Source organism: Glycine soja, chromosome 9 (genome assembly GCF_004193775.1).
Source record: "Glycine soja cultivar W05 chromosome 9, ASM419377v2, whole genome shotgun sequence".
NCBI lineage: Eukaryota > Viridiplantae > Streptophyta > Magnoliopsida > Fabales > Fabaceae > Glycine > Glycine soja.
In genome coordinates this window covers 39,055,409-39,116,356 of record NC_041010.1, presented here as the reverse complement: position 1 = coordinate 39,116,356, position 60,948 = coordinate 39,055,409, and the positions used below count along the sequence as shown (strand labels likewise).

The window sequence follows — 60,948 nt, the reverse complement described above, 5'->3', positions numbered from 1 at the left end:
AAAATATTTCTAACCCAAATTTACTCAACAACTCGCTTAGAGTATGTTTGGATGAAGGAATTTAAAATTTTGAAAAATTTAAAATTCTAAGAATTTCAAATACTTCAATTAAAATTCTTTTATTTTTAAAATTTTGTTGGGATAAAAAAAATTAAAATTGTGAGGGTGAAAGAAAATGAATGCAAAGAGAAGAATATTGATGCGACATGAGAAGTCGTAGGGGAATCGGGACACGACGGCCTACACTACCACATTCGACCACAACATTCATTCAATGACACAAGGCATGATGGGTAGTGACCGTTGCTCCTCTGACTAGCGGGTGCAGTTCTACGTATCCCCCTACCCTACGTTCACACCCGATTGATGTTCCACGAGCTCCGACAGTATCTCTTGAAGAAGAGGATCATCAGCGTGACGGAAGATTCGTGAGTTCGAGAATGAGATTTTGAAAACTTTAAGATGAAAGAGTTAAAGATTCTTCTATCAAGAACAAGAGAATTTTAATTTCGCATATTTTAAAAGTAAATTGAAATTTCACATTTTTAATTATTTAAAATTTTATTTTAAAATTTTAATTCTTTATAAAAAAAATCCAAACAATAAATTTTAAACGATCAAAATTTAAATTATTTGATAAATTATTTTTTCCAATTAATATTCTGTATCCAAACACATTCTTACATATTTCAGTGTCAATTATATGTTTGTTGATTTGACCTAGCCTGGAAAAAGCTAGAGTCTGGTCCCTTCTTAATTACAGCTGCAGAGAAAATTCTGGATCCTTTCAAATTGAGCATCCAAGGAACCACGCGTTAAAACATATAGAAGATGACAAAGCTAGACTTGTCGTTGTAACCAAAAATAAAGACAAAGACGATAAATAAACATAACGAAATGTATTTTATTAAGCTTTATTACATTTTATCTTATTTAAAATAATATTAATAGTAATTATAATTTTTGTGGTTTTAATTATTTCCTTTTACCACTTCATATATGGTCCATCTACTATGATTCCCTATGACTCTTGGCTCAAATAATTTACCATTTCATATGCATTGAAACTGCAGTTCATCATTCCACATGCACATGTTCCGCATTCTCCCTCTCTTTTCTCTCTTGTCTGTAACTGCAACGCTTCTTCTTCCAAGTAGCAGTGATGTCAACTTTAACACTTCATCTATGATTGAGGGTACCTATCTACGTCTTCCTTTGTAATGATACACTCTTCTAATTAAATTGTATAGATGCATGCAACCACACATATGGGCAGAAATTATTGATGGGGTACTGGTTGCAGGTAAAAAGCACTAAAAAATCGTCAAGAAAGGCAGTAACAGGAGCCACCTTAAAGTCGATTTTAAAAGTACCTTTGTATTTTTTTGCCACTTTAATTCCCTTAATTTTAAGAATACCCATACGCTTAATGTTTATTCTTTTGCGAGCGTAGAAATTGGATATACTCGCGTTTATAACATGGTAAAAAAAAAAGTTAAAAATATTGTCCGTGGAGCCTACTAGAAGAGTATTGATTTATTGTTTTGCAAACTTTTCTATATTGGATTGAGGAGTGTGTGATTTCTCTGGAAAAATTAGTCTAAAGTTGTAAAGGTGGAGAACAAAAAGAGTGAACTAAATAGTTCTGTTTTTTTATTTTTTTAATCCATAGGAATCAAACATGATATTAAAGGATTTATAACACTTTCACACTATAATCAAAGCTAGACTCCTGTACTAAATAGTTGTCTATTTTTTTTTAAAAAAAAGAAAGAGGCTTCATGGCGAGGAAATGAAGGCATAGTAAAATAAAACGAGAAAAGATAGTGGAAGAGGGAGAAGAGACTGGTTCAGGAAGAAAAGAAGGTGGGTAGGGTAGAAACAATTGCATCATAATTTGTTGTTTTAGATACAAGTCATAAAACCCAACCAATCAAACTTTGTTTGACCACAAAGAGTGACCAAGACATTGAAGCATTCTTAAAAATTCATGGAGCTGTAGCACAAAAGAGATACAACAAATTTTCAGAAATCAAGAAAATAACCAATTCCTTCAAAGTTAAATTGGGTCAAGGGGGTTTTGGTGCAGTATACAAAGGACAGCTACCCAATGGTTGCCCTGAGGCCGTAAAACTATTGAATTCATCCAAAATAAATGGTGAAGAATTTATCAATGAGGTTGCTAGAATCAATAGAGCCTCTGATAGAAGAATTGTGTGAGCTGGTTTTCGAGGAACCAGAGGCCTCCAGGGAAGAAAATAAGTAAAGGAAAAGCTGAATATTTCATTGATGATGCTGTTTATTACATGGTATTATTTATACTGATTTTCTCAATAACAAAATTTGTCTTTTTGTGCAGAGAATATCAGGAATTCGTTAGGCTTGTCTCCCCCCTACACTACCAGCATCATCCTTACAGATTTGGTGCCTCAGCTTGCATCACACGAAATCCTTGAGGTAAGTGGGCCTTGTAATTGTTCTCTTGGTCCTGTTTTCTAGTTGTACCCCTGCTTCTGTTGCCTTCTTGATTGGTGTATCACCCTTCCCTGTTTCTGCTATTGCTTCTGCTGTGTTCTCAATTATGCTATCAGCCTCTTATGTTAACATTGTCACCCTTCTTGGATTTTGTTTGGAAAGCCGCAAATAAGCTCTCATCTGAGTTTATGGACAATGGTTCCCTCGAAAAGTTTATTAACAAAAAAGGGCCACAAACCATTGTCTCTTTGAGTTGGGAGAATTTGTGTCAAATCTCAATAGGGATTACTCGAAGGTTGGATTACTTGCATAGGGGATGCAACACTAGAATTTTACATTTTGACATAAAACCACATAATATTCTTTTGGATGAGAATCTTTGCCCCAAGATATCAGATTTTGGGCTAGAAAGCTCTGTCCCAGAAAAGAGAGAATTGTTTCCATGTCAGATCTATAGGGACTATGGGGTATGTAGCTCCAGAAATGTGGAATAGACATTTTGGTGGAGTTTCACATAAGTCTGATGATTATAGCTATCCTGCATTTGGTATACACTTGGCTTGAGTTGGACAATGATGTAAGACCAGATGAGGTGATAACCACAAAAGAAAATGAGATTGCAAAGAGAATGACCATAGCTGGTTTAAGGTGCATTCAAACATTTCCAAATGATAGACCTACAACGAGTAGAGTGATAGAAATGTTGGAAGGCAGCATGAATTCCTTGGAAATGCCACCAAAACCTATGCTTTCTTCTCCTACTAGATCGGCAACAGAATCTTCCTCTTTAAATTAGTTGCATTGCATTTTGAGCAAATCTTCAAGTTATATTGTAATAAGGATCACCGTACATATTTGTTTGGTACTTTTTAAACATCCTGAAAATCAAATGAATCTCACGTGTGATAAATTGACGCTACATTGATTGCAAAAATCAGACCAATTTCTGGAGTTTCCATAATTGCTACTCTGTACTCTGCTTCTATACTTGACTGAGTTATAATGGGTTCTTTTAGCGCACCAAGACACTATTTCTGAGGTCAAATTAAACATATAATCAGTCGTTGAACGACACTTGTCGATCACCAGCATAATCAGTGCTGCAGTATCCAGAAACCTCACATGTCATGCCTTTACTGTAAAATATCCCATAATCAATGGTGCTCTTGACATAGCTTAATTTTCGACATATCACCTTCAAATGTGACTTGTTTAACAAATTTTTATTTGGTCTGGTTCAGTGGTTCATTACCAACCCAGGTTATAACTCTGGCAAACGACAAAGATTAATTTGTAAATATTTCTTCGTGCAGGTACCAAAATGTAAGGTTTTCATACAAAGACTCCAATGAAAAATGGTGTTAAGTGTAGGGAATGAATTTTTAATTAAACCAAAAAATATTAATAATATGTAACTATAATTATTGAAAAGATGAAATTTCATAACCAAAGCAGCTTTACCATCTATATATACATCTCAATCATAAAAGTTATCCTCATCATAAGATGACAAAATGCATGCTGTAACTGGGTGGATGCTGCTACAAGTGTGATGCTAACTCTGCTTTTACATAAATTTGGATAAGGTTAACTTGATGCCTTGATGGAAGTGAGAAAGAAGGTCCACTTATCCGCTAGCATTTGGCGTTGTCGACTTGCTCACCGCATTAGAATCAGGTGATGGTGGAGGAGGGTCATCCTTGAGCAACACAACATCATCAGCTGTGCTTGTGATGTCCATTACCTCAGGCTGGCTTTTATGTTTGCCATCACTCTGTATATCCTTGAGAGTCTCCACCACTTCTTCCATAGAAGGTCTCATCTCTTTAGAACTCTGCAAGCACTGAAATGCTAACTCAGCCACAGCATTTATCATTTTCCTGACTTTGAAATCGGATTCAAACCCGAGGGTAGGGTCGACAAGCTCATGCAGTGCCTGATTATGAATCTTGTTGATGGCCATGTTGGACAAATTGATTTCATGTCTATGCCTTGTGATATCTACAGCAGGCAAGGATGATATCAGCTCAACCAGAACCACTCCAAAGCTATATACGTCGCTTTGTTTAGTAAGCTGGTAGCACTGGTGGTACTCGGGATCCACATAACCTGGAGTCCCTTGTGGAGCTGTTGAAACATGGGTGACATGGTCTGGGAAAAGACGCGAGAGTCCAAAATCTGCCACTTTGACACAAAAGTCACTGTCAAGAAGAATATTGTTGGTTTTCACATCTCGGTGGATGACGTCTTTGTGATGAAGAAAATTCAATGCACTTGCAGTCTCCACAGCAATTTTCATTCTAATATGCCAAGGGAGTTTTCCAGGTTTGGATCGTTGACCATGAAGATGATCAGCAACGGTTCCATTAGGAATGTACTCGTATACAAGCAGAAGTTCGCGGCTGTGGCGAGAGGTGCATCCATATAACTTCACAAGATTTGGATGAACTAACTTTGCTAGGATTTTAATTTCATTCATGAACTGTGCAACTCTCTTGAAGTTGTTCTCATACAACCTCTTCACTGCAACAGAACGCCCGTCCCGCAGTTTGCCTAGACAAGAAACATCAGAAGACAGGAACCTTTGTTAATGGTCATTGAAAGCATAAAAACGACAGAGATAATTACAAAGGGTGTGTTTGCTTTTACCAAAATACACAGTTCCAAATCCCCCTTCTCCTAGTTCTTTAGATGAGTCAAAGTAATTTGTGGCCTCTTCAAGTTCATCATACAAGAAGAGGGGCACTCCTGGTACAAAGCTTTGAGTAAAGCTTTGAACTCCCTTCTCAGTGTCTTTTGAAGATGGATCAGAAGAGAGGCTACGAGATTGTATATATGAGATTGCATAACGATTCTTCTTTCTACGATAACAGAGAAAGCCGATAATGCCCATACCAAGTGCTCCCACCACACCAGAAACAACACCTAAAGAACAAAAGATGAAAATTTCAATTAATATATTATTAGAGGAGTGTCAGCAAGTCAGCAACACATTCCTCCTAACATTCTCTATTATTCGCTATAATTTAATAATTTATTGGAAACTTCAAAAATATAAGTGAGACTCATTAAATAAGAATTAAGACCCACAAAATGTTGTAATTTTTAATAAACTTAACAAGTGCATAAATAATGTGTTCCTATCATTTTTCATACAACATTCATTCTAAAACAAATGATGTTTAAGGTTTATTCACACAGATTAAGCAAAATTAATAAGCTACTTATTGATAACAACAGTCAATTTGGATTTTTTTAAGTTAAAGGATCAATAATTTTGGAATGAAGGAGATATTATGTACTATTAAAAGAAATGCTAGAACACATTTTTTTTCTAATCATATTTAATGAAATTATTGAAAATTGCAAATTTTTGTTAGTCCCATAATATATTTAATGAGTCTCTCTTAAATTTGTAGTTTTTAATGAATTTTAATACAATTAGAGAGTGTGTTGCAACTTGCAAGTACTCCTGGTTAAGAGAAATAAATATGCACAAAGTAGCGAAACAAGTTCAAGGAAAACTCGATCTATTTACCTATAATGAGTCTCAACTTCCGCGGATCTGCAACAGTCAACAGGGAAAGCAGAGATGGGTTAGCATTGTGCCAATTCAAGGAGGATATTGTAGTTGAATGTAACAAACATAAACATGTATATTTATGTACTTTGACCAAAGGCCTCATGAAGAAAGTACATGCTAACTGCTATGACATGATATCTGAAGAGAGGCACAATGGGAATTACAATTAACTGTACACTGAACTAACATCATACAATTTAAAAGTTACCCATAACATATTTGTTTTCCATTTCAAATTAATGAAATGACTTGATTCTAATTTTTTTTAATATAAAAAAAGTTAGAACCTAGTCATATCATTTGGACCGTTTTCTTAAAAACTAAAGCGTAAAGAATACTCAATTTCAGCCTATTTTCTGCATGTAAATCCTGACAACTGATGAAGAAATCATGACAATGAGACAAGGACTTATGGTATAGGTAGCTGAATCTTTTCATGAGACAGTTAATAATTATATCAAAGAATTACACAGTTGATTTTGTTACTGAGTCTACAAAAATACAAAATAGTTATCGTGGCTACATATTCTGTAAAACCAAATACACTTTGCAAAAGTGAAACCATAATCATCTGGCATGTAGAATTATAGATGGTTTAAGGCGAGTGTCAGACAGGTCAAAAGGAAAGGCAACGATCTGGTATACTTTGGTTAGAATATTCTAAAATGACATATTAGAATAGAAACTGCATTTGTACCCAAAAGAGGGAAATAGAAAATTAAACAACAAAAATAGAGGAAAGGAACAGAATTTGCACACAGAGAAAGGTGCCTGCTGAACAAACAACAAAAGTATAATCACAATATTTCCAAAATGTATTATTACCACTACCACAACTTTTTAAGTAGGACTTATCCTTGCAGAAGCAGAGGAACTGATTGCCATCAAATCCACAACGTCCACCACTTTTCTCACAGTAGTGGCAATCAGGTGCAGTCCAATTCAAAACAAACCCCATCTTCAAAATCTCAGTGTAATTCATTCTCAATAAGCTACTGATATTAACAGATTCATTGATGTTCAATGGCGTATTAACCATAAACTGGCACTCATTCAAGGAATAGTTTTTGTGCTCCAGTGCCTCCTTATGAAAAACCGCAAAAGAAAAATGTGTAGCATTTTTAGCACAATCTACTTCGTAAGTGGGGTAATCTATAGGTTCTGTGGAACAGTTGTAGAAGAAAGAGAGATTCCAATTTTCTGAACTGTAGGTGAATGGAGTTTGATCAAAGGTGTAATTATATAAGGGAACAGGACACTTGTCCTCATAGACATCTATGTTGGCCACAGTAAATGAGGAGTTAGAGTAATAGATATCTTTCACTAAAAACTCATAATTAGAAGTTCTGAGAATTGGATTTTTGTCCATGCAGGTGATCCCAAAGTGAGGGTAGCCACAAAATGGTTCCTGTTCATAAGGAATCCAGAAAGGATACTTAATGGGTGGGCCAGTTCCACAGCTTCTAGGTGAGCAGGCCTCAAATTTTGGATTAGAAGACAGAACAGTGGTAGCCAAGAATAAGATAGTGGTGATAATGCATAGTTGAGGTTTATTGTAATGGAAGGAGATTTGGAGGATCATTTGGTTCTGGAGATTCGAAAAGGATGAAGAGAAGACAAGAGAAGAAGAGAAACTGTGTGGAGTCTAAGGTATGCATTTAGAGGAGATTTCAAAGTGGTTGGTAGGTATGTATTGTGGAAATTTTTCCACGAAAATATGCTACTATTTTGTAATGGGGTTAATGATTGAAGTTTGAAAACATAGATGAAGACAAAACAAAAGTTCAAGCAATAGATAACCAGTTATTCGCCTTTTTACATGATGAGGAAGTAGGTTAACTCCCTATCTTTGTTTTCCTGAAGTTGTTAAGGGTGTTTTTTTTAATTTCATAGGTGGGTGCAAGTCCATATCATATTACTAGTCAAAAGTTGAACCCCCACAAAGGAAAGTAGGTGAAGTACCTTACAGTGGAAGTTTGCATACTCCATTTTTTGTAGTTATATAATAAGTATTGACACAAAAAGAATACTACTTAGAATGAAAACCACATCATCCCAGTAATGGTGACATCACTATGACATATATATCTATCATTATCAATCACTCAATACGTGTAATAAATTAATTAATCAATCAATTGCTAATTTAGAAGTTTCATATACATTATAATAGAAAATCAACATTTTTTCTGTCCTATGATTGATCCCATCACTTCTTTACCTACATAACAAATCAAAGAAGGAACTATGGAATGAACAGTACTGTAGATGTTCTATTTACATAGATGTTGAATTTTTTATGTTATATCTGAATGCAACCGTATGTATGTAGCTTCATTTGAATAGATTGCACTAATTTAAAGTTGTATAAAGTCATGTATACAGATTTTGCAGAGTTATGACTAAAAGTTAAGGGTAACATTTTAAAATTGAGAATTATTTTATGACTGTGAGGGGGAAAACCAGAATAAGTGGACGATTTGATTTGTGCAAATTTTCTAATGGAAAGTGGAGAAATCAAAGCTGTTTCGTAAAATTAATACTTTTAAAAATCTCAAGTAAAAGAAAGCAGAAAATTATGTCCATGATGGTGAAAGACGTGTTGGACCAGAAAGAAGGAAAAGATATTTGCTGCACTTGCAAAGAAATGCAATACATGCAACTCCTTTGAAAAAAAATCACAAATATACCCTTAACATATAGTAGTTGTTTTCAAATCAATGATTTCCCTTTCTTCTTTTCCTTGGCTGAGTCAGTGATAATCTCGAGCTATGTATGAATATGATAAACGTCGTAATGTTATTTTATTACCAAGTCATATTACTTGTCTGAGATATAAGCTTCAACTATTTAATTGATTGTTTTACCCCCACAAAACATGTGCAAAATTTCAATCAAATAAAATCCTAATTAACTTTTAGTGTGTTTGGGAGGACAAAAAGGATACGGAGACAATTTTTTTAATTAATTTTAAATTAAGAAATTTATATAACATCCATAAAAATAAATAAACATTGGAATATTAAATTTATACCAATTTATTATTTTATTTTTATTTAAGAAATTACTTATCAAAAATGATTTTTTTTCCTCTTCCTAATGATTGTTGGTACAGCCAGTTAGCCACATGTATGCATGATACATCCATGAAATAAAAGTAAATGAAGGAAAAGAGGAAAAAGGATGGATCATACTTTTCCGTCGTGTACCACCATTTTTATCTAAAGGACATTTTTAATTTTTTATAACTTTAGACCAAAAAGAAAAGAGAATAAAAAAGTCTGACTACAAAATGTAGCTTATATCACAGGCAAGTGATATACAGTAAAAATTAACATAAATATTTATAGCACCTTTCCTCAGACTGTAAATTATATATCAATAGTAATATCAAACATAGATAACAGTTTCCCCTCTTAAAAAGGTTCGCTGGAAATTTTGTCTTGAGTCATGCTCATGTATTCTGTTAATAATATATGCACTATATGCATGGCAGTATATTATGTTTGAATTTGTTCATCAAAGAATTTTTAAATACATGTAATATACGAACCATGAAAATAAAATTGATAGGTTGGCTATTAAAAATCCATTAACATAGTAAAAAGAATGATGGTTATAAACAAATTTAGACATAATGAATATAGCAAAACAAATGCGACAGTAATTCATAGAAAATTACTTGATATATTAAGGGTTATAAAGGAAAAATATCAGGAAACGTGACTAAAAGTCAAAGCGAATTCACACGTATAGGAAAAGGAGGAAAGACTGAGAAAGAAAAAACCAAACAACTAATAGCTGGAGAGAAAATTCAGGAAACATGTTAATTTGATTACACGTTCAAAGCCAGACAATGGATCTAATGGGAAGTGAAGCTGTAAAGAAGGAACCACCAAATATAATAGTATTTGTAAGGGACCATCAGAGAAGGACACAGCGAGAATTGGAAAAATGTGCAGTCAACTACTCTAGTTTTTATCGAAGTCATGTCAACAATAGTAATTATTAAATAAGAAAAAGTAATTAAATTTTACTTATATTTGAAAATGAAAATATAATCTAATATAATATCAGAAATTCATGTTATTCCACTCTGTTTTTGTTTCTGGGTTCCTGAGATAACCTCTGTAGGATGTATGTCCCCAAGTTAATACCAAAGCTCATAGATATGCTCTATAGGACTTGGTGGAGGGTACTACTGGGTGGGAACTATTGGAATCCAAGATCGGGAACTTCAGTAAATAATTGCATGTTGGGTATAAAGTATTTGAAAAACAGAACCAAAAAAGAAGTGATTATAGTTTCAAAATAAGCTAAAATAAATATGAATTGTTGATATGGAAAATTCCAGGATAGGAATAATGGTGGGTTGCTCCAATTAATTAGAGATTTGATGTGGCTATTTTTGGCCTGTGAGTTGCAACAGAGATGGAAAGAGCAAAGAGATGCTTCTTCATCTTCAATTGTTGCATCAAATTAAATGACAGAGAAAAAGAGCACCCAAGACTAAGCAAGGCTGTGAGATGACGTAGACGAGTGAAGTTCAAGAAAAGAGGATAGAAGACGTACTTCTTTTTGGAGGAGAACAGCGTAGGGAATGAGATCCATCTGGGCAGAAATAGCATGAAACTATATCATGTTCATCAATTTCTTCCTTCCAGCACTCTCCTTCACTTCCCAGGCATTTTGTGCAATTTTCAGAAACATCATAAATTACCTCAAACCCTTCGCATATGTTGTTGCTGTACAATGAAGGATTGGGATACAGGAAGTGAGTGGCCTTCGCATGAATGTCATCATATATGTTCTTAGATTGCAGAGAACAAACGTTGGGGTCAAGGTCAGTTGGCACTACTCTCATGGTTCGAGTGGTGTCGTGGATGTTCTTCACCATCAAATTATGTGAGGCAATTAGAATAGTAGTAATATCATCATGGCAGCTCAGCCTGAATGCTTCGCCGCCACCACAATGAGGGGGTCGGTTCTCTCCCCAGAATGGATAGAAGATGCCGGAAAGTGTTCCACAGTTGTATGGCCATTCCTTACAAGCCGAATAATTGAAGACAGATGGTGGTTGAGAGAGGGACTGCGGCAGAGTGATAAAGAATAAGCAAGAAATGGACGTGAGGAGCATGTGGATATGGATATCCATTCTTACTACCAACGCCCTCAAAAGCCTCTCGCTTAAAATATTCATGCAGTCTCTCTTGATGCCAAATATAATGTAAAAGTTTTAGAAGCAGTTCTCAGAAAATGAAGCAAAAAGTCCTCTCCCAGGAAACTACCACCCTCTTTCTCCCTCACCCTGTGCCTTCTTCTCACATCCCCACACCAAAACAAATTAGTATTCAAAATTCTGAAAAACACGACCCAGTCTCCTCTAGTACTCTTGCTTCCTAATTCGCATTGCACAATTTCTCATGCCTAATGTTTTTTTAATCAACTACAGTACTATACCCAATTACACAACACGGCATATCTCACCTCACCTAACTTTACTTCATTAGACGGAATTCTATATACTTTTACAAAAAATAAATTAATTAATTTCCTTGTGACAAGGTGCAAGCTATTTGTCTAGCCAATAAATCGATTTATCTGCAGATTTTTTATGGCAGGGGACGAACTCAGTTTCTTACTTCCTTTTTTCCTTTTGTGGGTCAATGCTTTTTGTAATCAACTTTTTATTATTAGATTCCTCTATAAATTTGTATATTATCAAGTTAATTTTTTCTAATCCAAAGAGTATAAACTATCCGTTAGGGTCGTGTAATTTACATTTTAGTTACTTCAGTTCAAACATTCGCCAGAACTTTAAAAAAATGATTAAATTTTTTTTCATAAATTCACATGTAGTATTAATTCATTAATTATCGTTATCTTATTCTAGGCCTGCTCTGTACATTTCAAACTTGTGACATGACCATCTTAACAATAGCCTTTTTCAAAACTATTTGAAATAGACCGGCCATATTAATTTTGCTTATTATTATAAATATGAATGTATCCGATGCTGATTTCTAAGCAATCTGAAACATGTGAAAGGATATAGTTGTTTTTAATAATGAAAACTTCAACTTTGTCACGTCCTAGTAAACAAAAGGCAAACTGTTTTAAGAAGTTATTCCTCAAGCCTCAACCATTAAATGTGCGTTCAAGAGAAATCCAAGTAAAATGAGAATGAAAAACAGAGCATTTTATCAAATTGAGTCTACCATTGCTGCTTCACTTTGACCCACCATTATTAGGATTAAGAGAAACACCCCAGAAAATGGGAACTTGTACACAAGAAGCCCCACAGTTCAAAGCCAGGCCTAGAACAGGGGTTTCCATCAACGTGGAAAATAAGGTTCTTAATCTTAGTGTCAACCTTACACCTAAAATTGCTGATTGGCCTATGAAAAATCCAGGACACAGTCATAGAATATGGTGATGTTGTGCACGGTATATGTTGGAAGGGGGTGGAAGTCAGAGTAAGTGTTTGTGAAATTCGTGGAACAATAATCATTTTTTGTTTTTTTAAGGACAAACTTAGTTGTCAGAAATATTAGTTTGCATGTTGTAGATTTTGATATAGATATATGAATACATTTATGGTCAATTGATCATCGAAGGAAGAGTTGCATGTTGTAGAAATATGTGTTCTAATCAAAAGAGTATGTTAGAGGATATGTTATTGCATACTCTAATTTTTATTTATTTTTTGTATTCTAACAAATTGTTAATTATAGTATGCGATTTACAACGCTCCACTTCTATGTAGGTGATGCCCCACAAAGGATCATCCAAATTTATATGCGACAAGGCAGCACACAGTCACTTATCTTGGAAAATTATAATAAAAAAAAGTAGTACAGCTTGTTAGGTAACTGTTGCCATCATATTTCCATGAAAATCCAAATTTTTAACATCCAATCACTAATGTGACACATACCATTATCGTTATATGCAGACTTTTAAAAGCTTATACTCAGTTATTACCAAGTAATATTTAAAAGTCAACGTAAGCTAAGCTCACCCTTACCAAACCTACACAAGACATTATAAAATTTGACACGTTATCTCACAACGCGGTCTTCAATAGTTCGATCCAATATTATAAATCTTCCACACAGAATGAAGAAAGAAAAAATCAAAGGGAACTATTCTAACGAAAGAATACTCGTGAACAAGCAGAACAAACAATTCTAATTCCATGTCTAGGAAATGAGCCTCTACCTAATCCTGAGTGGAAGAATAGCATGTTTGGTTTCACATCTCATCTCAGATATAGTTTTTCACATTTATTGAGAAGCTAGTAGTTATAACTTTAGCCTTTTATATCCTAAACGTGATTTCTTACTTCTCAACTGGTTTCTAAACAGGCATGTATGTAAGGAATTTTGGATCCTCAAAGAAAATTGAATGCCACCATCCAAAAGAATAAGATTATTCATTAGGGGTACTTAATCATAATCAGGAGAAGGAAGAATACATACTCGGAGCATGTGGAGACTTTTCTTGAAATTTTGGACCAAAAGGGGGTGACAGTTCCTGTTCTGGTGTTGGTTTAGGCGTTGGTGCTGCTAAGGGAGAACTTGTTTGGCTTTTGCTACAAACCTCATCATAAGATTGCTGATTAGGACAGAGGCACGTAAATGCATCCTTAGATACGTTGTGTCCACATCTCCCACCAGATTTTATGCAACCATCACATTGTCCTTCATCCACACCAATCCACCCTACCTCAAATCCTTTTTCTAAAACATTTTCCACTTGCAAAGCATCCTTCACAGCCTCTCTTAGAACAGAAACATTGATGCTATGCTTGCACCCCAGATCCTTCAAATTACCCACATCAGTACTTGACACAAAGAATGCATCTCGAAAACCACTATCTATGGGGCAACTAAATGATATTGTTCCTTTAATATTCACACTAGACGTATATGTAACAGGAGGACCACAATCATATAACAAAGTATAGTCATCATCATTGGAAGTGTAGTTGAAGAAATCAGAATCCAACTTGACATTGCTATACTCATTAGTACAAGGGTCATCCCATAAATCCAACCTTGCCATCTTCAAAACCTTAGATGTTTGATCAATATCAATAACATGGAATCTCTGCGACATCATGTCAATTGTCACGTTGTCTTGTTGGCAATCAAGCTTGAACTTTGGATGCCCACAATAACTTTGTTGATGATCACTACTCCAAAATGGGTAGCGAATGTTGTCGATTTCACCACAGCTAAAAGGTTCACATGCTGAGTACCCTTCAACATCACTCCATACATATTTTGGGAAGAAGAGTGTAAAGAAGAAAAGGGTGTTGATGATTGAAGAAAGAGGTGGAAGAAGAGGAAGAGCCATGATAGAAATTAATCTGATAAGGGCCTTAATGTGCAGATCAACCTTAGCTTGTAAGAGGCCTTGGTTGTTGGTGAGGCAAATGATCAAGTACGGCACAATAATATATATATATATATATATATATATATATATATATATATATATATATATATATATATATATATATATATATATATATATATATATATATATATATATATATATATATATATATATATAAGTCAAACTAAATGACGTTTAACTAGCTAGTTTGATGGCTTTCATAAAAATGGTGTTGGCTATTTGGAAGTAAACATTAAAATATACTCTGAACCTTAAAAATTTTGGTTCTCCAAACATGTACTTATCCAGTAAGATTTTTATTCACTGGCTGCAGTGTCTTTGTCACGTTAGTGATGTTGTGATTAGATTTTTTTTTCCTATTTTATATTTTTATTCAATAAATCAAGACAAACTTAACCAAAGGGGAATGATAAACGAGAGGAAAATATACAAGATATAGAATTGAAGAAGAATCAGATACATGTTTTTAGATTGTTTTAGTGTTATTTTTTTAATTAGAGTTAAAGTTTTATCTCAGAGTGTTATAAAAGTTATCATTAATTAAAGGTTAGTACAAATTATTAAAATAAAACTGTAATTCTAATAAAAGAATAGTACTTAAAATACAAAATTGTATCTAATTGTTGTGCTATAAAACATATACAATGAAGGTGGAAAGGAAAATTTCAAAAACAATACTACGTGTTCTGCTGGAAAACGTACCGTTGCCCAAAACTAATTGTGCAAGCAAACTGGTAATACGTTAATTAATTAAACTAAAACTCTCCACCTACATTTATTAATTAACTTAATTAAACCCTCCACCTACCGCTTTTTATTATTTTTAATCTTTCCCTTTTATTAAAAGAAAATCATTTACAACTACTACGTTTTAGATAAGTTCATAAGGTAATGGGATCGAGTCTCCTACTACTTTTCCCCTTTTATACATTGTTATAGTTCAGTTAATACATGTTTATATTATGTTCTTAACGAAGAGATTTTTATATAGAAAGGAATCCAAAAATACTGATGCAAAGTAAGGTAAAGGGGATATAAAAAATAGCACTGTTTGTGTATTCACCATTTTTATTACTATGTCAGCGAAAGTAACATAATCTGCAGACTAAATAATTATGACTTAATAGTTAATACCCAATTTCATCCGTTAGTTTACTTAAAAGACTCAATTAGATACCTTAATTTTATGATTATGCAATTGAGCTCCTTAGTTCTTAAAATTGATCCAATTTTAATGTTAGGTGTTTAGGGTTCATGTGCCCAAACGGAGATGAGGAAGATGAACGGGGTCAGGTTCTTTGACGGGTTTACATCAGACATGGTTGTCCTTATTTAATTTCCCCATTTATCCTCTGACTAATTAAATAAATAAACGCTTTATTTTAGTATTCTACATTACAAGTTTCACCTACGGCCTTTTACCTAGTTAGCCCAGCAGTCCTGTAACAGCTTTAAGCCCAAGCCCAAATTCAGTAACTCATTCCCCACCCACTTACCCAACCAGGTCCACCTTATTACATTCATAAATATTAATGATAAAAAATATTTAAAAATAATTTATCACTCAATTTACAAATTCACTAATTTTATTCACTTAAAATTTTTAGATGGCATCATCCAGTTGTGAAATTAATTATTTATCATTTTTAAAAAAATTAACTTTCATAATTATTTTCTAATAATGTTCATTAGACAAAAGTACGTAGTAAGTTTAGAGTCAGAATTTTCAGCCAAATTGAACTTATTAAGTAAATTTATTTAGTATATCAGTTTCTCCCAAATACCAATTCTCTGTTGGAATAATAAATGCTATAATTCAAAAATATGTAAACACTTAAATTTTCAATTAAATTGCATATCAGTGTAAGAATTTCTACATTATCAATTAATAAAAAAATTAAAATGAATTTTATGATAATTACTAAAAAAGTCAACAAATATATTATATAATTATTTTTTTTAATAACAATGTAAAAAATATTTATACTATCAATATATTTTAATTAAATTAAACAATTTTGATTTAACCCTGGTTTGTTACTTATAATCTAGTGTTTTTCTAATTTAGTTCCATTTTTTAGCATATAAAAATCAAATGTGAAATGGTATACCTTTATCTTTTGGTTATTTTATATACACTGATACACACCTCTCAAAAATTAAGGAAAATAATAAATGTGCACTCCATGTTGATGTAGAAAAAAGATATTATGTCTAAAATTAATAAATACACTTTAAGATCGAAAGAGACTATTTTTTAATGTTCACCTAACATATTTCTTTATAACTGATGTGACCATTTTTATATTTACACAATACGTGGTCGACCTGAATTAATTACAATAAGATGAAAACAAAAACCAACGAATAAAATAATAAAATATCTTTAAAAGATAATATGTTAGAAGTAAACTTGGATAGTCTAAACTACACTAATTAACAAAAGCAATCACTCATATATATATATATATATATATTATATATATATATATATATATATATATATATATATATATATATATATATATATATATATATATATATATATATATATATATATATATGCAGACTAGTGAAGCTGTGCTTATGTGAATATGAGCAAAGATTTCACTAATAGAAAAAATGTACAATAATTTTTCAAAGAGATAAAAGGAGTTCTTGTACCTTTTTCGCAACTATTGACTTCAGTTCTGCCATCTGAGCATAAGCACCTCGATTGCTTAGTGGCTGGATCGAATATGCAATGGCCATTAGACTCCTCGCACACTGCACATTCCTGAGCTCTCATCCAATCAAGCACGAATCCTTTCTTCATAGCATCACCAAAACCAGTGATCAAGCCACTAGTTTTTCAATCTCATCCTGCTTCACTGTCACCACAACATGTTCCTCACAGTGCCTAAGCCAATCATGGTCATCACTTTCAGCTTCATCCCCGGCCATAAACACATAAGATTGATTCGTATTATGTTTCAAGCACCCTATAGACTGAACAGATGAATTATAAGAACTGCACTTGAAATAGAAACTGAGGTTAAAACATTTTTCTCTCATTTATTTAATTTTTAAAAACTTTATTAAATTTTTAAATAAAACTTTTTATATTTATTTTAAAAAAATAAGATGTTACAAAGCCTTGTGCGGTATATATGGGCTATAATTTTTTAACCCATTTAAATTATGAACTTTTTAGCTTAGCTCATTTAACCCATGGGTTAAACATGTTTGATAATGGGCTTCTTAGACTTTTTATGCCTTAATTTTTTTTTTGTAGTTTAGTAAAAGTAAAATATAAATAGATACTAATAAAATAAAAGGATCATCGTGATTTTACTTGAAATTAGATACATTTCAAACTAATCAACACTAAATCAAAATCCATAAAGTATAATTCTAAAACATCAAGTGATTATTTTAAATAGTTCAATTTAATCCTCAAATTTTTAAAAATAAAAACTAAATTAATATCTTTTTAAAAATTTGAAGATTAAATTGAACCTTTTAAAAATTTGGAAACCAAAGTGATTCATTTAAAATAGTTTGAAGATCAAATTGATAATTAAGTCAATGTTTAATTAATTTCAATCGATAAAAAAATATAATACTTTTGAATATGTAATTAGGAAGAATTGTCCATTTTAGCCTAGTAATGGAAGAAAAAGGCTAAAATGCTGAAAGTGATGTTCACATAATTATGGTCCATGCTATTAACTGGCAGGCAGCTACCGAGTCAAGGGTCCGAGACTTGCCAGCACTACATCAATAATTCAATAACAGCATAATGCATGATTTTTTAACAAAAACATGCCTTGAGTACAGATTATATTTAAACATAAAAATCAAATTTTATACTATTTTATTTATATTGAAATTCCTATAACTATATACCAAATTACAAATTTTTTTATATCCGGTGTATTAGTTCAAAGAAATTTTTGAATGAATTATATTAAAAGTAATTATTAATTATATGCATTGTGTTAACTCATCGACAAATGGAAGCCTGAGTGTCGAATTCATCGAATTCACATGGTCTTTGATTGTACTCAGAGTTGAGTATATCCAATTTTCAAGCAACTAATGAATTGATTCAAATATTTGTAATATGTGACATTAAAAGTTAATTAACATGAAATTAAACTAATTAACTAGCACGTGCAACGGAAAAAAACAAACACTCGGAATGGTGAGGTGACAGTCGAAACAAAATGACTGATATGTTGGGGCTTAGCCTATCAAAACTATTCTTGATGCAATATTAATTATTTTTTCCTATTCAATATTATTTTAATTAACACTTATATCTACTCGTATACTCTAACCGCAATTCCTCACATGAAAGAGCCTAATTTTCTTAATTTCTCTCATAATCCCTTAAGAGATAAACTAGCTAAATTGCATTATAAACTGAGATGCAAAGACAGGCTAAATGAAATCATTTTATCCCTAGAGATGAATTATTTAGATGTTCTCTCTCTCAGTTCTTAAGAGATAAATATTTTTCAATGAATATGGATGATCAATCCACAAGTATGAAATTAAGCATAGAAGAGAGACAATGAAACTGAAATAACATTAAATAAATAGTAAAAATCGTTACATTAAGAGTGTTTGATTGCAAAGATCCCAACAATGAGTTTTTTAACCTCTCATTGTCATGAGAGGCTTAAAATTACAAAAATGGTGAAGAGTGGTGGAAGAGAATGGAGGGAAAATGGAGAGGAATTGGGAAGATTGCTCCAAAATGAATGGGTCCCCCCTCTTGGATGTGCCCTAGGTTGCTCTTCAGTGTGGGAAGCTAAATGAATATGTTCCCTCTCTTTTTTCCACTTAAAACGCAACTCAGTTCTGATTTCACGATTTTGTGCGCTAAGCGAGGAATAAGTGGTCACGCACTAAACGCGCCTTCACGTGACACTTGACTTCCAAAGTGTCTTCTTCGCACTAAGCGAGGGCTGCCCCCTGAACAATCGCGTCGCACTGAATGTGTATGACGCGTTGAGCGAGAGTCTTTAGACCTTCAACTCTCTTCCATGTCTTCTTCTATGTTTCTAAAAAAAATACACCACCAAACAATATAAATTTATCAGTTTAAGTACCTACTGAACAAAAACTCAAAGGATGTCAAGATCCTAATGGTTCACACAAAAAAAGACAATAAAAGATGGAAAATTTGATAATTTCTATGTGACCTAAATACAAAATATACTTATATATGCACAATAGTTATCACATTAATGTAATGATTTAATAAAAAAATTATGAATTTAATGTCTATGCATTAATAATATAAAATAAGAAACTTTATAAACTCAGTGATTATGATGAATTCTTTTGTATAAACTCAATAAGAAAATCATATTTATCTTTTTTTCCTTGGTTTATTAATGTTTACAAGGAGTGAATTCCATATCAGTTAGGTCTCCGGCCTTATTGAGTAGCCTTCTAATTTTTCTTTCAATTTTTTAAATTAGGAAAAATGGTAACTATACAAAGGCAGATATTGCTATTTTTAGGGAAGGGGTATAATATCTGCAGGAGTCCTTAAACAAGTTCCTTTACAAGGGCTAACTTTTGGTACTCCTGTAAAACATCTACTCCCTTGTAGTTAACAATTTTTTTTTTTTGGTAACTTGTTCCTCTTCTAGTTATATTTGTTTTAATTTAAACATCACTAGGACTTAATATTTTACCTTTAGTGATTGTTTTCTGATTACATAATAGATGCTCTGCTTGGCCACAGTATATTATGGTAATGGGCTTAGCATACCCAGCTGACTATTTTTCTATACAATAAATATATAGAAAAATATTTTCTTCGGAGGGTGTGTGTGTAAAAAATACTCCTCTTTGAACAACAACAATAAGGCTTTGTTGTTGTTTTGGCAAATTTTGACCATAGGTGTGAAATTGCAATCCAGCACCTTGATGAAGATACACAGTTTAATGCATGTTTTACTTCATTTAATAAATTTGTTCTAGATCAATGAGTATATTATGGTAATTATGCATGTTTTCTTTTGGCAGATTAATTATGTTGTTAATCACTCTACATACAGGATTTTTTTTAATTATGATCTGTTTTTAATTTTTTTTAGTTACCAAGAGTTGTTCCACCACACCTAGCCTAGACATGGACCCTACAGCCATTTTTTTTTTTTTGCACAGCATGGACCCTACAGTCATTGACTTGAATATGTTTTTTTTTTCATTTAAATATAGAATTTATTTGTTTTAATCCTTTATTTATTTACATTTCAGTTGTATACGTGAAAATGAATTAGACTTTGTAGAATTTAAAATTCATAGATATTTGCAATTCTGATCAGCCAGCTTTTTCACTCTCACTCAGCATCTCAGTGGCCCTGCAACATTTAGTAATTACGACCTCATAAGAATGGTGTGTGATCTCTTTGAGTGCTGCTTTACTAGCACTTCTGACGCATTTTCAAAGCAGACCAAGTGGCGAATCTTGCCCTACAAGAAGCTAGCAAAAGTCACATAATTTTGATCAATCTCATTGTCTTGGAAAGAGAGGACTTGTAACTGAATATTATGGTAAGAGACTAAGCTGTGTCCTTTTATATGAATAATGTAAATAGAAAAGGAAAAAGCTTAGATAAAGTAGCTTAAGTACTTTTGGAGCGGTTCTCAAATCAAATTTGGAGTTCATCTTGGTAATTCATGTAATAAAAAATTACATTAAAGCTCAGTATAGGTTACCAATGTGAAACGCCAATTTTGATTACTGATTACATGACAACAGCAAATGGACTTAAGGAACTGCATACACATTTTGTCCAATAGAAAAAGCACAAAGCTTAGGTGCAGTTCTTTAGGTTCTTTTGGTGCTCTTATTAAAATTGGTGTTTTACCATGGTAACACACACGATAAAGGTCAGTAGTTAAAGTTAGCGTTGAATACCGAGATAAAATTCTTATTGAAGAGCTAACAGCTAAAGCACCTAAACATCTGCAAGTTTTGTTCATACAAATATTTTCTTCTGGTTATTTACCTTGTTTAAGGAAAACTTGAGGATGGGCGTGAGATAACGATCCAGTGCTTTAACGAAGACAAGCACCACATGTTGCAACAGTTTATCAATGAAACTGTTATCCTAAACTACTTGCCTCACAAAAATATCGTGTCAATTTATGGGTGTGCTTCTCATCACAAGGAATCACTACTGGTGCATGAATACCTATCCAATGGAAATCTTTCTGCTCATCTTCAAAGTGAAATAGCCGAAAACAGCACACAACCTTGGTTGACCAGATTAGATATAGCCATTGATATTGCAAATGCATTGGACTATCTTCACTATTATGGCATCATCCACCGTAATGTGAAGTCCAGCAATATTCTCCTAGATGTGAACTTTTGTGCTAAACTTGCTAACCTTCATTTATCTCAGAAACTTCCAGATGGAGTTCCTGTCTATGCCACCCATGTTACTGGTGATATAATTGGGACATGTGGTTATATGGACTCAGAGTTGGCATATGGCCGGCTTAGTGTTAAAAATGGTGTTTATAGCTTTGGGGTGGTATTGTGTGAGCTTCTATCATTGACGCTGGCAAAATGCTGGGTTCTGAATGAAGAGGATAATCTTGCTACCCTTTTAAGCAGAAAAATTGAAAACCAAGCTTTGGTGGAGTTGTTGGATCCAAGACTTGGCTTCGATACAAACCTTAAGATCAAGTGGATGATGACTGCTATAACTGAGCTTGCACTTCTATGCATGAAATGCCCACAAGAACTAAGGCCTAATATGGAACAGGTGCTAGAGACACTCGATGGCATAAAGCAAGGAAGACATGAAACAAACTCAATAAAAGGTATAATAAAATGATCTTTTGTCCATTTTCCTTTGTCATGGTTTTCTTGCTTGAGAAATGCTAGAAACACACTCCCACTCATTGGTTGAAATTAAATGGAAATCTCAAAATTTAGTGGGTTTCACATTATTTAATGGCTCATCCTGATTTTTTAGTTTTCAATAAAGTTTAACCAATAAGAAAGAGAGGGTTCCTAGCACCCCTCTTTCTAGCTTTCATGTGTTTTGTTGTCAACAGACTGAGGATAAAAGGTTTATTCATGTCTTAATATCCATAAATGCCAACTTTGAAAATCTTCCACCATGCTGAACTTGAAGAAGCTACTAACAATTTTGACACTTGCCTTGGAAAGGGAGGGTACGGCACCGTGTACTATGGTGAGAGGCTAATTAGTCCCCATATTTTAAACCAATGTTCCCTGTGAGTAATATGCATATATCTATCTTTGTTCTGATAGCATGCCATTGTATTAGGAAAACTTAAAGATGGACAAGAGGTAGCAATAAAATGTTTCCATGACGAGAGCGAGACAGAAAAGACCATTAAGCAATTCATGAAAGAAACTGAGATCTTAATTCTGTTGCACCATCAAAATCTAGTTTCACTTTATGTCCGCACTTCTCGCCATAGCAACAAACACAAGATAGTGTATGAGTACATCTCCAATGGCACTCTTTCTAAACATCTTCATGAATCTTCCCGTGGTAAATTACCATGGCATACTAGATTGAACATTGCCATTGAAACTGCAACTGCCTTGGTATATCTTCATGATTCAGCTATCATCCACTGTGACGTAAAAGGGAGTAACATCTTATTGGATGACAATTTTACTTTTAAAGTTGCAGATTTTGGATTTTCACGGTCTCTTCCAGATTATGTTACTCACGTTTCCACTGTTCCAGTAGGAACCGGTGGCAGTTGCAGTTTCACTCTTGCATAGATCCCGACTACTATGAATCTGGAAGGGTTAGTGACAAAAGTGATGTCTATAGCTTTGGGGTGGTCTTGTTTGAACTGATATCATCCAACCCCCCAATTTTAATGGAAGGCACAGATTATGTTTCTCTTGTACAGTTCTCAAAGAGAAAAATCTTAAACAAGGAATTAAACGCGGTAGTGGATCCAAGTTTTTGGTTAGGTGTTGACACAAACATGGTGGAAATGATAACAGCAGTGGCAGAGTTAGCATTTCAGTGTGGGCAGTGTCCCAAGGAACTCAGACCATCCATGAAACAGGTGCTAGATACCCTAGAGGGCATAAGGAAAGGAACATGGGGATTCAACCAGATAACATAGTCTTTATTCATGCTACCAACATGCCTGATTCTACCAAACCATTCACATGGCTTGTGGTCTAGTAATTGGATTTTGGCTGAACAGAGATGAGTTTTTGCTGCAGTATAGTAATTTCAGGTTAGCCCTACATCATATTGAAAACAGTGTGTTGTAGGTTAGAAATTTACTTGACTATTAAGGGTGTGTTTGTTTTAGCTGGATTACACTTTGAGGCATGCTGAACGTGAATCCTGGTCTCACTTGGATTCACTTTCAACGTGGTTTAACAGCAATACAAACATGCTCATACATTTTATGATTTCCAATACAAAAAGGTAAGGGGATCTAGCTCAATTGGTTAAGTACAGTGCATGAATTATTGTAAATCCCCTGTCTTCGATTCTTAGGGATAAAAATAAAATAAAATTCTATTACATGATAAATGTAAATGCATTCCTGGCAAATATGAAAATAAAAGCCTCTGTTCGTAAAATTTGTGAAAAATGTCGATTGATTCGAAGACGAGGGCGAATTATAGTTGTTCTCAATGTATAAGAAAAGACCAAAAACTGGGAACCGTCTCAGAATTTCCATACAATTCAAACATTATCCTTCCCATCCTCCTTTTTAAAAGTAAAAACATGTATAATTCCTTAGTACAGATAAAGGGAGTTATCAAATGTCAATATTAAAAATAAAAGGAGTGACCAGTCAACAGCTGTTGTACATGGATAATGGATTCTTCATAGCACTCTGTATGGTGTCCATTGAATTAAAGAGTTTAATTTTCATCGGGTTAAAATATGATATGCCTCCTTCTTAACCAAATTTTCTCATCTACTTCTCCTCCTGTGTTGTGTTGTAGTGATTATCAGTTAAATAGAAACCAAACAAACTTGCTTCTGGGCTTCACTGTTGATCATGTGTATCCAACAATAGGCATGTGATTGTTATTTTCTTCTCACTAATTTCTATTTTCTTTAAAGTTATTAAATCTTGAATTAGTTATCTAACTTTAGCTACACCATGTATATATTTCCACATATATTGCACTTTCAATCATCCTTTGCCCTCATTTAGTTAAATACTAGGAGGCTTTTCCAGCAGAGCCATATTTGAATTCAAGAGAATCTCACAACTTTACAGCCGTTTTCATATGACAAAAGATTTTATGAACATTATTAGACAAAGCACTCAAAGTATGACCATGGCACAAAATATTGTTGTCACAGAAATCATCTGTCACTAGAAAATCCAGAAGGTGTAATTTGAGCCAATTCAATAAAAGTTTTCTCAGAACTCTTCAGATTTTCCATTCAACATAACAAACTCAATTCAGTAATCCAAAATTTCATTTTTTGTTGTCAAGAAAAAAAATTATCACCATTAAAAATTTTCAAGTTTACTGGACAAAGACTCTAATAAATCTATATCAAACAAACTGTTAGGATCTGTTCAGATAAAATTCTTTATAAGCACTTATTGAAGAAGGAAAAATAAAATAAGTTTCTCCATAATTTGAAATTAGCTTATAAGTTAAAAATCATATTTTGGAAAACAGAAAACAATATAGCAATAAAAAGAAATGCAAAGTGATAGTGAACTAGTGATACTCCAAAAACAATGAAATGAAGAATAGACAATCTAACATAAAGAGAAAATTAAATTCAAAAGGTGATTCAATAAAAAAAAATCAAAAGGTGAATATAGAGAAACGTGTGGGTTGAAGCATGAAATTGAATTACCCCTTATGAGAGAAAATTAAACTCTTACACACAAATGGAAAACTGATAAAATATAAAACAATGCATGTAATATGTTTAAATATATGTAAATTCGGGAGAATTGTCCATTTCAGCATTGCTGAGTAAGTCAGCGGCGAGTAAAGGGACAAAGACTTGGCAGCACTTCATCAATACCAGCCTGGAAAGCTTCTTTCTTTAACTAAAGTGGCTTCAATTATTTTTTAGCATTCACACAATTGGGGCCATGCCACTAATTAAGTTAGAAAACGAGTATATTATTTTAGAGTTATTCGGAGTAACTTAATTCATCCTCTTAATTATAGTATATTTAAATTTGTATGATTTTTTTCTTCAAAATATAGATTTTTATTTGAGTTTCATTTTGATACAACGTGCGAGAACAAAGAATTTTATATTTTCAACGAATTAAAAATTATTTTAAATAAGACTTTACCATAATTATTTAAAAAGTCAATGGTTATTGATAATTTGTAATTAAATGAATATGAAAATAATACATTCTCAATGTATTTTAATTAAGTTTTTATATATTTGATTCATAGTAGTTGAAATAAATATTTGAATGAATTATATATATTTATGTAATTACTTTAATAAGCCGAAGTACTAAGCAAAAAATAAAAATCCAAAGCATTATACTAAGTGCCTATTTGGATGAATAGCTGAAAAATTATTTTTTTCATCATGAAATTAGTCTGTAGTATCAAGCTTGATAATAGTTAAAAATTGATTGAGTATGATTGAATTTGTAAAATTAATTTTAATTAAAATTGATTTCAAAGTTAAATACTTAATATTTAGATATTTTTATTCCATCAACAAGTTAGTAGTAAAATTATATATAATGTTTTTTAATTAAAACTATTCAGATCAAAATATACTTAAAGTTACTCTGAATTAATTTTGAATCCGAATCTATACGTGAAAATTTTAAAAATTTACTTATATTTATATTAACTATATTTATGTTAGTTAATATTTTAATATAATTGTGAATGATCTATCATGAAACTGAACGCACTTATCATTTTACTTCAAAAATAATTTGTTTATCCAAACACACAATAATCATGGAATATATTAATTGTATGATTGATTAATTAAAACGCTTCGACCAATTTGACAATAGGATGTGTTTGGTTTAGTATTTGGTCATTCAAGCTAATTAAGGCTTATCCCTCATGAAAAATTACACCTCTTGATTGACAAAACATTTTTTTTCAGTTGAGTTGAACTTGATTTTCATCCAAATTGAAGTTTATTCCAAAACTACTTCTCCCTTGCTTCTTTGTTGAACACATAAAACTCCAATAAAAAAACTTTCGTTTGCCACAAATTGAAATAAGACACATATTTCTTCTCGCAATGAAAATTTGTCTTTCACACACTTCTTTTACACTCATCAAAGATAAGCACACCTTTTAAAACATTTTTCTCAACAGATATTTTATTAGCTTAAGTTTATTTAAAACTATAATTTTAAACAATAATAAAAGTGTATCAAAAAACATGTAGCTAGCGTTTCTCTGAACCTTATTGCAAATTAAAACTCATATATTCATCTTATTCTTGATTCTCTAAGTTCTCTACTTATTCATAGAACAACAATCATTCAAGAAAGACTTTCTGAGTCACTACACTTGGATCACTATACTCAGTGGCAGAGTATTTTCTGAAAGGGGTAATTCATCGTCCAAAATTTTTTGGGGGCACCTTGTCCTTCGAGGGATGGTTTGTTCTACACTAGGTAAGAACTAAGAAGCCTTGTCTTGGTGCTATACACTTAATAATTGTGATGAACTCTTTTGTGTAAATGCTGAACTTGAAGAAGCTACTAACAATTTTGACAATTTCTTTGGAAATGGAGGGTATGGAATCGTGTACTATGGTGAGAGGCTAATTAGTCTGCATATTTTAAATCAGTGCTCCCTGTAAGAAATATGCATATTAGGAAAACTTCAAGATGGGCAAGAGGTTTCAATAAAATGTCTCCACGACGAAAACGAGACAGAAGAGACCATTAAGCAATTCATGAAAAAAACTGACATCTTAGGTCTCTTGAACCATCAAAATCTGGTTTCACTTTATGGTCGCACTTCTTGCCATAGCAACAAACGCATGTTAGTGTACGAGTACATCTCCAATGGCACTCTTACTAAACATCTTCATGAATCTTCCCGTGGTATACTGCCATGGCACACTAGATTGAATATTGCCGTTAAAAATGCAGCTTCCTTGGTATATTTTCATCCAACAGAATGTTACTCCCATAAAAGTGTAACATTGATTGAACCGATATCATCTTTGCCTGTATTTAGCGAAGATGATAACTAACCAGACCCATCTTTAAGATTTTTCCATGGATGAAATCCTTAATGGAGAACTCCAAAAATGCTCTTATCTGGGGTCCAAATACTTGTTACAATGCTACCAAAGTTCACATTGTGTCCCACTTGCCGCATGATTATTTTCATATTTTGAAAAGAAATAGCATAACATTGATGAAATAATACTCTTCGTCTTCTTCTTCTTTTATTAGAATAGTCCTTTTCCTGTTTCTTGTAGTTTTCTGACTGAAAAAAAATTAGGCACTCATCTTCACTCACAGCTGTTTGACACTATCTCCAATCCAACAAACTTTAGTTTGGAACAAATGGAAACAAGACACGAATAGAGCCTATTCTTCGCACAATTAATGAATTTTGTCTTTCACTTGACGCGGTATTCACTATTCACACTGTTTTTATACACTAACAAAAATAAAGTTTTGACGTACAATACACCTTTCTAGTTTTCTTAGCACATAAAATTATTAATTAAATTATGAGCAAATTTCACTAATTAAATAAAAATATGGAATTCACACTTTCTAACAAATTTCCATCAGTTCAGTAAAAAAAGAAAACAAATTTCCATCAGTGATAAAAAAAATGTCAAAAAGTATAGCATTTCTCCTAATCAAATCAAATACTCTGTTAGAAGAAAAGTCACTATCCTACTAAATGCATGCTTGGATATGAAATCCTCGTGCGTTCCGCAGCTTCCTTTTTTCTTCCTTTTTCTCTCCTTGTTACACTGCTATTTCTTCGTTCTTTCCTTTTTAATGCTATTTTTTACACTTATACGCGTTCAACAGCAAATTAAAACTCATTCATCTTAGTTATTCTTGATCCTCAAAGTTCACAACTTATTCATAGAACAGCACTTAATCAAGAAGGACGTTACCTCGGTTAATTTCATTTTCTAGATTGCTTATCAGTCTCCAAGTTGAGACTTTCTGAGTCAGTACACTTGGATCACTACCTCTGGCATTGGCAGAGTATTCCTTCAAAGGGGTAATTCATCGTCCAAAAATTGTTGGGGACACCTTGTCTTTCGAGGGATTGTTTGCTCTACACAAGGTGAGAACTGAGAAACCTGGTCTCGGTACTACATACTTAATAACTGTGATGAATTCTTTTGTTTAAATGACATTTGTTCATCTCATTCGACCAAAAATAAAATGTCAGCACAAAGATATACATAAATACTACTTAAACATGAGAATAATATGTATAGGAAAATTCATATTTATCTTATTTATTTTGTTTGTTAATGTTTACAAGCAACAAATTTTTTATATCCTTGTAGTTAACTGTCCTTATTAAGTAATTTTCTTATTATATTTTCCAATTTTTTTCTTTAATTAGGAGAAAAATAACCATTCAAAGATAGGTATTCCTCAAACCATGAAAACAATTGGTACAAGATTGTTTTAGCTTAATTTAGTGGTCTCGATTTGAATCATGGGTATGTAGTAATTGCATTAAATACTCACAGAGGAGTTTCATCCCTTATAATGATCTTAACTGACTTAGGATTGTCTCCTTGAAAAACAACTGCAGTCTCTACCAAAACAACAGGTCCTTTTAATTTTAAAGGAAGGAATATATACTACAGGAGTTTTAAAGGAAGAAATAATTTTTTCTACTCATCTAACTCTTCTTCTCTTATAGTTAATTTTACCTTTTTGGTAACTTCTTCCTCTCATTCCACCTAAATTTCACACCATTCATAGATCAACTGGGGGTTGATCAAATGGTAACCTTTATTTATCCACGCAGAATTGTTGTTATATACATGGTAGTATAATAGGTTTGCCAGCAGGAACAACCACATTTTATTTTAGTTGATCCACATAACTATTCATTTTATTCCACCAAATTTTTAATTCTATGATCTTATTTGAACAGGAATTAAACGTTATAGAATTTAGTCTGCAGAGAAATTTGCAATTCTGATCAGCCACATTTTACCTCACTTACATCCAGCATCCCAACGATCCTGCAACATTCGTAATTACCTCATGAGATTGAGGCGTGATATCTTTGTGTGCTGTTTCACTAGCACATCTTCAGACACAATGCAAAAGGAAAAGCACAGTAAGTTGAAGTGGCGAATCTTTCCCTACAAGGAACTTAGAAAAGCCACAAATAATTTTGATCGATTTCATTTCATTGGAAAGAGAGGTGGAAAGACAGGCCTTATCACTCAATATCACGGTTAGACTATGCTGTAGCCTTTTATGTGACTAAGAGCCTTTCATATTAAGTGTTTTGAGCATTGTTATTTAATTAAAATTAGAATTTTTCCTTAGTAATTCACACAATCAAGATTGAAATTCAAATTTGGCATTAAATACCTAAGTAAATCTATAATTTTGATTAACATAATCACTAAAAGGACTACATATACCTCATGTTTTTGCATTGAACAGTTTCTTCTGATTATCTACATTGTTATAGGAAAACTTGAGGATGGACGTGAGATTACAATTCAGCGCTTTAACGGAGACCAGCGCTACTTATTACAACAGTTTATCAATGAAACTATTATCCTAAATTACTTGCCTCACAAAAATATTGTGTCAATTTACGGGTGTGCTTCTCATCATGAGGAATCTCTGCTAGTGACAGAATACCTATCCAATGGCAATCTTGCTGCTCATCTTCATAGTGAAAAGGACGAAAAGATTACACTACCTTGGCTTAAACGATTGGATATAGCATTTGATATTGCAAATGCATTGAACCATCTTCACAATTATGGCATCATCCACCGCAATGTGAAGTCCAGTAATATTTTCCTAGATGCGAACTTTTGTGCAAAAGTTGGTAACCTTCTTTTGTCGCAGAAACTTCCAGATGGAGTTCCGGTGCATGCGACCCATGTTACTGGTGATAGGGCAGGGTCAAGTGGTTATATGGACCCAGAGTATTTGACAAAAGGCCAACTTAGCGTAAAAAATGATGTTTATAGCTTTGGGGTGGTTTTGTGTGAGCTTCTATCATCGACGCTGGCAAAAGACTGGTTTCTGAATGAAGAGGATAATATTGCTACCGTTTTAAGCAAAAAAATGGAAAACCAAGCTTTGGTGGAGCTGTTGGATCGAAGACTTGGCTTCGACTCAAACCTTAAGATCAAGCAGGTAATGACTGCTACAGCTGAGCTTGCATTTATGTGCATGAAATGTCCACAAGAATTAAGGCCAAACACGGAACAGGTGCTAGAGATTCTCAATGGCATAAAGCCAGGGAGAATTGAAACAGGCTCTTACTCAACAAAAGGTATGATAAAACCATATTATGTCCCTTTTTTAAAATTCTCTTTGTTTTCTAGCTTCTATGCTTGTGTGTGTGTGTGTGTGTTTGTCAACAGACTGAGGGTAAAAGGTTTTATTTATGTCCTATAATTCAGATATCTCAGCTTTGAAAATCTTCCACAATGCTGAACTTGAAGAAGCTACTAACAATTTTGACAATTTCCTTGGAAAGGGAGGGTATGGAAGCGTGTACTATGGTGAGACGCTAATTAGTCTGCATATTTTAAATCAGTGTTCCCTATTAAGAAATATGCTTATATCTATGTTTTTTTATGGCATGCCACTGTATCAGGGAAACTTAAAGATGGGCGAGAGGTTGCAGTAAAATGTTTCCATGAAGAGAACGAGACAGAAGAGACCATTAAGCAATTCATGAAAGAAACTGACATCTTAGGTCTCTTGCACCATCAAAATCTGGTTTCACTTTATGGCCGCACTTCTCGCAATTGCGACAAACCCATGCTAGTTTACGAGTACATCTCCAATGGCACTCTTACTAAACATCTTCATGAATCTTCCCATGGTAAACTACCATGGCATACTAGATTGAATATTGCCATTGAAACTGCAGCTGCCTTGGTATTTCTTCATGACTCAGCTATCATCCACCGTGACGTAAAAGGGAGTAACATTCTGTTGGATGAAAATTTTACTGTCAAAGTTGCAGATTTTGGATTCTCACGGTCTCTTCCAGATCATGCTACTCATGTTTCAACTATTCCAGTAGGAACACGTGCTTACATAGATCCTGACTACTATGAATCTGGAAGAGTTAGTGACAAAAGTGATGTCTATAGTTTTGGGGTGGTCTTGTTCGAACTCATATCATCCATTCGCCCAAGTTCATTGGAAGGCACAGATGATGATACTCTCGCACAGTATGCAAAGAGAAAAATCTTAAACAATCAATTAAACGAGGTAGTGGATCCAAGTTTTCGGTTTGGTTCTGATAAAAACATAATGGAAATGATAACAGCAGTAGCAGAGTTAGCATTTCAGTGTGTGCAGTGTCCCAAGGAATTCAGGCCATCCATGAAACAGCTGCTACAGACCCTTCAGGGCATTAGGGAAGGAACATGGGGATTCAACCAGATAACATAGTCTTTATTCATGCTACCAACGATCCTGATTCTTTGTGGTGTCTACTTATTGAATTTTTGTTGAACAGAGACAGTATTTTGCTTCAGATATGCAATTTCAGGTTAGCCCTACATCATTGAAAATTGTGTGAAGGTGAAGGAGTAGGTTAGAAATTTACTTAACTATTTATGTTGCGCTTGTTTCAGCCGGATTACACTTTTCGAGGCACATTGAACTTGAATCCTTGTCTCACATTGAATTCACGTTCAACAAGGTTTAATGACAATACAAACATGTTCTTACATGATAAATATAAATGTATTTCATTTTCCATATGTCCTAAATGCACAAGAAAAGACCAAAAACTGGAAACCATGAATCTCAATGTATTAAACCAAACTGTGGCATCTATAAGGGGAGTTATCTAATAGAAATAATTAAAAGCTTATCAATATAGATATAGATAAAATAAAAATAAAAGGAGTAATCAGTTTATAGCTGTTATACCTGAATGCACTCTGCAAGATGTGATACGCTTCTAGTTAAAATATGACAATCCTTCTTCTTAAATCTTAATCAAATCTTCCCATCTCTCTCTCTCTTTGATGTGTCTAGTGATCAGTTAAATAGTAACTTAACAAACTTGCTTCTGAGCTTCACTTTATATGATTATTTCATCATTGATCATTTGTATCCGACAAAACGGTTTTTCCTCTCACTGTTTTCTATTTCTTTTTTTAAGTTTAGTTCGTAAATCTTTTAGTTATCTAACTGCAGCTACACCAATGATATATTTGAAATATTCGCATATGTATTGCACTTTCAATCATCCTCTTCCCTCATTTAGTTACCATACTTTTCCCCAGAGCCATATTTGAATTCGAGAGCATCTCTACACTACACAGCAGTTGTAGTATGACAAAAGGTTTTATAACATTACCAGAAAAGAACACTTAAAATGCAACTATGACAAAAAATATCTGTCACTGAAAGTGAAATCATCTTTGTCCCTAGAAAAACCAGAACCAGTAATGTGGACCAATTCATCAGAGGTTTTCTCAGAACTCTTCTTTTCAGATTTTCCATTGGACATAACAGATTAAACTCAATTCAGTAATCCAAAGTTTCATTTGATGCTGCTAGGAAAACAATTATCACCATTAATTTTTTCTGGTTTAGTTGACAACAAAGACTCTAATGAATCCATAACTGACATTCTGCTTATAGAGATGGTTTTGTCTCTAAAATTGTAAGAACAGAAAACAATATAGCAACAAAGAGGAATGCAAATTAGCAGTGATACTTCATAAACAATGCAAAATTAAATTCAAAAAGGCGAGTATAGAGAAACACGGTGTAAGACCTGTCTTTTTTAATATGTGAATAGGTGATTGAAATAATAAAAGAAGTAATTAAATTTAATTACCTATAGAAAATTATCAAAGCATACACGGCAAAGCAGAGATTTTACTGGTTTATACAATGCACTAAGCTATGCTTAAGACTTAACACATTGAACATTAATTAAATCAAAAGCTGGTGTTTCAATATAACGCATGGTGTCATACAAAAGGATGTCTACCAACAACACTTGACACAAGTCGACTGTAAAAATTTGTCTGGGATGGAAAGTTGTATTGTTACGCCATTCTTGGCTTTCTAGACCACATGCTTTGTGTATCTGAGTTTGGCACTTCTAGTGCTGAATGTAATTTTTAATTAAAAAAAATCTTTTGTTGATAAAAAAAAATTACCTAGGGAAAATTTAATTTAAAATAAATATTTATTTTCTGTTTCAAGATTTTTTTTCCTAGATTTGAGATTATGGGTGTTGTTGAATCAGAGGTTAACCCTCCTCGCAGTGTATGATTGCCTCAGATCCAAAAATTTTATACACAAGACGGGAATGAAATGCAGATTCTCCTCCTAAATTAATCATTTTCACTTATATGAATGCAATAGAATTTTATATCATTATGTCAACCCTTTCAATTTCTATGGACGGAAAAGTTCTTCACAATTTTTTACTGGTTAGCAAACAAACAGTGGGATTGTAATGTTAAGACCTAGAAATTAAATTTGTTTTTTTTTTGTTTATTATTAACATTAATTACTATACTCTTTATTATTTTGTCTATAACAGATAGTTTTATAAAATAGAATCTCTTAATTAATTGTAAATTAAAATAATCACTAATATATATAAATACTAATTGAATACAATTTCAAATTATCAACTACCGAACAATAGAACCTGTAATAAAGAATTAAAAAAACTTCATTTCTTGATCTTTGTATGCAGAACTAAACTGTAATACAAAATTCAAATGCTAACAATATCCTAATCTTAAAAGAAAAAGTAAATTTTAAGACAAAATAATAATAATTTAAGTCTAGACAACATTCTAAATATTTGAAACATAGATAACAAATTTAAATGACAGGATCTTTGAAGTTTAAACCTATTGCACACGCCATTCTTCCTCGCTAAGAAAAAACATAAAAGATTATGTTATATGGTTGAATCCCCATGTTCCTTTCCTTATGCCCTCAAGGGTCTCTAACACCTGTTTCATGATTATTTTTGCTGTCTCACTTTGTGCTGCTTCTTTAAAATTATATAATTTTAATGATTTTTAAAATTAAATATTATCATTAAATATTAATATAATTATCATGTATTATTTTCATAAAACAATATGGGAAAGGACAACAAAAAATTCGTTTCATGGATGGTCTGAGTTCCTTGGGACACTGCACACACTGAAATGCTAACTCTGCCACCGCTGTTATCATTTCCGTCATGTTTTTGTAAGAACCAAACAAAAAAGTTGGATCCACCACCGCGTTCAATTCCTTGTTTACGATTTTTCTCTTTTTGCAAACAGTGAAAGAGCAAGAAAGCAGTAAAAAAAAGAAAGTATTTATTATACCGATCATAGTGTAAAAAAATAGTAAGTAATATAATTTTATATATTTCAATAAATAAAAAATTTTATTTTATTTTTAATCAATTAATGTTTCAAGAATTTTAATAATCGTTTGCCATATAAGAGCTTTCCAAATTAAACTGCCGGAACCCCCTCAAGTGGTTAACAATTAACATAATGAATGTGTAGAGAATATGGTATGGGGTGCCCATAAATATATGCTCGTAAATGCTGTCATTATGACATTATATATAGAGGGAGGGCATTGGCACACTAAAGTCTAATGGCCCCAAACCATTAAGGGTCCCATCCATTTGATAATCTCACACTGAGGATGGTCACATGTCCTATCTTAATTTCACCAAGTACCCCTTTATATAATTGTCCTTTCTTCAGTTTTTGTGACAAACCTACATCGACACAAGGCTTGGGGCCACCCATTTAAATTGTTCTCTGCCACACATTATTTGGCTTCCCTCTCGATTGAGACATAGCATGTATATTTTTCCATGAGTTAAAAGATGGAAATAGACTTGTGGGCTAAGCCTTAGGGAGTGTTGGATCATGGATGAAGTAAAAAAAATGGAAATAGAATTAATTGAGATAGGAATTTTAAATTAAAGTAAAATGTAAAAAGTATCAGTCTTATATTAATTTATTTTAATTTATATCATTTTTTTTCTTCAAATGAACTGGGCTTAATTATATATGTTGAACAAAATACCTAATGCAATAATAAATACTTAAATGAAATTTAATATGCACATATTTAACTCTTCAATTTTGAGTTTAACTTGTATGCATTATAAGGTCATTTTGTTTATATTATTAGAAATTATCATTAATTAGTATAAATTTAAAGATAATTATTATAAAATAATAAAAAAATATTATATGATTGAATAATAACAATATAAAATTCTTTACAACATTACTAGATATACTATTTACTCTTTTGTTTTTACTAAATATTTAATTACTATTTTCTGCATAATTACATATTTTATCATTTAACTACTTTTGTAAATTTTGCTACATAAGTTTCTCTTCGAATATTTTATCATATTATATTTCATTTTTTTGCCCATTTTATATTAATAGTTGATTAGAAATAACTTTAAAAATGTTTCTTAAAAGAAATCGTTAAAAAAAGCAATTTTATTATACAAAATAATCTTTTTATTAACAAATACTATCAATACATTAATTAAACTTACAGAAATTACATGCAAAATAGAGTTTGTGCAATAATTGTGTTTGTAACAAGTGGCATTGTGAAGTAATGGGCACGTTTCTTTTAAAAACACAGGTAAACAACTTCAGTGTCAGTGGCAGGCATGACGAGAAGGGAAAGTTAATTTGCATGTTGCACGTGTCCCACCTACTCATGCTCAGCACGTGTCAATTGCATTGCCTTTGCCTTTTCCTAACCAAACCAACCTCCATGCTAATTTTTTCGAGGCCCATCCCTTCATTAAGTATTCTTTTTTTTTTTTTTTTGTTTACACACTTCATAAAATATTCTTATAATCTTTTAGATTTTTAATATCTCATATATATTTTTTTTATGAATGTTTCATAAGTTGAATGTAAATATTTTGTTGATCAGCTTAAATGGTTAAGTTGATCTTCTGAATTTATTATTCAATTTTAATGGAGTTTAAAAATGTATAGTCCAGCTGCAATTACATTAAAAAGATATGGACACTTTTATGTAAAAAAAGAGAAGAAGATATGGACACTTGATTGTGCATTTTCCTCATAATTAGGTTTGATGAAAGCCTAATTAGGGATGAAAAATGATAAATTAAATGTTATAGATTTGTTAAAAAAATTATTTTCAACACATTTTTCACTACCCTAGTTTTGTTTGAGATAAAGGTATTTTTCAAAGACAATTGGAATTAATAAATAATGATCATAATTTTTTTATTACGAATATTGTTTATATTAGTATTTTATTATATCTCACATAAAATTACATCTTCATACCTGTAGAATAAAAAGATAATGTTACAAGATTAAACTTTCTAATATTAGATTGTAATTAAAAGGTGCCTAAAAAACTATTAGTCACACACAAGATATTAACACGTAAAATATAAATGAAGTTTGGTAATATTAAAACTGTCAAGAAGTACCCAAAATATATTAAAGATATGTACCCAAACTGTAAATAAGACAAGTTATACTAAAGATGCTAAAAAAATAAAACTAATAAAAGTCATTTAAAGTAATTAAAGGAAAGCATTACTACTTATATATAAAAAAGAAGAAAGTATTAACTAGACAAACAGAATGCTAATAGTTGCATCCTATGTACCAGTCTTTCAACTAAATTCATTAAACTTATCCAAAGTGTTTTAATTAATAATTAATAAAAAATTTCCACGATAATCATGCTCCTAACCCCACCAAAGCCAAAGGAAAAATAGAGAAACATGATATTCTCTCCTAAAGTGTCACCAAAATTTCTATGCACCCATTCTTCTCTGTTCTGTTCCTGTGTGGCTGAAGAAGAAAACTTTTCTTCCTCTCTCTTTCTCTCTGTTCATTACTTCACGCATATATTCCTTCAAATTCATTCAACTTTCTCTCATCCAATCCAATCAACAACGCACCCTTCATCTCTTCCCTTTCACTCATTCTTTGATCCCCTTTTTCTTCACGCCAACTCTCTCTTCTGGGTTTCTTTCATTTTCAGAATCTCATTATCACCTCACTGTGATTATCTTCTAATTCCAAATTGGTGTTTGGTTGCTGAGAAACTCCAAGAAAAAAAAAATACAGCTTTTCCGTGTATTGATGATCCTCTGTTCACTCAGAAAACTTTTCTCTTTTGTGTGTAGAGTCTAGTACCTCAGACTGCATGACCCACTTCTGAATTTTCTTTGTTTTCGTCGTCCTTCGTTAGAAAAGCTATAAAAGACAAGATTTTTTAATCTGGATCTTGTCTTCTTCTTTTTTTCCTTACTCATACCATATTTTGCTTCATTTTTTTTTTTTTTTACTTTGTTGAGACTTGAGAGTGTTGGAAAATGTTGGGGACTGCTCTGCAATTTGGTTGTGTTCGTGGTGATGATCGGTTTTACATTCCGGTGAAGGCAAGGAAGAACCAGAACCAGCGTAAACCGGTTCAGAGAGAGAAGGGTGTTGGTGAAACTGAGAGAACTGATTCAGTTTCAAAGAGGGAACTTGTTGCTTCTGAGAATGGGAATTCCAATGAGTCTTCATACTCGTTGAAGAAACCATCTTCTTGCCCTTCTGTAGAGCCTGCTAGTAACATTGATAGGTTTCTGGAATCCACAACTCCTTTAGTCACAGCTCAATATTTGGCCAAGGTTGATCTCATCTTGTTCTTTATGCAATTATTACGCAATTGAGCTATGTTTTGAGTGATGGTTTTTTGCTTTGTGGGGCTTGGAGGGTACAACAAGCATCATTTAGTGTATGCTTGTGTGAGAATTGGCAAAATTGATTTTGAATGAAATTGATTTTAGTTAAAATTGAACTTGAAGTGAAGTAATTTCTATTAGTTATGACGTTTTTTTATTTTAAAAGCTAGTGTAATGCAAAAGTTACTCATTCTTTCAACTCAAAATCAATTTTGGACCAATAATCAATTCCTTAGTGTGAGACCAAATATGTGAACATCTAACTAAAATTATGTTAGCTGGTATTTAAATGTAATTTTGAATGATTCAACGTGAATCTTAACAAACACTTTTTTTGGTCTGTTGGTTAAATGTTAACTCTAGCAGGAATAGTTCACTCTTTTTCAACCAGCTTACTCACTCAGGACTTGCTTTTGTTATGTTTTGGTTGTAGACAACAATGAGAGGTTGGAAGACTTGTGATGTGGAGTATCAATCTTACTTTGCTCTTGATGATCTCTGGGAATCGTTTAAGGAGTGGAGTGCGTATGGAGCAGGAGTCCCTTTGGTACTTGATCAAAGACAATCTGTTGTGCAATATTATGTTCCGTATTTGTCGGCTATTCAACTATATGGTCAATCAGATAAGAAGTCAAATGCTAAGCCAAGGTATTGGCGTTTCATATGTAGAACCATGCTTTTATGTGTGTGAGAATTTGTGAATTTGTAACTTTAAGTTGAGACTACACTGATCACTGGAAACATGGTTATAGATTTTCTCTAGTTTTTTTGTTCTGTGTTATGGTTAAATTGATTTTATGAAGTGCTGGATTATGTTGGTAGCACTGGTTGGAAGGTGAAATCAACAAAAGAGAAATGCATTTGTGGTTTTTAGTTTTTGTAAAATTTATGCTTGTCATAGATATAGAAAGTGAAAGAATTGAAAATTGTAGAAAAAATGGGGAAGAATTAGGATGGGAACTGAGTATTATAGTGAATAAGATGGGTTTGATCCTTTGTTTTTTTACCATGAAAGTTTGGTTATGATTGCATTGCACGAGATCACAAACCTTTTTGCTGTTTTTCGGTTAGAGTTATATCTTTTTAGTTTTTATTCATGTAGTTTCTTGGATTTTGTTTGCTTTATTTTCCATTTTCTTTTCATCCTTGGTAAAAGACTCTTTTTAAGCTGTAAGTGTAAATTAAATGGCTGTTGATTGTGAGATTCTTGCAGACATGCAGCATTTGAGGGAATTGAATATTTTCTTCTTACATTTAACATGTTGCGCATCTGATTTATATATAATTTTTTTTTCCATGTGGTGCTTCATGGATCTCTTTTGTGCTCTGTTGAATTTGATCATTTTGTACTACCAATTGGTTTTACTTTAGGTAAACTAACAAAACTTTTTTTTTTAATCTCAATTATTGGAAACATTTTAAATCTTGTATTCTTTCTTCATTCTCCTTTCTTTCTGGTTACTGAAATTCCTGTTTGTTGTCAATGTGGTTCTGTATTTGTGAATTTACTGTTACAATTTTCATGGTATGTTAATCCGTTGCTACCTCTATGCTATTATGCATTTTTCCGAAGAATGAGCTATTGTGCTTTAGTTTGTAACATTATCTGATGTTTTTTTTGTCATTAGGTACACCAGTGAAGATAGTGACGGTGATTACTGCCGAGATTCAAGCAGCGATGGAAGCAGTGACAGTGAATTTGGAAAAAGGACTGAACTTTTTACAGCACAAAGAAATAGTCACTATCATACAGGTGATGCTTCGTTTCAAATGAGCAGGCTATCTGTACATGATCACAATACAATGCAAGAGGGATTTTCTAGTGACGATAGTGAAACTGGGAATCCTAAAGATCTTCTTTTTGAGTATTTTGATCATGATCCTCCTTATAGCCGTGAACCTTTGTCTGACAAGGTTAGTACTGGTCTCAATTAATGTGTGGCTTATTTGCAGTTAATTTGAACAATCCATATTTATTATATTATATTTGGGCAGATACTTGATCTTGCACGCGACTATCCTAGCCTCAAGTCTCTAAGAAGTTGTGATTTATTACCGGCCAGTTGGATGTGTGTAGCATGGTGAGAAAACTTGATCTATTGCTTTAGAGCTGTCTCTTGTGCCAACTAACGTTGTTGTAATGGCATCTTTCAGGTATCCTATATATCGAATACCCACCGGTCCAACATTAAAAGATTTAGATGCCTGCTTTCTTACATACCATACACTCCATACACCCTTGACAGGTAATCATGGAACGTTAACTCTTTGTTTGATTGGCAGTGGCATTGTGGTTCTAGCTTATCATGATTCAGCAATTGAATGGGCTCATTATTGTTAGATGTACTCATGCATTTTAATGTCAAGATTCTGCATTCATTTGGGCTCATTATTATTAAATGAATGAATTCATTTTAAACTTATTTCCTCTTTTCCCGTTTGCCATATCTCAAGAACATAAATTTCTCCAATAAATATTCTTTTTTTGGTAATCAAATATGAAAGATGGTCATCTACCATAGTATTAGTATATCAGTCCAGATGGCAGCACATAGCAGTCAGTCTCAAAAATGTCATAGAGGAATGGTCATATACTGAAATTTTAGATATAGGTTAAATAATTTATGCTACACATATATAAATGCTAAAAAAAATCAAAATTAAAGACAAACACATAAGTAATAATCAAAAGTCATATATATAAAGCTAAGCGCATTAAGCGTACAAGGAGTGAAGTGAAGGAATCAAATAAGTTTAAGCCTACAAGGAATGAGAAGCAGGAAGAAAAAGGAACAAAGGTGGAACTGTGAATAGCTTCAGACAAAAAAGAAAAAGACTTCACAGCTACTAAAGAGAACAGAAACTTGAGAAACAGGGGACAAGAAGACTTAAAGAACCGATGACTTGGCAGGAAAATGCACCAGGGCCGGTAAACCCTGGAGCTTGGCTGGAATCATGCTAATGAGCAATGGGTCTTATGGGATTTGGTTGAAACCAAGGTAAAAGGCTGAAATGTATTACAAGACAGAATGGGTTTTTGTCTAAAACCTTTTTGGTCCATTTTCTCTAAACCAAACAAAATCCCTGAAAATGCCTTTTGCTACATTAAGGCTGAGGGCAAAAATGAGTTTCTGAAAGTATTTCACAGTTGCAGTCTCAAACTTCACGAAATGTTGTGATTTTAGGTGATTGCATCTGTGATGATTGCAACAGATAAACGTGATGATGCAACTGGAAAATAATAACGGCTGATGACTGCTTGGGTGTGTTATGAATAACACTATTATTGACTACTAAGTCATCTACATCAATGACACATATTCACTGAATCAAGCTTTTATTTTCTCTCTTTTCTTTCTATTTGACCTTAGTAAGTGCTTCCTGAACTAACTCTTGTAAATAAAGATAATCATATTGTGCTTTAGTGCTTTAGTGCTTGTTTTTGTGTTTAAAATGAGCAAAATAATTCAATATGGATAACGTGTGCGGCTGATTGTGATAACATAGTAAGAGGTGTGGTAACAAAGAAAGAGAGATACATCATTATTAGTTCCTGTTTTAGAAAAATCTAGATACACATCACTTTACAATCCCATGATTAACGCCTGTCCAGTTGCTAGCATTCGAATGTAGTTGTCCAAAACTTTGGGTGGGACCAGCTGTACTCAAGCTGCAAACTGCAGTTGTGAATATTTTTACTGCAAGTGTTCCTGCATTCCTCATCTTTCAACTTTTAATTAGGAACAATTTGTTAGGAGATTGGCACTCTGAAAGGCATATAATAATTTGAGTGATCAAATAACAAGAAATTGATTCTAGTAATATATTACTTCACTTGCTGATTGATTTTGTCTGAGTTTATGTAAGTAATCCTTCATTGCAAAAAAGTGTAGAAGTAATCACAGTTTATCTGCAATGTTCATGTTTTTTAAAACTTTCTTTTGATTACAATTTGCAGGAAATGGAGGTACTCAGGCCCCAATTTTGGTTTATCCAAATGACATTGATGGCGGTGTGCCAAAGATTTCCTTACCAACTTTTGCAATGGCTTCCTATAAGTTAAAGGGATCTATTTGGACACAAAATGGAGTTAGTGAGAGTCAAGTAGTAAATTCTCTCTTGCAGGCTGCAGATAACTGGTTAAGGCTGCTTCAGGTGAATCACCCTGATTATCAGTTCTTCGTATCGCATGGCACATACAACAGGTGAATCAAATGAGATGCCTTAAATTTCTGTGTTCATTGCTCTTTGCAAACTTGGTATGGTCCTTCTATCCATCAATCCATCCATAGAGACTGATGATGGAGTTGGGATTTCTAATGTGGATTCTTGTTACTCATTGCATAAGCAGCACAAAAGATGAGCTTGTCTCAAGTGAAGAATGAAATAGAGATTGCTAAAGTAAAAAAAAAACAGAAAAAAAAAAGATTGCTAAAGTGAAAATTAAAAGAAAGAAAAGAGGTTTTGTATGGAGAAAAACGGTCAATAAGTGGAAGACCCTAATGGAAAGGGAGTAAAAGCTAAAATACAGCAAAAAAGGTTCACAGGGAAAGAATATATGTGGGATTAAGCTAGATGGTCCCAGACTTTTTCAGCTAAAATAATGGTTGAGTTTTTAGACTTAAATATTTACTTGTAGTCGTGTTGTGATTTTAGAAAAAAAAATAAAAATGGAATGTGTAGATTTTTCTGTGTAACAAGGTACAATGTTGGCTCTAAGTCAGTGTATCTGATGAACACCTTGTTACTTGGTGAGAGGAAATTAGATGCTACTGTACAATATTCTACTACTTCAAAGTAAGTGTTGTGCCTAAAATGGTATTGTTTGGAAGAGTACGAATGGAGCTCTTGGCAGTGTCTGTGGCATGTTTGGTTAGGATTAATTTGAGGTAAATAATCTTTTTTCCCCAAAGGTTTTCAAAAAACTGTTAGCAAAAAATAAAGCGTGTTGTCACTCAATAGTGTAATATGAAAATAAGCCGTGTTGCCACAGAAAATTTAAATTAGTTTGTCCCGAATGTAAATTTATTGTTGAATGTGACACGTAGATTTTTTAATTAATGGTAATGGATAAAAGTTAATGAATAAATAGATTTATCATATTTTTTCACATTTGAATATTGAAATTTGAATTTTTTATCTATTGGGATGAATTTATCAACATTTTATACATTTATGAATAAAATGATTATTTATCTTATATCAAATGAGAAAGAGAAATAGGGAAAATAAAATGGAACATTATAGGTACTTTCGATATGCTAAATTATAGGAACATTATATTATATGTTTTTGTAAAACTTAGGTGTAACATTATAGGTACTTTGGATATGCTAAATTTTATTACAAATTTATTAATAAAATATAATTTTATAAACACACTACTTTATTTTAAAATTAATTTTTTAATATCAATATTACTTAAAATTAAATTTGTGAACGCTCACCAAACATACTAGACCAACTAAATTGATACTACTTCTAACAAATATTATATCTGGTAAGTAAACAATGCTAAAAAAAATTGCAATTTCAACAATAATTCTCCAAATGCCTAAACACAATTGAAAGATTAAGTGGACTAAAATACAAAAATCCCTGCAATAAAATAACCCCATTTTTCTTTTTGACATTTTTTGTCGGATAAAAAGCGATTTAAATTCGATAAAAGCGAGGAAAAAAACAATGTCAGAGCAAAACAAAACTCTAAACGTTACGATTCAAAACGGGGCCCCACTGTATGAGAGTGTCTTGTCAATGATTATCTGGCGAACGAAAACGTTGGAAGAACGCATAATTAAATTAATAATTAATAATTAAGACTATAGAATCAGTTAATTAAATAAACTGAAAAAGAAAAATGGAAAAAAAAATTGAAAACTAGCCGTTAGAAGGGTTCTCTGAAATTCAAATGAAATGGAGGCGTCGCGCACACACACCAATGCCCTTTCATTCACTTGAATCACAATCGCCACGCACACAGCGATTGTTCTCCGAACACTAATTTTCAGCTTCGACGCACGCTCTTCTCTTTTTTCTTCTTCTGATGTGAGTTTATGCTTCCATTTCCTTTTATTTTGTGATTTCGTTAAGGAATTTCTGATCTGTTGATCAAGTTTTTCCATTTGAGGATTTTGACTCTATTAATGTGCTTCCTTATTTATTCACTTTCCAGTTTTATGGTTTTGCTGAGTTTAATGCTTTAAATTAGCGTCGAATTTGAGTCAGCATGTAAGCTTTCCTTTTTATTTTAGTTTAATGTATTAAAATTAAATTTCATTTCATTTCCATGTCTTTCCGACCTTAATCATTTGCATTTGACTATTCTGTAGCGAATCTATACTACGTCTTCACCTAAAAAAGTTCATTTGAATTTCATTTTATTTTTTATAAAATCTTAACCGATTTTGTTTTTATTTAGTTGAAGCTTTGTGTCTGGTATTTAATTTTAACACCATTTGTGTCACACTCGAAGAGATTTCTTTTGCTCTAACATCAATTTAGTGTTGAGCATAATCAATTTAGTGTTCTAACCCCAGTTGAATTATAAATGTTCACTTTTCTGTTTACTGAATTTTTTTCCCCATTTTTTGTTGATGATTTCTCACTGTGATTTTTGTAGAAGATGACTGTGAAAACACCTGGAACACCAGCTTCAAAGATAGATAGGACTCCGGTATCAACCCTGGGAGCAGCAAGAGCTAGGGAAGAGAAGATTGTGGTCACTGTTAGGCTAAGGCCTTTGAACAGAAGGGAGCAATTGGCTAAAGATCAGGTGGCATGGGACTGCATCAATGATTATACTATCGTGTATAAACCACCAGCGCATGAACGCACTTCTCAACCAGCATCATTTACTTTTGGTATCTAATGAAATTGTTCACCTTGATTTGATTTTGTTAGTCATTATCAGTTCATAGTTCCTTTTATCCACTTCTTAATTCAATTTCATCAATTTTTAAAAATATTTATTGACATGGCTTTTCTTCCTGCAGATAAAGTTTTTGGTCCTGCTTCAGTAACTGAGGCAGTATATGAAGAAGGAGTAAAGAAAGTTGCATTATCTGCATTAACGGGCATTAATGGTACTGCTTCAGATATTTGTGTATCTTTGTCTTAACCTCCCATATGATTTGTGGCCCTGTTAGGGACTCTCTGCATTACATAACCCTTGCATACTTATTTATTGCAGCTACAGTTTTTGCTTATGGACAAACTAGCAGTGGAAAGACATACACAATGAGAGGAATAACAGAGAAGGCTGTCTATGATATCTACAAGCATATTATGAATGTAAGTTTTCCCAAAGCTACATTGTAGGCTATATTTGTAGAATTGGATTTTCTTTATCGGTTGTATAATTGGATTCTTATGATGAAGACACTATTCTGTCTAATTTTAATTCTAATACATGTAATGAAAACACTCGATAGGATTTTTGAGGTTGTTAAATTGTGGCTAACCTTTCATTTGGCATATCATTACAGACCCCTGAAAGAGATTTCACTATAAAAATATCTGGACTAGAAATATACAATGAGAATGTAAGGGACTTGTTAAATTCAGAATCTGGTCGCAGTTTGAAACTTCTTGATGATCCCGAGGTAATATTCAAATTTTTCGCATTTTCTAATAAATGAGCACACAAATCGCTTCCTTGTCCTGAATTTGGAATTTCATATTTTAATATCCTACTTTGACTATGTTTTGAAGTTTCTTTCTTTCTTTAATGAGCTAGCAATTCAGTAATGTAATGTTCCTTTCCTTCATGTATTGTAGAAAGGTACTGTGGTTGAGAAATTAGTAGAAGAAACAGCAAAAGATGACAAGCATTTGAGACATTTAATCTCCATTTGTGAAGGTAGGAAGCTTTATTTTCTTGCATGAAAGTATATACCTATTTCCTTACTCAAACAATTTAATATATTGAAGTTAATTTATTTGGCAGCTCAAAGGCAGGTTGGTGAAACTGCTCTAAATGATAACAGTTCACGGTCTCACCAGATAATAAGACTGGTAAGTGATAGTAGTACAATTATTTTTTGCAACTCGGAAGATCATCCTATTTTCCTTTCCCTCATAATTTATGGAAACAATTTTTTATTTTATTCCTTTTGGTGTATATTGCAGACAATTCAAAGTACTCTTCGTGAAAATGCTGATTGTGTGAAATCTTTTGTTGCAACCTTGGTAATTGATGTTTCCCACTTGTCTACTTTTGAATGGATAAATTAGTTCTTGTTGAACAACTCATGTCTATTATTGCAGAACTTTGTTGATCTTGCTGGAAGTGAGAGGGCTGCACAAACACATGCAGATGGCACTAGGCTGAAAGAAGGCTGCCATATTAACCTTAGCTTGATGACTCTTACAACTGTTATCAGGAAGCTCAGGTCAGGATCACTGTTGTTTACAGAAAGTTTATTGGGTTGTTATAATGGCAAATATCACCTAGTAGTGTAGCACCATGAGAAATGAGTACTGATTTCACCTTCTTCTAACTGCTTGTTTTCATATCATCATATGCAGTGTTGGAAAAAGAAGTGGTCATATACCTTACAGGGATTCAAAGCTCACACGTATATTGCAACATTCCCTTGGTGGGAATGCACGCACTGCCATTGTTTGTACTTTGAGTCCAGCACTGAGTCATGTAGAGCAATCACGAAATACTCTCCTGTTTGCTACCCGGGCAAAGGAAGTAACGAATAACGCTCAAGTTAATGTGGTAACTATTGGTTCAGTGACCTAATGATTTGTTTTTGTGTTTTCCAAATTAGCAGAAGTAAATTTGACAGCTTTCTTGTCAAAATAGGTTGTATCAGACAAACAGCTTGTTAAACATTTACAAAAGGAAGTTGCAAGGCTGGAGGCAGTGTTGCGCACTCCTGATCCATCTAAAGAAAAGGATTGGAAAATTCAACAGGTAAATTGAAAAGAAAAAAAAAAAACTGATCAATAGGAACAGGTATGATACCATAGTACTGAATATTGTTACCCGACTTTCGACTTTGTCCAGATGGAAATGGAAATTGAAGAGCTGAGACGCCAGAGAGATCTTGCACAAACTCAGGCGGATGAATTACGCAGAAAGCTTCAGGATGACCAGAAGGTTTCTTTTCCTCTCTCTCTATCTCTCTCCCCCTTACCTCCCACTTTCTCTTGGTCATGATTCATTTCAACTGATAAAGATCCTTTTGCACTTCAGGTCTCAAACCCAGTTGAATCACCACATCTGCCAGTGAAGAAATGCCTGTCATTCACTGGTGCACTATCATCACTAAAACCAGAGCTAGGATGTGAGAGAGTAAGAAGCTCAACATTAAGACAGTCGATGAGGCAATCCTCTACTGCTCCTTTTACCCTTATGCATGAAATTCGAAAACTTGAGCACCTCCAAGAGCAGCTGGGTGAAGAAGCCAATAGAGCTTTGGAAGTATTACAAAAGGAAGTGGCATGTCATAGACTAGGTAACCAAGATGCAGCTGAGACAATTGCAAAGCTGCAAGCAGAAATAAGGGGAATGCGTGCTGTTAGGTCAACCACACCCAAGAATGTTGAAGTTGGAAGCATGGTTTCTATCAACAAGAGTGTCAGTGCTAATCTCAAGGAAGAGATTACCCGACTTCATTCACAAGGAAGCACCATTGCAAATCTTGAACAGCAGCTTGAAAATGTTCAAAGGTCCATAGACAAGTTGGTGATGTCTCTCCCGAACAACTTCCAACACTCACCCAGTGAAGCATCCCCTAAGAATAAAAAGGAACACAAAAGGAAAAAGTTGCTTCCTTTGTCTTCAAGCAATGCTGCCAATCGCCAAAACTTCCTAAGATCTCCCTGCTCACCATTATCTACTACACAGCAAGTTTTGGAATCTGATATTGAAAATAGAGTCCCTGAGAATGATGATATTGTTTCAACTGATACTCTTCCTGAGTCCGAGAAGGAGACTCCATCAAAGAGTGAAGAAGCTGGAGATGTTTCATCAAAGGAAAATACTCCAGGTTATCGACGCTCTAGTTCAGTTAACATGAAGAAAATGCAGAAAATGTTTCAGAATGCAGCAGAGGAGAATGTAAGAAGTATAAGAGCATATGTGACAGAATTGAAAGAACGTGTGGCCAAACTGCAGTACCAAAAGCAGTTACTTGTTTGCCAGGTATATTTATAGATAAAAAAAAATATCTTCCTACTTTCAATGCCATTGCACATTTTTCATTTTAATGCATTACCATTGGCTTTTTGACTCATGTCCTTTTATTTGGATATCTAGGTGCTTGAACTTGAAGCAAACGAAGCAAATGGCCACAACATAGACAATGAAGAATATTCATGTGAACCGGAGGAACCCCAGGTTTCATGGCAAATAACATTTAAAGAGCAGCAGCAGGAGATCCTTGAACTATGGGATCTATGCTATGTCTCCATTATTCACAGGACCCAGTTTTATTTATTATTCAAGGGAGACCCGGCTGATCAAATATACATGGAAGTAGAACTAAGGCGTTTGACATGGTTGCAGCAACACCTAGCAGAACTTGGGAATGCAAGCCCAGCTCCTCATGTTGGAGAAGAACCAACTATCTCGTTGTCATCAAGGTTCACTCTCTCATATACACTTACCCTTAAGAATCAGAATTTTTCATCGAATATATACTTACCCTTAAGAATCAGAATTTTTCATCGAATATATATTTTACACTATGTAGTTATATATAGATAGATATATATAGAGCTGTGCATCATTATGAATGAGAATTTTTCATTGAATATACATTTTATAATATATGCAGCATTAGAGCTTTGAAACGAGAAAGGGAATTTCTGGCCAAGAGACTGACAACACGTTTGTCACTGGAGGAGAGGGAGGCGTTGTATATGAAATGGGATGTTCCTCTTGATGGGAAGCAGAGGAAGATGCAGTTTATCAGCAAGCTTTGGACTGATCCTCATGACCAAATCCATGTACAGGAGAGTGCAGAAATAGTTGCAAGGCTTGTGGGTTTCAGGACAGGAGGCAACATGTCAAAGGAGATGTTTGAACTGAACTTTGTGCTTCCATCTGACAAGAGGCCATGGTTAATGGGCTGGAATCACTTAACAAACTTGCTTAATTTGTAATGAATTTTTATGTTTGTAAAGTAAGTAGTAAGTACCAATTAAAATCTTGTACATGCTCATTATTTATTTATTTTGGCGCTTTCTCAATTCAAAATTATTGTTTTGGACTATTTTTTTTCCCCAATAAACTAATCCAATTCATTGGATTCCCGTTATTATTATATGCAAAAGAAGCATGTTCAATGAGTTCGCAAAACTTTTGGGGTGTGATTTGTGTTGTAAACAAACATATGGATATGGATTTAAACTTTTTGTGTCAACCACACTCACATGTGGATATGGTTTACAACTAGAGCAATGCTGAAAGAAAGAGACAGGGTATGATCGATTCAGACACAACTGCCCTCCTGGCACAGAAACAGAAACTATAAGTTGTGTAGATTTCTTTACACTCAACACTTTTTTGAATTTTTCAAAATAATTCCTACTAATAAACATACGGATTCGTAATTTGTAAGTCTCTTACGGAGATTTGTATTCCATAAGAGACATACGGATCCGTAAGAGATTTATGGATTCGTAATCCTAATCCGTATACATATTGATAATCCGTATGTTATACGAATTTTTGACAAAGGTCAATTATGTTATAAAATAATTAATGTCGTTATATATAATATTAAAATTTATAATATATATACAAGTTTATATAATAAATTTTGTATCAATTAATTTTGATCTAATAATTAATTTTTTTACATATATAAATTTTTATTAAACCTATGATTTTTATTTAAAATTTATATATGTAAAAAAATACATTATTAATCAAAATTAAGTGTAATAAGGCCAAAAACAGAGAAATCTACCTAATGTAATAATTATAAAAAAATTATAATTAAATTATTAAAAAATATTTTTTAAAAAAAATAGTTGATATGGATTTACAATATATATGATTCATATGAATTATCAATCCGGATGAATCAAATTCATATATTTATTAGCAGAAATAATTTTAAAAAATTCTAAAAAAGTGTTGGATGTAGAAGAAATCTAGAAAGAAAATTCCAAAGTATAATAATGCATGCCCTTGGGGACTGAGCCACTTGGGTAGATGACCAAGATTGGGCCCAATTCTTCTGCCTAGGCACACAAGCTCTCGACTGATTTTTGTTTTAATTAATTTGGATATGTTTTAAAAAAAAATTGTGATACTTATTGATAACTGATAAATAAGAGTTGTTTTTTTAATGAAAATAGAGTTAAAATATCTTTAAAAATAATTATTTAGTAGTTATCAATGCTTATTTGTTAGGAATTGATGTTTTTTGTTTACAGCTTGCAGATATAAAAAATGGAGGGATTAAAAGCAAAAAGATGCAAAAAATACGAAAAAAGATGAAGATTTTTGCATCAGGTCCAGCACAAGACACGCTCAGCACGCAGCGCACACTAAGTGCGAAAACAAGCACCTACGCTAAGCGAGCAGAGTGCGCTAAGCGCGAAAATAGACACCTACGCTAAGCAAGCAGAGTGCGCTAAGCGAGAGTACGTAGGCCCAAGTCCACTCCAGCAACTATAAAAAGGGAGTCAAGTCAAAGGGAAAAGACACACCAAGTCTCAGAGCAGCACTCTCATACATACCCAAAGCCTAAGAACTCTTCATTAGGGAATTCTCTCTTCTCTCTCACCATTTTCTCTATTCCCTTCTTCCATCCCTTTTCTTCCACCAATTCTTATACCCTTCTTTCAGTGTAAGGCCCTCATGGTGATGAGAGGCTAAACCCCTAGTTAGGGTCTGGTAGGCCTAAAAAGCCAAGAGATGTATGATGTATTCCATATTTATCAATGCAATAGGTGTTTTCTATCCTATTATCTTTTCCTATTTATATTTCATGCACTACTCATCTTTACATTATTTTAGGGGTTAGATTCTCGACATAGGGTAACTCTTAATATGAATATAAGGAAGATATGCATGCATCAGTTTTAGGGGTTAGCGCTCGACAGAGGATAACTTCTAACAGAACTAAAAGGAAAAGATATCATAATGAAATCATTGCTAGACATAGGATGATAACATTATGCCCATACATTAAAGCACACGTCTAGAACTAAAGCTTCATGTATTTTATATGTGGAATCATTGCTTGTCATTGTGAGACATCAAGGGCAAGTATTTTAACAGATGTGGGTAGGATAAATTTACCTAATTGATAAAGAAAAATCTAAAAATTATACATCTTAGATAAACAAGACATGCTAGGTCCTAACATTCTCATCATATTGGATTCTCTACTTGATTATTTTGCTTCCTATTATTTTCTTTTTCTATAATTATCTGCTATTAATTCATGTTCCTTTTATCTATCATTTACCTCTCTTTATCTCTTCTCTTATAAATTGAAAATTATATAATACAAGTACAAAACAAAGTCCCTGTGGAAATCGACACTCGGACTTTCGAGTTTTTACTACTTGGACATTTGGTGCACTTGTCAAACCGTTAACAAGTTTTTGGCGCCATTGCCGGGGGACTTCGTTCTTCGTACTTGGTTGCCATACATTTTCAATTTGTAAGTATTAATTCTTTATTTTAGAATCTAATTTTAATTTTATTATTTCTTCTTCAATCTTTTCTTCCATAATTTGCACAATAGTGCTTGTTTTTATGTATGCGAGGTAGAACTACTACCGAAGATTTAGCCCCTCTCAACCCGAAAATTGAAGCAACGCTACAAGAAAAAGAAGAGAGCAAGAAATACAAGGAAGCTGTCAAACCTCACCTCTTCCCTCTCCACAAAGCTACATTCAAATGGAAGAGGAACATGCACGATACATGACACTAGAGGATTACTCTAGTACAGCTACCTCATAATTCTTCACAAGTATTGCAAGGCGAAGGTTCAAGCAGCCAACATCTCTTATACCCACTCTCTTATACAGCTGATACAAGGAAACCTCTTCCGTGGTCTACCAAATGAGGATCCTTACGCTCATCTAGCCACCTACATAGAAATTTGTAATACGGTAAAAATAGCTGGTGTCCCTGAAACTGCTATACGCTCTCTTTTCTTTTTCTTTAGCAAGGGAAGCAAAAAGGTGGTTACACTCCTTTAAGGGTAATAGCTTGTGGACCTGGGGGGAAGTTGTCGAAAAGTTCCTAAAGAAGTATTTCCCAGAGTCAAAGACTGCCGAAGGGAAAATGGAAATATCTTTATTCCATCAATTCCCCGATGAATCACTCAGCGAGGCGCTCGACCGTTTCCACAGACTACTCAGAAAGACGCCTACACATGGGTACAGTGAGTTGGTGCAGTTAAACATCTTTATAGATGGCCTGCGACCACAATCAAAGCAACTCCTTGACACATCCGCAGGAGGAAAAATCAAGCTGAAGACACCAAAGGAGGCAATGGAACTGATAGAAAACATGGTGGCCAGTGATCACGCCATCCTTCGTGATCATCGGTAAGTCCTTCTCACTCTTCAGTCATGCAGATAGGGGGATGCCACATCTATGGAGGAGCACACGAGCTAGGGCAATGCATAGTCCAAGAAGATTTTTCCAGGGACGTGAACTACATGGGAGTACAGAATCGCCACGGATTCCAAGGCTACAACCAAGGAGGATCGCTGGGATTCAATCAGGAGAGGAATTTCACACAAGGCTCAAGTTGGAGGAACCATCTGGGGAATCAATTCAACTAGGAGCAAAGAAGTCAACCAGCCCAAAATCCCAACCAAGGGGTAAATCTTCATGAGAAAACCATCAAGCTTGAGGAGACACTGGACCAATTCATGCAGATATCCATGTCCAACTACAGGAGCACGGAAGCCTCTATCAAGAGCCTAGAAATTCAAGTGGATAATTAGCCAAACAAATGGTTGAAAGACCCATTAGCAGCTTTGGAGCTAATACAGAGAAGAACCCGAAAGAGGAATGCAGGCCAGTATTGACAAGAAGCCAAAGAAGAGCACAAGGGGAAAAATGAGCTAAAGGAGACCAGTCAAAAGAAGAAAGGACAGACAGAGAAGGAGAGAAGGTGGAAGAGAAGAAGGAAGAAGAGAACGAAGGAGAGAAGAAGGTCTTAATCTCTAAGACCGAAAGCCAGTTAGCCCGAGAAGCTAGGAAAGAAGAGCCACCAGCCCCTCTAAAGGAGACCCAATATCCTTTAGTGCCGTCAAAGAAGAATAAGGAGTACTACTTCAAGTGTTTCTTGAAAATATTCAAGGGGTTGGAAATAACCATGCAATTTGGGGAAGCCTTATAGCAGATGTCACTCTACACCAAATTCATGAAGGACATCCTCACCAAGAAGGGGAACTACATTGATAATGAGAGCATTGTGGTGGGAGGCAACTACAATGTCGTGATACAGAGGAAGCTGCCGAAGAAATTCAAAGACCCCGGGAGCGTAACTATCCCTTGCACTATAGGGAATGAGTCGGTAGGGAAGGCCCTCATTGACTTAGGGGCAAGCATCAACTTGATGCCCCTATCAACGTGTAGAAGAATTGGTAATCTGAAGATAGACTTTACCAGGATGATGCTCCAGCTAGTAGACCGATCAATCACAAGACCATACGGGGTAGTAGAAGATTTCCTCGTCAAAGTCTGCCACTTCACTTTTCTGGTGGATTTGTTATCATGTACATAGAAGAAGACACGAAGATTCCTCTTATCCTAGGTAGACCCTTTGTGCTGACCGCCAACTGTGTGGTAGATATGGGAAATGGAAATCTAGAAATGAGTGTTGACAACAAAAAGGTAACCTTCAACCTTTTTTAGGCAATAAAATACCCAGAGGAAGACAGGAGGTGCTTTAAGGTGGAGGAGGTCGATAAAGAAGATGTTAGCACTCTTGCAACTACACAAACTTCGCTGGAGAAAGCTTTGATAAATGTTATAGACTGCCTAACTAGTGAAGAGGAAGAGGATCTAAGGGCTTGCTTGGAAGACTTAGATCATGAGGATAACATTCCTGTAGGGGGGATCGGTTTTGAAGAATTAAAAAGCAGGATTCCATCCGAGAAGACCAAGGTAGAGCTGAAGACCAATGTAGGGGGGACCAGCATTTTCAGAAGATTGGCATGCAGCATTTCAAGTGTTGAGTCCTTTCAGAAAAGCCTTAACAATGACCTTATAATTATCATGCAATTATTTAAGAGAAAACAACAGAAGATAACATAACTGAATAACATTATTTACAAACCAAGTTCAAATAAAACATAAAGTTCAAATAAACTAAAACATAAAGATCCTGGACAATGATCTGTTGGCCCTGGTGGATGGAATGGAGCATCTGGCTATGTAGATCCATCGAGGATGAAATGAATGGTTGTTGATGACGTGCGATAGATGGTGGTGGCTGTGCTGGAGGCAGGGCGTCTGGCATTGCGGCTCTGGTGCAGACACGACAAGGCCCTGGGAAGTTGATGGATGGATCTGTGGGGTTCCAACAATTCTTCTTAATGTAGGCTAAGTTAATCACAAGGCTTAGTGACTCAAAGGTCAAGGTGTCAGAAACGACCCCCGAGCATCACACAGCGTTGTGATCAACGCTGGGAACCCCAATCGAGAGGTGCTGGACTGGGTGATATGTGTGATTTGTCTAGAGATGAAACTACCCAAGTCCATGTCCATCTTCATCACTAAACCATAAACCAGTCTTGCCCTGTCAACATTAAGATCAGAAGTGTGAGAAGTAGGAGCAAGATTAAAGTAAGAGAGTACGCTCCATGTCTGTGCGAGCGTAGTCAGATCCTTCCTCAGCAGCTTCCATGGGGCACATCAGTGCTCAAAACAAATCCTCTGCCAGATGTGCATAGGGCTGTCGCAATGGCCTGATGGTCTGGGTACGTATGCAGATACTGGGAGTACGCCAGATATTCCTCTCCGTCAGCAAGGGTGACTGGGGTGTCAAGAAAGTCGTTGATCTTGGTGCACTTGCCAAACCGTTAACACTTATTAGTTATTAAGCATACTAAATATTGAAACTCATAAAAGTGAAATTTTTACAATATTTTTTTAAAATAAATTAGTGACGTTAAGTTTATCACATGTTTTGTCTGATAAGAAGAACTTCAAGACTTATCTTGAAGATTATATAAGTTTGATGGTGTATCGAACAAGCAAGAGTCTTTGTTGTCTTAAAAGAAACAAAAAGATAAAATTTATCAACTCTCTTATCTCAAAGAGTATGATTGACATAAAATCATAGTGGATTAGACAAAATTACAAAGAAAGTATATATATATTTTTTTTTTCGTGAATCACGGGTTAATCCCGTTTGCGATATACAATTGTTGCTACTTCAAGAAAATTTTTGCACATAGTGAGAATCAAACACAGATTCTTTTACTAAATAGAACGTTCTTACTCATGTGAACACATTGGATCCTTACATGACTACATCAACTCTTTGGGTTAGAAAGTAAAAAATATATAAATACAAGTATGAAAATTTAAATAAGAAGAAAAAACTTTCACAGATTAATTTTCAACATTATTAATATAAGTCTCAAGAGTCAACAAGTCATTGAGATTTTTTTTTATAGAATTTGCATTTAATTTTTTACATGTCACACAAAGAAAAAAAAAAGAGAAGCAGATAATATGTTTGTCAAAACAGAAAAAAAAACATTTAATGCACATGAACATTCATTTTAAATAAGTGGGAAAAACTTTCACAAATATTAGTTTTCAAAATCGTCAACATAAGTCTCAAGAGTCAACAAGTCATAGAGATTCTTTTAGAGAATTTTGCATTTAATATGCTCATTTACTTTAAATTATTTGAAGAACATTTTCTACAAAACTAGTATGTATTATGCTTTGAGCATTTATACTATCATTTATTATATTCAAGCTTAAACGGTTGATAGAATACGATTATAGTGTTTATTTCAAACTTGAAGTTTGATAGTCAAGGGGGTCTAATTCAGTTGGTTAAACAAGATTCGTGAGTTATTATAAATCTTCCGACACTATCTTCGATTCCTATAAATAAATAAAAACTTAAAGTTTGATAAGTTTAAATAGACATGTTGAAATAATATTTGAGTTAGTGTCTCGAGAGACAAGTGATAAATCTCAAGTGTTGATTGCCTGGATAGATAAGGAAGAAAGAATACTTACAATAGCGTGGAATATGATTCTTGTACTTTTTTTATTAATTAGCATAAATCTTGTTATTGTAAAAGAAATGGACTAGTCTAATGCAGTAGGAGGAATCAATATAAATATCCTTGTTTCCTTTTTCACTCCCATTATCTAGTTTGTTTTAACTAGAACAATCAAAATTGATCTAGCTTGATGGCCCATCAGGCTAGACTAAGTACAAAATTATCCTAAAAATTAGGAAATTGCTTTGCGTACCCAACAAATTGCTTGTGCACCCAATACTTTTTAGTAAGAGGAATCAATATAAATATCCTTGTTTCCTTTTTCATTCCCATTATCTTGTTTGTTTTAACTAGAAGATCGAAATTGGTCTAGCTTGATGGCCCATCACGCTACAGACTAGGCTGTACAAAACTATCCTAAAAATTAGGGAATTACTTTGCACACCTAAAAATTGCATGTGCATCCAGCACTTTTTCATTTTTTCCCAAAATTACCCTTAGTAAACTTAGGGATTCATAATCTATATCCGTATGTTCATAAGGATTGTTGTATGTTTATATGGATTGACAATCTGTATTTCATCCGTATTTTTTTTAATTTTTTTAAAAATGTTTTACAAATTAATAACCCATGCAAAATTTAAACTTGTGGCTTTCATGTTATTAACATGACACTCTAACCAATGGAGCAAATAGACCAATTATGTTATAAAATAACTAATGTCATTGTATATAACACTAAAATTTCTATATATATTTAATGCACATGTAAATTTACACAATAAATTTTGTGAAAATTAATTTTATTCTAATATATTTATTCACCAAAATTAATTGTCACAAAGTTTATTATATAAATTTACATGTGCATTAAATATAAATTAGAAATTAATGCACCAAAATTAATTGTCATAAAATTTATTATGTAAATTTACATGTGCATTAAATATACATTAGAAATTTTATTTTTATATATAGTGACATTAATTATTTTATAACATAATCGACTTATTAGCTTAATTGGTTAGAACGTTGTGTTAATAATGCAAAAGTCACATGTTTGATTCTTGCATAATTTTAAATTAATTCGTAAAACATATTTTTGAATCCATATTGAGCTTACGGATTCACCAATCCATATCAGTTTTATGGAAGGGCAAAAATGAAATTTTACAGTTTTGCGGAGTGTACCAACAATTATACCAAGTGCACGTAGAAACAGCTTACTATTTTTTATTATTTATTTTCTCTTTTAAATTGGGCTAGGTCAGGCCACAAAAAATGACCTATGAGAGATTCGGCTTAGCCCAGCCCGACCTGATCGGCCTGTTTATATGTTTTAATTTGTTTAGATCTAGAGGACATACAAGCCAAAAGTATACGTTTTCACTAGTTATTATGAGAACAAATCTTGATTATCTATGCTTTGAGATTCATTCTTGTAATACTAATTAATTAATAGTGGAACAGTAGTTCTCATATATGCAGACTTTGTTTCCCTCTTAAATCGGATGGGTGTACTCGAGAGTCGAATGGGAAATACAAGAAAAGGGGACAAAAGTGTGTAAATACCGATCTTATGCCATTATTTCCACAATCATAAGGCAACTAGAATGCTGCAACCAAAATACACTTTTGTTATCTGTTTTCTCTGCTTGTTCTTAAAGACTTGTTACATTTATGTTGAATGCTTTAATTTCTCATTCATAAGTAATGTCAATTACCCAGATCAACTTCATTCCAAAGTGAACAGTTATAAACTAATAAGGTAGATAGATGGAGAGTTAATATGAGGAAACATGATCAGAAACAGATACTTCTTTGAATTATAAATACAGCCTTTTGCAACAACTAATTAACGTTACGTGAGATGAGACCACACCAAGGAACTGAAATGGAATGACATGAAACCAAAGCATCACATATCCATTAGGACTAATACTTAATCTCACTAACATTAAAACATATATAGAGACCTTAAACCACACCATATATATATATATATGATAACAATTAACACATAATTTTCTTTCACTCTCTAGTCTCTGGCCAAACACTTGGATAGATATCAAGATGCATAATCAGGCAGAGAAATTAAAACCTCTTCCAATTTATTAACACTTAGCACCTTGGGAAGGGAGTTCCACAAGTGCTAGCAACTCTCCTTGCATTAGGAGAGTCAACAAACTTCTTGAGATTGGGGTTCTTGAGGTATTGGCAGAGGCATGGTTTCTGTTCTTTGATCTTGGAGCAGCATAGGTTTGATGGAGGGGTTGAAGAGGTTATTGCACTTACACATGCACTCAGCTGCACTGGGCTGCATGTCACTGCCATTGAAACTTGAACTTCAGCCACAAGAAACACAACCACCAAAGTGAACCAAGCAATGGGTGATGCCTTCATTTTCACCTTAATTAGGATGGGAAGGGTTTTGTGTTTATAGTGAGAATGAGAGAGGAATATGATTAATTGCTTCTGTGAAGGTGCATTTTCGATTGAGTTTAGTCCCTATTTATACTGTGAGCTTAGTGTGGAAAACAAAAATAAAAATAAGCATCGAAATTCGTGGGATCAAATTATAAGAGTGAGGGACTGTAGGTTTGTCCCTTATCCCACCACTTTCAACTTTGTTCCACTATTAAAAAGGTAAAGATTACTATAGTCCAGAGATTTAGCATCCAAATTACTGCTTAATCATTTCAGGTAACACTGTAGCAGTAAATATTTATGTAAAATGTTAGCATTATATTGGACTTTTGGATTGATCTTAAACATCTGGTAAGTCTTAATTAAGAAATAAAGCATTACAATAACTCCTCTATTTTGGTCAATTAAATGAGTTAGATCCTCTTAATAAACATTAAGTATTTATTATATTTTTAATAGATGTTTTTTTTTTCTAATAAAACTTATCACTCTTAGAAATTTAACAAAACCGAATACTTTTATTGTAATTATCCATATTGAGTTTATAATTTCTTTTTTCTTACTAATAAGTAATAACCGAAGGTCAAGATTATATGGCTAGTTTGTATTTATATGGCTTGGTCACATAGCTCAGAGTTGAAATTTTAGATATGTTAATGAACATCTGCATTATTTTAGTACCTTTCGGTGGAGCTTCGTGGTCAAACCGATTGTAACAGATCAGATCAGGCTGAATTGCTGAAGCCGAAGCCAAAGTCATTTGAAATGCAATTATTTCCTACTGTTGACTGTGGTGCAAAATTTCAATCTCTAAGCAAATGGGAGCAAAAAGATAGAAAGAAAGACGACTTCAAAACATGTGGGGAAATTATTTTTCAGTCAAAAAGGTACATTACTGATTTCAGCCTAAAAGACATTTACAAACTACAAAGGGACATAAATAAAAGAAAATGTGTTCTCCAGTAATTTACCCAATTTATAGAATAATTTAATGAAAAACTTATAAAAATATTGAAGTGTATAAGTTAGATTTAACGTACGAAAAAATCTTTGTTTTATTTTATTTTCTTCTCTTATAAACTTATATATTGAGAAATTTAACTAAACTAGATTTACATTAATAAAAATATCTACATATTACTATCGAGACTAAAATATAAGGCAAAAAAAATCAACTTACACTTATCAAGAAAATTAGTTAACATTATTTAATTTTAATAGTCTTAATAAAAAAAATTAATTAATTTCTTAAAATACCATTTACAATAATTGCATTGGACAAAACTAAAGAAATTTGTTGAAAATAAAACTCTAATTAAATAAAGAGCATTTTAAAAACTATCATTAAACATGAAAGAGCTGGTTAAAATTTATTTATATTTTAGTTTAATATATATTATTTTTTTTTCTTCTTCTTATCTTTCAGTCTGAAGGTAATAATTTCATCACACCGCTGAGCTTGTGAATTAATTGGTACATAGTTATGTACCAATTAATCAATGATCAATTTTGAATTCAAATTCTAAATTTGCACGCCCTTAATTAGTTGAAAGAATAATTTTGATTTCTATAATAATCTCAACCGTCTTGGCACCAAAATGTTAAATAAAACTCTACTGAAATAACGTCATGTTTTGACTTATTAAACCATTTAAAGTAATGCATTACAATAAACAATATTAGTCGAAGTATTTCAACTCCATTCGAATTAGCTTCATAATAATAAAAAAATGAAGTAGAATAAGCAATAATGAAATTTATATTTATGACTTCAGGCAAATTATTATCCAACTTTTAATAAATGCATGTTTGGGTAGCTCCAAACTGCTGTAAAGCATGTTCCAATGCACTCTCAAGGCATAAGTAAGGCAAAACTAAAATGCAATAAACATTTTAGATGACGATATTACAAATCACA

At 33.3% G+C, this 60,948-nt stretch overlaps 5 protein-coding genes and 2 pseudogenes across 12 annotated transcripts; 6 read left to right on the top strand and 1 right to left on the bottom strand.

The window, feature by feature from the left end:
- The first annotated feature begins 1,013 nt into the window (after positions 1-1,013).
- LOC114368809 lies at positions 1,014-3,436 on the top strand (annotated as a pseudogene).
- A 438-nt stretch (positions 3,437-3,874) lies between these two features.
- LOC114368808 (LEAF RUST 10 DISEASE-RESISTANCE LOCUS RECEPTOR-LIKE PROTEIN KINASE-like 1.2) lies at positions 3,875-14,507 on the bottom strand. 3 transcript variants are annotated; one of them, XM_028326070.1, is made up of 4 exons: positions 13,540-14,507; positions 6,014-6,040; positions 5,125-5,400; positions 3,875-5,028 (listed from the first exon to the last, which is right to left on the bottom strand). In XM_028326070.1, exons 1-4 carry the CDS (start codon positions 14,417-14,419, stop codon positions 4,103-4,105), a joined length of 2,109 nt encoding a protein of 702 aa, XP_028181871.1. In that variant the 5' UTR covers positions 14,420-14,507; the 3' UTR covers positions 3,875-4,102. The 3 variants fall into 3 exon arrangements, with proteins under 3 accessions (XP_028181871.1, XP_028181873.1, XP_028181872.1); XM_028326072.1 differs by lacking the exon at positions 13,540-14,507 and adding an exon at positions 10,631-11,566; XM_028326071.1 differs by lacking the exon at positions 13,540-14,507 and adding an exon at positions 6,884-9,062.
- Positions 14,508-21,567: 7,060 nt separating this feature from the next.
- LOC114368478 (LEAF RUST 10 DISEASE-RESISTANCE LOCUS RECEPTOR-LIKE PROTEIN KINASE-like 1.4) lies at positions 21,568-22,335 on the top strand. The gene has a single exon (XM_028325732.1). The coding sequence runs from the start codon at positions 21,568-21,570 to the stop codon at positions 22,333-22,335; it is 768 nt and encodes a 255-aa protein (XP_028181533.1).
- A 238-nt stretch (positions 22,336-22,573) lies between these two features.
- LOC114367507 lies at positions 22,574-24,071 on the top strand (annotated as a pseudogene).
- A 4,290-nt stretch (positions 24,072-28,361) lies between these two features.
- On the top strand, positions 28,362-32,421 carry LOC114368805 (LEAF RUST 10 DISEASE-RESISTANCE LOCUS RECEPTOR-LIKE PROTEIN KINASE-like 1.3). Of its 4 annotated transcripts, XR_003657422.1 has the most exons (6): positions 28,364-28,766; positions 29,598-29,906; positions 30,150-30,971; positions 31,102-31,203; positions 31,299-32,207; positions 32,293-32,421. XR_003657422.1 is itself a non-coding variant. In XM_028326066.1 (5 exons), exons 2-5 carry the CDS (start codon positions 29,711-29,713, stop codon positions 32,105-32,107), a joined length of 1,920 nt encoding a protein of 639 aa, XP_028181867.1. In that variant the 5' UTR covers positions 28,362-28,766; positions 29,598-29,710; the 3' UTR covers positions 32,108-32,421. The 4 variants fall into 4 exon arrangements, 3 of the variants coding, with proteins under 3 accessions (XP_028181867.1, XP_028181868.1, XP_028181866.1); XM_028326066.1 differs by having other exon boundaries at positions 28,362-28,766; positions 31,111-31,203; positions 31,299-32,421; XM_028326067.1 differs by having other exon boundaries at positions 28,363-28,766; positions 29,598-29,786; positions 31,299-32,421.
- Positions 32,422-37,459: 5,038 nt separating this feature from the next.
- On the top strand, positions 37,460-43,247 carry LOC114368804. Its single transcript, XM_028326064.1, has 6 exons — positions 37,460-38,357; positions 38,845-39,059; positions 40,040-40,325; positions 40,407-40,492; positions 40,566-40,657; positions 42,370-43,247. Exons 1-6 carry the CDS (start codon positions 38,055-38,057, stop codon positions 42,618-42,620), a joined length of 1,233 nt encoding a protein of 410 aa, XP_028181865.1. The 5' UTR covers positions 37,460-38,054; the 3' UTR covers positions 42,621-43,247.
- Positions 43,248-44,286: 1,039 nt separating this feature from the next.
- On the top strand, positions 44,287-49,719 carry LOC114368803 (kinesin-like protein NACK1). Of its 3 annotated transcripts, XM_028326062.1 has the most exons (16): positions 44,287-44,459; positions 44,587-44,642; positions 45,034-45,274; positions 45,407-45,496; positions 45,604-45,704; positions 45,899-46,015; positions 46,191-46,272; positions 46,360-46,427; positions 46,542-46,601; positions 46,680-46,804; positions 46,941-47,139; positions 47,227-47,337; positions 47,431-47,523; positions 47,620-48,570; positions 48,685-49,010; positions 49,205-49,719. In XM_028326062.1, exons 3-16 carry the CDS (start codon positions 45,037-45,039, stop codon positions 49,530-49,532), a joined length of 2,889 nt encoding a protein of 962 aa, XP_028181863.1. In that variant the 5' UTR covers positions 44,287-44,459; positions 44,587-44,642; positions 45,034-45,036; the 3' UTR covers positions 49,533-49,719. The 3 variants fall into 3 exon arrangements, with proteins under 3 accessions (XP_028181863.1, XP_028181864.1, XP_028181862.1); XM_028326063.1 differs by lacking the exon at positions 44,587-44,642 and having other exon boundaries at positions 45,037-45,274; XM_028326061.1 differs by lacking the exon at positions 44,587-44,642 and having other exon boundaries at positions 44,288-44,459.
- The last annotated feature ends 11,229 nt before the right edge of the window (positions 49,720-60,948 follow it).

Excerpts from the sequence above, each read along its gene's own strand:
- LOC114368805 (XM_028326065.1), top strand. The coding sequence starts at position 29,711 with ATGAGATTGAGGCGTGATATCTTTGTGTGCTGTTTCACTAGCACATCT. Across the intron at positions 29,907-30,149 it reads CCTTATCACTCAATATCACG|GAAAACTTGAGGATGGACGT; the intron begins GTTAGACTATGC and ends ACATTGTTATAG. Across the intron at positions 30,972-31,101 it reads AGGCTCTTACTCAACAAAAG|ATATCTCAGCTTTGAAAATC; the intron begins GTATGATAAAAC and ends CCTATAATTCAG.
- LOC114368804 (XM_028326064.1), top strand. The coding sequence starts at position 38,055 with ATGTTGGGGACTGCTCTGCAATTTGGTTGTGTTCGTGGTGATGATCGG. Across the intron at positions 38,358-38,844 it reads CAGCTCAATATTTGGCCAAG|ACAACAATGAGAGGTTGGAA; the intron begins GTTGATCTCATC and ends TTTTGGTTGTAG. Across the intron at positions 40,493-40,565 it reads AGTTGGATGTGTGTAGCATG|GTATCCTATATATCGAATAC; the intron begins GTGAGAAAACTT and ends GGCATCTTTCAG.
- LOC114368803 (XM_028326063.1), top strand. The coding sequence starts at position 45,037 with ATGACTGTGAAAACACCTGGAACACCAGCTTCAAAGATAGATAGGACT. Across the intron at positions 46,016-46,190 it reads AACTTCTTGATGATCCCGAG|AAAGGTACTGTGGTTGAGAA; the intron begins GTAATATTCAAA and ends CATGTATTGTAG. Across the intron at positions 47,524-47,619 it reads AGCTTCAGGATGACCAGAAG|GTCTCAAACCCAGTTGAATC; the intron begins GTTTCTTTTCCT and ends TTTGCACTTCAG.
- LOC114368478 (XM_028325732.1), top strand. The coding sequence starts at position 21,568 with ATGTTGCAACAGTTTATCAATGAAACTGTTATCCTAAACTACTTGCCT.
- LOC114368808 (XM_028326070.1), bottom strand. The coding sequence starts at position 14,419 with ATGGCTCTTCCTCTTCTTCCACCTCTTTCTTCAATCATCAACACCCTT. Across the intron at positions 5,401-6,013 it reads GAAGTTGAGACTCATTATAG|GTGTTGTTTCTGGTGTGGTG; the intron begins GTAAATAGATCG and ends TTTGTTCTTTAG. Across the intron at positions 5,029-5,124 it reads ATTTGGAACTGTGTATTTTG|GCAAACTGCGGGACGGGCGT; the intron begins GTAAAAGCAAAC and ends TTTCTTGTCTAG.